Source organism: Bufo bufo, chromosome 5, assembly GCF_905171765.1.
Source record: "Bufo bufo chromosome 5, aBufBuf1.1, whole genome shotgun sequence".
Lineage (NCBI taxonomy): Eukaryota > Metazoa > Chordata > Amphibia > Anura > Bufonidae > Bufo > Bufo bufo.
Genome location: NC_053393.1, coordinates 338254119 through 338326207, shown reverse-complemented (window position 1 = coordinate 338326207; position 72089 = coordinate 338254119).

Below are 72089 nucleotides of genomic sequence, written 5' to 3'. Positions count from 1 at the left end.
AGTCAGTTCTTTAACTTCTTGTGTTGGGAGCAGGAAAGTTGAGCAAGTGTAAAGATCTAACTGACTTTGACAAGGGCCATATTATGATGTTTAGATGACTGGGTCAGAGCATCTTCAAAACGGCAGGTCTTGTGGAGTGTTCCTGGTTCGGAATTGGTTACTAGTCCTACCTACCAAAAATGGTCCAAGGAAACAGTTGATTGGATAGAGGCATGGGTGCCCATAGCTCACTTATGCACATACCGTAAGGAGTGAGATTCAAGACTTACCTGCCTGGTCTGATCCCACAGAAGAGTTGTAGCATAAATTGCTGAAAATATTAATTCTGCATATGATATAGAAAGATGTTAGAGAACACAGCAGATGACAACTTGCTGGGTATGAAGCAAGTCTGACCATGTCCATGAAAGAAAGTGCCTACAATGAGCTAGACTGTAGTGAATAGAAAAGGTGTCCAGGTCTAATAAACCATATTTTCTTTTCATCATGTGAACTGTGTGTCGCTTCTCCGGGGAATAGATTGCACCAGGATTCTGCATAGGAAGGAGTTAAGATGGCAAAAAGCACTGTGATGATAAGGGGAATGTTCTGCTGGGAAATCTTTGGTCCTGACATTTACATCAGTATTGCTTTAGCACATACCATCAGCTTAAAAATTGGTGCAGACCATGTACTGTACACCCCTTCATGGCAATGTGTCTTCCATAAAGTCAGAAACCTCTCTCAGCAGTATAATCCACCCTGCCACACTCCAAAAACTGTTCAGAAATGGTTTGAGGAACATCACAAATAGTTCAATGGTTTGATTTAATATTCAAATTCCCAAGATCTGATTGTTTATAATTTTTTGTTGGTAAAGAGCTAGTTTTCAGAAATGTTGCTATTTTCTATTGTAACTACATTGTGTTGCAGAATGTAAAAACTAAAGATTATCTTATAGCATGTGGTGTTCAATATTGCTATCACTACTCAGTGATGCTAAAAATCTCTAAAATATACAGCTACAAAATGCTGTGAATACATTCTTAATATGCCTGCCGATGTCGGTGAAAACATGTTTTGCCATTATTTTTCAATTAAATCTCTTTAGCATTTATTCTGTGAAAAGTATTTGTATGTGCACTAACTAACCACTAGCATAACGAATTATGGCCCTCCACACTTTTCCTGATATTATAGTGTAAGAGGTTTTTCTGTTTCAAAATATTGATCCACAGGATCAGATACGTGGAGTCTGACTCTTGGCAATCCCGCTGATAAGCTGCCTAAAGAGGCCACAACGCTCGTCCAATTGCTGAAGCCTCTTCATTGTTTATATTGGTCTGTCTACCAGCAGGTTATTTACTAAGCAGTGACAGTGCAGGGTACTGCAGATTTGTCTGAGCACAGAAGTTTGGTATTGATGGCTTATGCTGTAGGGTATTTTAACACAATTTTGCGTTAGTGCCACTTTTTTCATGTCATTGTATTTATTTGCTTTTGGAGTAATAAAGCAGTGCCCACATGTTGCATGCTGACCAACAGGAAACCATAAAATGCCCTACAAAGACTCCCCCCACCCTAGAATGTTTTGCTCACTTGGCACTTATTTATTATTGCAACATGATTTGGGTATGGTGTTTTTTTCAGATGTTTAGGGTCTCATAGGTTCCTCTAAAGCAAAGAAACAAAAAAAGTCTGCAATAATGTGTGACTAAAATGCCATCCCAGAAAACACTTGTAAAATTAATTTTGTGTTGTTTTTTTTTTTACAAGGCAATAAAATGGCAAGAAAAAGGCATAGAATGGGATGGATTAAGGCTGACACTTTTTACCCCAGTTTTAAATGGGTTGTCCTGTCATATATATTGATGACCTATCTGATCGGTGGAGGTCTGACACCCAGGACCCCCACTGATCAGCTGTTTGAAAAGGAGGTGGCGCACCATGCCAGCGCTGCTTCCTCTTCATTACACTGCATGTCATCTCGGAAGTGCAGTGTACACATTCCTTTCACTTGAATTGGGCGAGTACATTTAATTACACTACCCTGCCGCTCCACAGCAGAGAAAGTAGCACCACCTCTTCTTCAAACAGCTGATTGGCAGGAGTGCCAGGTTTCAGACCTCCATCGATCATATATTGATGACCTATCCTGATGATAAGTCATCAATATATATGGTAGGACAACCCCTTCAAAAGCAAATCTCATTGAAGTATGATCCACAAGAATTTTGAAAAGCTAATAATTCTAGCACATCATCTGGAGTTCCATAGACCAGAAAAAATATGCCACAAAATCACACTAGTTCCAAAAAATTTTCAAATTGTGTATGTCCCCATAGTGTGGTAACATCCCTAAAGGAGTTCTCAGTTCATACAATATTTTTTTTTTACCTGTCCAGAGTTCACCAAGCAATACATATAATTACTCCATATACTTGCTTTTTATGTCACCCACTCATCACTTTCCTTCCCCTGTTCTCAGCATCACTGCATTTTGGCAGGAGGTTTACATGGCTTCCTTCCTATTCCTTTGCAGTACTTCTTAATGTTAGGCAGAACAAGCCCGGTGAACCGGTACAGAGAAAAGCATGCTGGGTTTGCTTGGAAGTGTTTCTGAGAACAGGGGAAAGGAAGTTCTGACATTATTGGACCAGAGAACCCCTTTAAGGAACAAATTAAATATCAATGACTAGTGCTTTAAGAGAAGGATAAGATTGAATAAATTAATGGGGTGAGTCAAAGATTGCCAATATGTATGCTACCATCATGTATGGTTTGTAAATAAGCATAAAGGGGATCATTTACTAAGCTGAAATGCCCCTAAATTAGACATATTCCAGGCGCAGATGGCGGCACAATGGTTAGTTGTGCGGCTATCTGTGACTTTGCCCCTTCACGTCAGGTCTAAAATTGTGGGGGTGGTGTAGGCGGGGAAAGGGATGAGCCTGCAGGCCCATGTCATTCATAATTTTCTACGCCTATTTTATGCCTGTTATAGGAGTAGAAAATGGTCTAAATGTAAGACAGCTAGTAAGCTGTCTTACATTTAGAATTGGCGCAGGATGCACCAAAGTTATGGAGAGGCCTGCACCTCTTCATAATTTTGGCGGATCCACCACCTGTAAGGGGCCTTTATTAAGATTGGCATCTAAAATGCTAGTCTTAATAAATGTGCCCCAAAATATCTAAAGGGATAATGCGGATAATAGCTAGGTATGCTATGTGATGATGTGAAATTGTACACAGACACTGAACCCAGAGGTGGAGTCCAGGTAAGTAAGATGACAATTGTGGATCGGACACTCTGGGAGGTCTTTATTAGCCTTGGATGACACCTTTAAAGTGCACCACACTGCATCAATATTGTTCCAAAAATTTGGCAAAAATTTGTGTTGTAAAGTAAGTCAACCCATAGGTGATATAAAGTTTCACAAAAGAGTCTGATATGTCTAGCGAGATGTGACACATTTATTATACAGCTTCAGCCATTGTGATAAATTGAGAAATGTTTGGACAGTTGACACTGTCTAAATATTAGACAGTATTAGGAATTGTGCAGCAACATTTACAAAAAATGAATACATTTATCATCTTAGAAAAAAGATAACAATGTGGAGTCCTCAGCAATTTCTTTCTTAGATCAGTAATGTTTCTCCTGCATTTGGCTTTTACTTCATTTTGACAAGAAGAAGAAACTGAAAACAGTTCAGACAGGCTTCAACACTCTTCCTTGTTACTGTGTCTAGTTAATAAATATAAATCTATACACTGCAGAAGAACCCATATACGTTTCTTGGACAGTGCTGAAGGTCCCCAGGTAAAATATTGGGGGAGTTAAAGGCCACAGCATATTCTACCCAAGGACTGTGAATCAACCTTGCATCAAGAAGCTGCCCAGATATGGACAATGCTGACAAACAAGTCATTAATGTCTATGGGATTGTATTTATTGCTACCAAGAGAAAAACTCTTTATTAAACTGAAATTATTGTACTTAGGCTTAATGTAAGTAATAAATATAGTATCTGTTTAAATATAGTCAATTGAACTAAACCAGTTACTAAATTAGTAATCTTCAGGCTGGGACAACTTCTCACATGACCATAGATTGTTGGGTAGCAGTGCAGCCATTGAATCACAAAAAAAACCCAAAACTGCTTTTTTGTAATTTGGGAGGTCAAAGAAACTTGCGAGTAGTGCTGCAACCCTAATCAGTTCAGCTTCACTGCCTCACAGCAATCTTTTGTTGCATGACAGGTGTCACATCAAAATTGTGTGTAGCCCCAGCTTAAAGAAATGATGCCATGATTTATGTAAAAGTATAGGGGGTCATTTACTACGCTGAAATATGCTTAAATTAATTGCATTGCTATCTGCGACTTCGCCCCGCTCATGCCAGGTGTAAAATTGTGGGCATGGTGTGGACAGGGAAGGGGACGGGCCGGCAGGCCGTCTCATTCCCTATATTCTACGCCTGTTATAGGAGTAGAAAAAGGTCTAAATGTAAGACAGCTCAGAAGCTCTTTTACATTTAGCATTGGTGCTGGATGCGCCAAAGTCATGGAGAGGTCGGCGCCTCTTCATAACTTAGCTATGGGGCTTTATTAAGATCAGAAGATCAGAACCTGGCAATCTCTTTCTAACAGCTAGAACCAACCTCTGGAACCAAAGACTTCTCCATCTATTGCTCCAATTGTTCTACTAGATTTATTTTAGACTAGCAGCTCAATGGGAATGTCCTTTTTCAGGGGACATGTCCTTTCTGCTGTAGCTCTTTGCCTGTAACTGCTACATCTTATATAAGAAGATTTGGATGGTGAAGGTTGAATACTTAAATTGAGTGGGCGCAACCACTTCAGTGAGGTGGTCAGAGAAAAAAAGAAAATTAACAAATACCAGTTGGCACTACAGATACATGGGGTCATTTATCAAACTGGTGTAAAGTAGTACTGGCTTAGTTGCCCATAGCAACCATTCAGATTCCACCTTTCATTTTTGATAGCTCCTTTGGAAAATGATATGAGTTTTCTGATTGGTTGCTATGGGCAACTAAGCCAGTTCTACTTTACTCCAGTTTGATAAATGACCCCATGTATCTGTAGTGCCAACTAGTATTTGTTCATTTTCTTTTTTCTCTGACCACCTCACTGAAGTGGTTGCGCACAACCTTCACCATCCATACCTTCTTATAGAAGATGTGGCAGTTACAGGCAAAGAGCTACAGCCACTGGCTATACAAAATTTTTAATTGCATACAATTACAAATTTCCTATATGTATTCATATCCAGGTACTGGTTTAAATACATGTAGGATTTTTTTTTGTGGCACAATCTATTTAAAGTGGTTAAATGAGGTGAAAGGAGTTGTGTTAAAATGGATTGTTTGACAATTATTATGAGTAGCCATCTTTGTTATTCGAGCAATTCTTATGGTATTGCAGTGCATGTGTAAATTAACCCTTATTTCAATTAATAATGGTCCAGAAATACAAGAGAAGTGATGCAGGCAAATGTGAAGTTATAAAGTGCCTTCTTTATCGGAGGTATGTACATAATGTACAGTGTGAAGTGTTCGGGACTAGGGAATTTGGGGCATCCTCAGGGAGTCTTGAAACCTATCCCCGGTGGATATGGGGGTCATAATATATTTCAAATATTTCGTAATTTAATTCTGGTATAGGGGGTTTGGGATATTAAGGTTAATAATATTCCTAAATATTTCCATGTAATGATATAATTCATATAAGGCATACGTTTCAATCTCTTCCAGAATGTGAGCAGTTTGCCTCCACTTGTAGAGTTGCCTAGTGGGTAAGGGGCCTAACTTCACACTACAGCCTGACACTTGCATATACTACATATCGGTAAGGTTTACTGTCAGGCTGCTCAGCCATGATGGCATATCATAGGCAGAATCTCATATTACCATCTATTGTACAGCAATCTAGTGAGGCCCTGCCCCCTCACACCTCTAAGCAGCTCTACAAGTGGTGGTGAGCCCTGCTCACATTCTACAACAGGTTGCTCCCTCCTCTGATACAATGTTAACAGAAGTTACATACCTGTAGTTACATAGTTACATAGCTAATACAGTTAAAAAAAGACATAAATCCATCAAGTTCAACCAAGGGATAGGTGGGGATGCAAATCCCAGAAGGAATTGAGACTCAGATTTCTGCACGTTTTCAGAAGCATTAATGTTGTTTACTTTTTAGAATTCATCTAAACCCTTTTTAAAACTGTCCACTGTTCCTGCTATGATCATGTCCTGAAGAAGTCTATTCCACAGCTTCACAGTTCTTACAGTAAAGAAGCTTTGACGCTTCCGGAGACTAAACTTTTTCCTCTCCAATCAGAAGCAGTGCCCCCTTGTCTTTTGAGCGCATTTTGCATGGAACAGTTTTTCACCGTATTTTTTGTATGGCCCATTTATATATTTGTATAGGTTAATCATGCCCCCCTTAGATGTCTCTTCTCAAGACTAAATACATTAAATTATTTTAATCTTTCTTTATAACTAAGACCCTCCATGCCCCTTATCATTTTAGTCGCTTTAGTTACTTTTTCCAGCTGAAGTGCGTCCTTTCTATTTACTGGTAGAGGTGTCGCAAACATAAAATTTTCCGTTCGCAAACGGCGAACGCAAATTTCCGCAAATGTTCGCGAACGGGCGAACCGCCATAGACTTCAACAGGCAGGCAAATTTTAAAACCCACAGGGACTTATTCTGGCCACAATAGTGATGGAAAAGTGGTTTCAAGGGGACTAACACCTGGACTGTGGCATGCCGGAGGGGGATCCATCGCAAAACTCCCATGGAAAATTACGTAGTTGACGCAGAGTCGGGTTTTAATCCATAAAGGGCATAAATCACCTAACATTCCTAAATTGCTTGGAATAACGTGCTTTAAAACATCCAGTGTGTGTATACGATCAGGTATGATGTTGTATCGATCAGGTAGTGTAAGGGTTACGCCCGCTTCACAGTGATAGACCAAACTCTGACAGACCAAACTCCCCGGTTAACACACCTCAAACAACCACAAACAGTCCATTTGCACAACCACAAACTCCCCATTTGCACAAGGTTGGATACCAAGCTAGCCATGTCCCGTTCCTTGTCCTCACTGACGTCATTGAAGGTTTCTTCCTCCACCCAGCCACGTACAACACCAAGGGTCCCCGAAAGGTGACAACAAGCCCCTTGGGACGCCTGCTGTGGTTGGTCTTCCACCTCCTCAAAGCCACCTTCCTCCTCTGACTTCTCTTATTCAGACTCCTCTCTCTGCGTTGCCGCAGGTCCAGCAATCGACGACGACAAGGCTGCTTCTGGTGGTGATGGTGACCACAACTCTTCCTCTTCATGCTCATCTACGGCCTGATCCAGCACTCTTCGCAGGGCACACTCCAGAAAAAACGCATATGGGATGAGGTCGATGATGTTGCCTTGGGTTTGACTGACCAGGTTTGTCACCTCCGCAAAGGGACGCATGAGCCTTCAGCCATTGTGCATGAGCATTCAGTAACGCGGCCAAAAAATACCCAGCTCCGCAGAGGCTGTCCTCTTTTTTTTTTAATTAAAAAAAAATCTGTTCTTACCAGTTTAATCTCTGTTTTGTCCCCTATCAGGGGCCGGTGTATGGAATAGATTTTAGGAACCGGGAGATGGAAATAGATGGTTGGTCGGTCCTCTTACTTCCAATTTGGGGCACTGCGCGTGTGCCGTGCAATGTACTGTGCCACCCTATATGAGTGGTGGGCAGTGGGCACAGTACAGTCTGTGGGCCTGACACTCACTAGCAGGCAACTGCAATTATATTACAGAGGAAAAATTGTATGAATTTTTTATCTGCGTGGTGCTGTGCTACCCTATATGAGTGGTGGGCAGTGGGCACAGTACAGTCTGTGGTCCTGACACACATTGGAGGGCAACTGCAATTATATTACAGAGAAAAAATTCAATGACTTTTTTATCTGCAAGGTACTGTGCCACCCTATATGAGTGGTGGGCACTGGCAGTGGGCACAGTACAGTCAGTGGGCCTGACACACACTGGCAGGCAACTGCAATTATATTAAAGGGTAAAAATTAAGTGACTTTTTTATCTGCAAGGTACTGTGCCACCCGATATGAGTGGTGTGCACACAGTACAGTCTGTGGGCCTGTGGCCTCTCACACACGGGCAGGCAACTGCAATATATATATAGAAAAATATATATAAAAGCAGACTGATGTACCAGCCCTAAAAAGGGCTTTTTGGGGTGCTGTCAGGATGCTGTCCTTAAAGCAGATGAGTCTTTGAGGACTTGAGTGGACACAGAACACTGGCCTAGCTAACGATTTCCCTATTAATTCAGCAGCAGCAGCACTCTCCCTGCTCTAACTAACACTGCAGCTTCAGAATGAATCTAAGATGGATGCTGTCCTTGCTTTTTGATAGGAGGTGGGAGGGTCTGGGAGGGAGGGTATGCTGATTGGCTGGAATGTGTCTGCTGACTGTGAGGTACAGGGTCAAAGTTTGCTCAATGATGATGTATAGAGGGCGGATCGAACATTGCATATGTTCGCCCGCCTCGGCGAACGCGAACAAGCGATGTTCGCCAAGAACTGTTCGCCGGCGAATAGTTCGGGACATCTCTATTTACTGGTGCCCAGAACTGAACTGTATATTCCAGATGAGGCTGCACCAACACTTTGTAAAGTGGTAATATTACATCCCTGCCCCGCGAGTCCATGCCTTGTTTAATGCATGACAATATCCTGGTGGCTTTAGAAGCAGCTGATTGACATTGTATGCTGTAATTTAATCTATTATCCACAAGGACACCCATATCTTTCTCTATAAGTGACTCTCCCAGTGTTACATCACCTAGGACATATGAAGCAAAGAGATTATTACTACCAAGATGCATAACTTTACATTTATCCACATTGAACCTCATTTGAAAAGTTGATGTCCAATCACTCAGAGTGTTCAAGTCAGCTTGTAGTATATGGACATCTTCCATAGACTGTACAAATCTACACAGCTTAGTATCATCTACAAAAATAGAAATGGTGCTATTAATCCTGTCCTCAATATCATTGATAAATAAATTAAATAATAGAGGGCCCAGCACTGAACTTTGGGATACAATACTTATATCCCGGGACCATTTTGAATAGGAATCATTGACCACAACTCTCTGTCCTTCAGACAGTTTTCAATCCAATTACAAACTATACTTTCCAAGCCTATAGACTAGTGTTGATCGAGCACCGTAGTGCTCAGGTGCTTCGGTGCTCAGGCCGAACACATCAGGATGTTCGGGTGCTCGACTGAGCACCCAAGTATAATGGAAGTCAATTGGATAACCCGAGCATTAAACCAGGCACCCCCTGCTCTGAAGAGGGGAGGGTGCCTGGTTCATAGGAAAATGTCAGAAATTGATGGAAACACCACCAAAATGGTTCAGGAACAGCATGGGGAGGATGTCTGGATGCATCTTGGACTCCCACGTCACTGCTGGGAATGATGTTGTCCAATTAGTACACCACTTTTACAGACTGGCAATAATACGCACAAAACCGAAGATGAAATCGATTTTAGATGAAAAATTGTTAGGAAGCATTCTTTCCTATATATTTACTTGTATATAACGTGCAAGTTCAGCCAAAAATGTTGCTGATTTTCGGAACTGGGGCCATGATTAAGAGGGACGGTTGGTGGCATCCGTATTGCGCAGTTAGAGGTGAAATTTGTGGATCGGCGCAAGACGAACTACAGTGAAAGCATTTGCCAAGAATGTTTTCATTAATCAACAACAAAAGTCGGAGGCTCTAAGATGATCTGACAGGCGATCCCATGACCCGCCGAGCAGCTTCCAGGAAACCAAAGTCTTTGGGTTCCGGGGAGAGTATAGTTGCAAAGCTGAAACTTAAACTAATTGACGGAAGGGCACCACCAGGAGTGGAGCCTGTTGCTTAATTTGACTCAACATGGCAAACCTCACCCGGCCCAGACACGGAAAGGATTGACAGATATTGATAGCTCTTTCTCGATTCTGTGGGTGGTGGTGCATGGCCGTTCTGAGTTGGTGGAGCGATTTGTCTGGTTAATTCCAATAATCAACGAGACTCCTCCGTGCTAATTAGTTACGTGACCCCGGGCGGTGAGGATTGTGTTGACCAGACTCTTATGGGAGAGTGCCTACTGCTTAGCTGACCATCAAAAAAATTATGGTTGAGGGCCTATAGGCTAGGGCCTGCTGTCGCGTTGTTGACTCTAGATAACTTCTGCCTGATCGCACGTTCCTGTGACATCGATGATCCATTTGGATGCCTGCGCTATCATTTTTCGATGTTCTTTTATGCACCTAACATGGTGACCACGGGTAACGGGGAATCAGTGTTCGATTCCAGAGAGGGAGCCTGAGAAACGGCTACCACATCCAAGGAAGGCAAGCAGGGATCACGCAAATTACCCACTCCCGACTGCCAGAAGAGGACACCGTCTATTGAAAAATAACATTTTATGTCACAGAAAAATGTTGAAGCTCACACGTTACACAGCAGATGGGGACCTGGTAAGGTCACTGTCAGAAGCGGACACCGTCTATTGAAAAATGTAATTTTATGTCACAGAAAAAATAATTGAAGAGCACACGTTACATATCAGATGTGGGCCTGGTCAGGTCACTGTCAGAAGAGGACACTGTCTATTGAAAAATTACATTTTATGTCACAGAAATTTTGTGAATCGCACACGTTACACAGCAGATGTCGGCCTGGTCACTGTTAGAAGCAGACACCATCTACGAAAAAAGTGCAGTGGATGCACTGATATTTTAGGGATGCGCACACTTTAAACAGGAGATGTGGCGTGGATAATTTAACTGTCAGCAGCAGACACCGTCTAAGGAAAAAGTGCACTGGATGTCACTGATATTTTAGGGATGCGCACACTTTAAACGGGAGATGTGGCACAGATAATTTAACTAGCCGCAGTGGCCTATTACACGGCATTGCGCTAAAAATATAAATTGCTGCTGTCACACACAATAGTCCTTAAAAGGACTTTTGGGTCTCTGAAACATTTTTGTACACTTATAATATTCGATTACACTCCCTACACTCTCTGTCTCTTCCTATCCTCAGCTCTCCCTGACTTAGAATGAGCCAAACACGTGTCATTGGGTGCTATATAGCACCTGATGACGTGTTCCGGCCAGCCAATCACCGTAATGCCAGTAGCCAACATGGCTACTGGCATTACAGTGAGGGCAGTACTTACCTGCACGTTTATTGGCGAAACGTGCGGGGATGAGACTCGAGCATTGCTCTCGAGAACATGCGGTACTTGGCCGAATACCGCCATGTGCCGAGCATAGCGATGCTCGAGCCGAACTAGAATTCGGCCGAGCATGCTAGCTCAGCACTACTATAGCCGCCCCTTTGTCCAGGCTACTACTCACCTCCTCATAAAACAAATCAGGTTAGTCTGACAACTTCTGTTCTTGGTAAACCCATGTTGGTTATCACTTATAATATTATTTACAGTTACATACTCCTGTATATAATCCCTTAACCCCTTCTACCACGGGACAGTTTTCGCTCTTCTGCCCAGGCCATTTTTTGCAAATCTGACGTGTCACTTTATGTGGTAATAGCTTTGGAACACCTTTACTTATCCAAGCATTTCTGAGATTGTTTTCTCGTGACACATTGTACTTCATGATAGTCATAAATTTGAGTCAATATATTTCACCTTTATTTGTGAAAAAATCCCAAATTTACCAAATATTTTGAAAAATTCCCAAATTTTCTAATTTCAATTTCTCTACTTTTTTAAAAGATAGTGATACCTCATATAATAGTTATTACTTTACATTTTCCACATGTCTACTTCATGTTTGGAACATTTTAAAAATGACTTTTTATTTTTTGGGGATGTTAGAAGGCTTAGAAGTTTAGAAGCAAATTTTTAAATTTTTTAGAAAATTTCCCAAACCCACTTTTTAAGGACCAGTTCAGGTCTGAAGTCACTTTGTGGGGCTTACATAATAGAAACCACCCAAAAATGACCCAATTTTAGAAACTACACCCCTCAAGGTATTCAAAACAGATTTTACAAACTTTGTTAACCCTTTAAGTGCTCCACAAGAATTAATGGAAAATTTCAGAATTTCACTTTTTTAGCAGATTTTACATTTTAATCCATTTTTTCCAGTAGCAAAGCAAGGGTTAACAGCCAAACAAAACTCAATATTTATTACCCTGATTCTGTGGTTTCCAGAAACACCCTACATGTGGTTGTAAACTGCTGTATGGCCACACGGCAGGGCGCAGAAGGAAAGGAACGCCATATTGTTTTTGGAAGGCAGATTTAGCTAAACTAGTTTTTGCATGCCATGTCCCATTTGAAGCCCCCATGATGCACCCCTACAGTAGAAACGCCAAAAAGTGACCACATTTTGGAAACTACAGGATAAGGTGCCAAATTTATTGGTATTATTGTGGGGTACATATGATTTTTAGTTGCTGTAAATTAAGGTAACAAAAAAAACATAGGCCTCTTTTTCCGTATACAGAACCATTCATTTAAAAAAAAACTGAATCTACTCCGTATGCATTCCGTTTCCGTATTTCCGTTTTTCCGTTCCATTGAAAGATAGAACATGTCCTATTATTGCCCGCAAATCACGTTCCATCGCTCCATTCAAGTCAATGGGTCAGCAAAAAAAAAAGGAACACATACGGAAATGCATCCGTATCTGTTCCGTTTTTGCGGAACCATCTATTGAAAATTTTATGCCCAGCGCAATTTTTTCTATGTAATTACTGTATACTGTAAATGCCATACGGAAAAACAGAACAGAAACAAAAAACGGAACAACAGATCTGTGAAAAACGGACCGCAAAACACAGAAAAAGCCATACAGTCGTGTGATAGAGGCCTTAGCTAGTGTTTATCGAACAGTAAGGGTCCATTAACACGTCCGTGTGTGTTTTGCGGATCCACGGATTCATGGATCCCAAAATACGGACATCAGCGATGTGTGGACCGCACATCGCCGGCACTTAATAGAAAAGCCTATTCTAGTCCGCAATTGTGGACAAGAATAGGACATGTTCTATTTTTTTCGGGATCGGAATTGCGGACCCGGAAGTGCAGATCCGCAATTCCGGATCCGGGCAGCACATCGTGCTGCCCCATAGAAATGAATGGGTCCGCAATTCCGTTCCGCAAAATGCGGAATGAAATTGCAGGCGTGTGAATGGACCCTAACATTTCCAACAACATTTCCAACAAACTCTGCATCATTAGAGATTATCAGATCCAACAGAGCATTGCCCCTAGTGGGAGCTTCTACAAACTGGCCCATAAAGTGATCCAGCAGCACGTTGAGGAATCTTCTCCCCTTTGCGGTTGAGGCAGAATCATGTCCCCAATCAATGTCTGGGAAGTTAAAATCTCCCATTACAACGACTGTACCAGCTAGTGCAGCCCGCTCTTTTCGGTTAAACAGTTTTGTTTCTATCTCCTCTGTGATGTTAGGGGGTCTATAGATTACACCAAGTATTATTTTTCCTGTGTTTATTTCCCTTAGAACTTCCACCCATAAGGTTTCCACATCTTCACCATCCTCACCCACAATTGCCTCTATTACACTTGTCTTCAGATCACACCTCACATACAGGCACACGCCACCTCCTTTTCTATTGACCCTATCTTTCCTAAATAGTGTAAAACCCTTAAAATTTACAGCCCAGTCATGCGAAGAATCAAACCATGCCTCAGCCACACCAACTATATCTATGTGTTCTTCTAGTGCCATAGCCTCCACCTCCCCCATTTTGCTAGCTAGACTTCTGGCATTTGAGAAAATACATTTTAAATTACTATTACCTGTAAAGTGAATATCCAGGATTTTTGGGTTACCTTGGTTGATGTTTGTACGTAACAGGTTCTTGTTACCAGCAATTCTATTTTTCATAAGTGTATTGTTATGCCCAGTCTTCTCCCTACTTTCCTCGCCAAGCCCAGGCCCCACTAAATCCCCACTGTCCCCTTCTATATCCCACTCTCTATCTACACTATATACCCCCTTATTAGTATGATCCCCAACCCTCCCCCAGATCCTAGTTTAAAAGCTCCTCCAGCAGTCTAACCATTTTTTCCCCCAGGGCAGTTGCACTCTCCCCATAAGGTGCAGCCCGTCCCTACTGTAGAGCCTGTAACTGACAGAGAAGTCGGCCCAGTTCTCCAAACCCCTCCTTCCTGCACCAGCTTCTGAGCCACTTATTTAACTCCCTAAGCTCCCGTTGTATCTCTGGTGATGCTCGTGGCAATGGTAGTATTTCTGAAAACACTACCTTGGAGGTCCTGGACATGAGCTTTTCTCCTAGTTCCCTAAAATCATTTTTAAGGACCTTCAATCTCCCTCTGACTTTGTCATTGGTGCCAATGTGTACCATGACCGCCGGGTCTTCCCCAGCCCCACACAGCAATCTGTCAATTTGATCCGCAATATGCCGAACCCGAGCACACGGCAGACAACACACTGTTCGGAATTCACGGTCTCTGCGACAAATGACCCTGTCTGTCCTCCTAATAATAGAGTCCCCTACCACCATAATCTGCCTGACCTTTGCTGCACTCCTTTTCCCATCCTTCTTGAAGGGGGCCTCCTGGTTGCTAGGAGAAATGCCCTGCTACAGTGTTACTGGCGCTAGCTTTCATCTCTAATATCAGCCAAACAGGCATATTTACTAGGGCGTTCCAGCTCAGGACTAGCTTTCCTGGCACTTTTCCCTCTACCCCTTCTTCCTACATTAACCCAACTGCTGACCTGATAGTCCTGATCTTGACCTCCTCCTCCCAGCTCAATTTCACTGACCCCAGTCAGTGCCTGCACAGTGAGGTCTAAGCCTCTCTCCAGGTCTGCAATGCCCCTAAGGCCCCTTTCACACGAGCGAGTTTTCCGTGCGGGTGCAATGCGTGACATGAATGCATAGTACCCGCACTGAATCCTGACCAATTCATTTCAATGGGTCTGTGTATATGAGCGTTGCTTGCAAAATGGTGCGAGTTTCACTGAACGCACCCTGAATGCATCCAGACCTAATCCATCACGCTCGTGTGAAAGGGACCTAAGTGTTTCATGCTTCTTATATAGATGCAAGATCAGTGCTTTCAAATATGCTACATGATTGCATCTAGTGCAAATGTATTCACCCTCGAAGGGCTCTTCAAGGCACGCATACATTGCACAGGACACACACGTAGTAGCATTGTCCATGGAGCACATGTTTAAATGGGGATGAACAGTAAAGAAGGAAAACAGTAAATATGAGTTAAGATTTAGACCCTGTCTGCTCTAGTTGGAGGAGTAGCTAGAATCCAACAACACACAAGGAAAATGTATCAAACCTTAATTTCTTGCTCCTTGTCTTAAACTCTGGTTCTTTAACTCCACTTATTCAGCAGCCCACTTAGTACAGCAAGCTTCAGGTAGAGCAAGCTCTGGAGAGTTCAGTGGTGCACATGGAAGCACAAACCACTCCCCTCAACCAAGCAGAGAAAAAAAATGGGTTTAAATGGCAGTACATAGCAGAAAAATAAAATGGGTTTAATTGGCAGTACAAAAATGCAAGTACTTAACTCTCAGGGACCTCTGCTTCTAACTTCACTTAGCCACCAGCAATCACTCCCACAAAATCACACTCAGTCAGCACCAGAACTCAGTTCTTTAACTCCACTTATTCAGCAGCCCACTTAGTACAGCAAGCTTCAGGTAGAGCAATAACGATAATAGTTGTTTTTGCAATACTGATTGTTTTTTGTAGTAATTCTCACTGAATCATACAGGGAGTGCAGAATTATTAGGCAAATGAGTATTGACCACATCATCCTCTTTATGCATGTTGTCTTACTCCAAGCTGTATAGGCTTGAAAGCCTACTACCAATTAAGCATATTAGGTGATGTGCATCTCTGTAATGAGAAGGGGTGTGGTCTAATGACATCAACACCCTATATTAGGTGTGCATAATTATTAGGCAACTTCCTTTCCTTTGGCAAAATGGGTCAAAAGAAGGACTTGACAGGCTCAGAAAAGTCAAAAATAGTGAGATATCTTGCAGAGGGATGCAGCACTCTTAAAATTGCAAAGCTTCTGAAGCGTGATCATCGAACTGAGAAAATTCAAGCGTGCAGCTGCCAAGATGCCACTTGCCACCAGTTTGGCCATATTTCAGAGCTGCAACATCACTGGAGTGCCCAAAAGCACAAGGTGTGCAATACTCAGAGACATGGCCAAGGTAAGAAAGGCTGAAAGACGACCACCACTGAACAAGACACACAAGCTGAAACGTCAAGACTGGGCCAAGAAATATCTCAAGACTGATTTTTCTAAGGTTTTATGGACTGATGAAATGAGAGTGAGTCTTGATGGGCCAGATGGATGGGCCCGTGGCTGGATTGGTAAAGGGCAGAGAGCTCCAGTCCGACTCAGACGCCAGCAAGGTGGAGGTGGAGTACTGGTTTGGGCTGGTATCATCAAAGATGAGCTTGTGGTGCCTTTTTGGGTTGAGGATGGAGTCAAGCTCAACTCCCAGTCCTACTGCCAGTTTCTGGAAGACACCTTCTTCAAGCAGTGGTACAGGAAGAAGTCTGCATCCTTCAAGAAAAACATGATTTTCATGCAGGACAATGCTCCATCACACGCGTCCAAGTACTCCACAGCGTGGCTGGCAAGAAAGGGTATAAAAGAAGAAAATCTAATGACATGGCCTCCTTGTTCACCTGATCTGAACCCCATTGAGAACCTGTGGTCCATCATCAAATGTGAGATTTACAAGGAGGGAAAACAGTACACCTCTCTGAACAGTGTCTGGGAGGCTGTGGTTGCTGCTGCACGCAATGTTGATGGTGAACAGATCAAAACACTGACAGAATCCATGGATGGCAGGCTTTTGAGTGTCCTTGCAAAGAAAGATGGCTATATTGGTCACTGATTTGTTTTTGTTTTGTTTTTGAATGTCAGAAATGTATATTTGTGAATGTTGAGATGTTATATTGGTTTCACTGGTAAAAATAAATAATTGAAATGGGTATATATTTGTTTTTTGTTAAGTTGCCTAATAATTATGCACAGTAATAGTCACCTGCACACACAGATATCCCCCTAAAATAGCTAAAACTAAAAACAAACTAAAAACTACTTCCAAAAATATTCAGCTTTGATATTAATGAGTTTTTTGGGTTCATTGAGAACATGGTTGTTGTTCAATAATAAAATTAATCCTCAAAAATACAACTTGCCTAATAATTCTGCACTCCCGTTATTTTTTCAACTCAATGACATTCCTGTGAATAGAGACTTTGGCGAAAATAGATTTGTGACCAGCAGGCAACTACTGCTTCTACAAGACTTGCAAACAAGTTCATTTAAAATGAAGCAATTTGGTGCTTCCACAGAGTAACACTAAATATCATGTTGTAGGAAAGTACAGAGGAGATCTTTTCAGTGGCGTCTTGTAAAAGCCAGAGGAAAACTAACTGACAGCATGTTCATGAGGTTATCAAAGCAACACAGTTGCTAACACAAAGGTTTCCTAACAGAAATAATACTGGATGTTCTATGATGTGGCTTTGATCTTCATCCTTCACTTCACCAGACAGAAATGTAAATAAATGCTGGTAATGGGTGGAAATGAGTCAGGGTCCTGCAGATTTCTCTACACATAACAGAACAAAATATACAACATATTTCCTGTTTTCTTACTTCTTTAGCTCCAATAGTAATCTGTATGGTTAAGCAGTTTTACGCCAAACTCTGATCCCCCCTGTGCTTCCAGAGGATGCACATATTTTATGAGGAGGTGTGTGCCGCGTCATATCTTAGTTACATCTACAGCAGACAGTGTGCCTTTAGTGAAATCTACTCCACTTCACAAGTGGAGTAGATTTTTGGCATCTTTTACGCCTAAAACTGGGATAAATGCAAGTGAATATGCTGGTGCAGGTGGCGCAGCTCCAACCCCCACCACTCCCCTGCCACTCCCAATTGGTAAGCATGATGAAAAAACGCAGCGTGTAACAAAATATTGTACCACAGGCATTAGAAAGTTCCAAAAGGGGGCCTTGCAACTTTTTACGCCAGTTTTTGTGTTAGTAATTGACACCCATAGTTTTTTTGCAGTGGCCCACTGTCGAGGAAAGCACAGCTAGCAGTGTTTTACTATACAATATAAATGAAATATTTTTGCATTGGCTGAATTAGGGCCTAGGCATTTAGGCCTCTTTTACATGAGCGATACAGACTATGTCAGGACCTGTTCAGGGAAAAACTGATGATATTGCATAAAAGTTTAATTTGTTTTTTAGTTCAGCGTGTGCTTTTTTTCCATCTGGATTGTATCCAGATTGAATGTGTTTTTCATGTGCATCAAGAAAAACTGAAAAATAAGATAATATATCTCCTAGAAATTGTTGGAAATTGTTGGTGAAAGATGCATTGAATCTAGATGCCTTCCGTTTTTCGCACAAGCCCCATTCACTTCTATGGGGTATGCTCTTCGTAAAATATAGAATAATATAGAACAGGCTCCGTTTTTTCCTGAACACAAAGATGATGCATTAAAAATGATGCTCGTGTGCACAGACCTATTCAAATGAATGTGTCAGGATTCAGTCTGGATTATATGCATTGCAGCCTGATGGACAATTTGCTTGTGTGAAAGATCCCAGGACCTTTCATATTGCACAAGCCAAATATAAAGGGAAAATGCTATATGGACATACCCTACCGTATGTGGTAATAAGGTAAGGCTGTCTTCAAACTTACATTGAAGGCTCCATTAGGAGCCTACATCGACAATTTCATCATTTGTTTTCCATGATAAATGTCTGAAAAGTGACAGAGACCATAATGCAAATCAGATTGACTAATTAGAAAACAGTGGGGACTGTCAGGCACTGTTGATTTCCATCACATAACAGATCCAGCACTCCTTCAATTTCCTTTGATGGAACAGAAGTGAACTGACCAATGCAGATTTGAACAACATTCTGCATCCACACACTGAAACAGGGAGAGCTGTCAATCATCTTGGGTGGTCAGAGTACCTCAGGACTCTCACTGTCTCTCCTAGGAGTCCTCTCAGGGTTTACTCTGCTGTTTACTCCAAATCATACAAATCTATATATGAAAGAGCTTAGCTTTTCTCCCTCTATATCTTCCATTTACATGAGTTTGTTTAAATTTAGATGAAGTGTATTGCATGACCTATCCTGAGGAGAGGTCATCAATATCAGATTGGCAGGGGTCCCGCTGATGAGATGTTTGTAGAGGCCATGGCACTTGTCATAGTTAAACTGCACCACTGCTTACAAGTTAGAAGGCATGAAATTAAACAGTGAAGAGACCATGAGCACCATAACCTCTCCAACTGGCTGATCAATGGGGGTGCCCAGGAGTTTGTCCTCACCTATCTGATAATGATGACATATCCTGAGGATAGGCCTTCAATGTACTAGGGTTGCACAAGTCCTCGAATGATATATTAAAAAAGTGACCACAACAAATAAACAACTACATGATAACAAATAGTACATAACTTTAGATAAAGCTATGTACTAATCGCTATCATGTAGTTGTTTATTTGTTGTAGTCGCTTTTTTAATCTATCATTCAAGAACTTGTGCAACCCTAATAAAGTGAAAGCCTATCTTCAGGATAGGTCACCATTATCAGACATTATCATTATCACATCTGTATGGGAAAGGGAAAAAAATGAACCATCTATAGGTATAGATAGTACATTTTTCCCTTTTCCACAAAGAGTATGCTCTCTTAATACATTTGTTGTAGACACGTGCACTAGAGGTCACTACATTTTATGATACCATAAAAGTTCCAATAAAAGATCAGTGTAAACTTCTGTGAAATCAGTCTGGGGATATATTGGTTTGGAAATTGTCTTCAGGAAGGATCTGAATTCCCATTTATTTCCTGAACATATTTGAATATTTTTTATTTTTTTTTATCTGCTCACATTTTCCTGTTTATTATTATTCTTGACTTAGCCTCTCCCAACACATTGAACTTCAAAAAAGACATTCCCCCATTTAGATAACCGAGCAAGAATGTAGTATGTAGCATGGCTCAGCATGCATGAAAAAGTTAATTGTAATTAATCTGCCTCCTGGAAAATCTGTGAGAAACCGGGCAAAACATATGATGGGCTGATATAAACCAGACAATGCTACCAGCTCTGTCCATCGTCAGCTCCTTGGATATTAATAGAGGTACATTCAATTTGTACTGAACACTTCATCACTGATGAGCAGGTGGGATTTATATTCTTCTAGGGCTATTCCATTATATCTCTTATTTAGCAGATTGAAATCCTTTAAATGGACTGATATATCAGATACAGTACATGTGTAAGTCTAGGGTAGATATTGCGTATTATCAGAGTGGTAAATAACCATCCAAGTTAATCTTACTAATCAATATGAATATAAGTAGTCAAAACAGCATACAAACAACAATACTCACAGAATATGCATTGATTGTGTACAGCCAAAACAATAAATGTGCTCTCCACTTTATGACGATCTGATGGCAAGCATCTAAAGAACTTTCAACCTGAGTGTGACAATGTGGGCAGGCAGTCACCAGAGGACAATGGACTCTTGTTAACTTAAATATGTGACCTTAGCCTGACAAAAGGAGTCCTTGACGATCATCCACCAACTTCAAATGTAGAGTGACAGGATGAAATACCTGGTTCCTAATCTGACTTGGCTTCTTGATTTAACACTTTCTGTGTCATATTTCTTTTCCCTTAGTGGAGATTAAGGTTTGATGGCGGCTGGGGGAGCCTATTCACCTGCCTTGAAATAACCTAGACATGATTTATTTATTTTTCCCCCCCTTGCAATTCAGTGTAACATGGATCAAGGCTTTGAGATGTATGGGGAAAGCTCCCAAGCTGTTGTCTTTGTAACTCATATCATCTAGCATGCTAAATGTTTTATCTGCAATAAACAGATATCTAGCTTCTTCCACACTGTCTCTTAGGTACAGTGGACCTATTAATACAGTCAACTATTCTATAAATAAGAATGTTCTCCAGGAAAGATGGAAACCTAGTACATCGCTGACATTAATGGCTTGTTTTATGCTCTAGATATCCACTATGCTAGAATCACATTTCAATACATGTTCCCTTGATATTAACCCTGCAGGCGGACACATAACAAGATTTAGCTTGGTACCTTACTTAGTCAGCAGAAAGCTATATTAGCCCCTTCCCCTATCACCAACCAATTATTGTTCACATTGCTGGTTCTTTAACTCCAGCCATAAAACCTTCCTTATGATGATCCTATTAAACTCCAAAGTTTCAGACCAAAGTAAGAAATTGGAACCTACTACAGAAATGCAGCATGCCATTGCATAATTTCCCACATCCTGATAAAAGACATTAACATTTTCTTGAAATACTATGACTCAATCTGCTCAGCAAAGCTTAGAGACAGCCTTCAAGCCAGCACACCAGCAACATGAAAAGGTCAAAGAAAACAGTTCACTCCACAAACTGACAGCCCAGGACCAGGGAAATAGTAAAGGGAGAAATAAATGCTTCTTGCCTTTCATAGACATGGATAGAAGGCTGATTTGCTGCAGTGCAGACTGCCAGTTCCCTCCGAAGTTTCCATACACACACTTAGAAGGATGCATTCATCCAGATAAAGGATCACTTACCTTAATTGAGATGCCTTCTGTCCTACAGTCCAAGCAGCCAAACCAACACCCAGCAGGTACAGCAAGTGCTGGTAGCACTGTCCCTTTTTCCTTCTGACTACAGCCCAGCTGAAATCCTTCGAGCTTCTCTTGTACAGAGTGGTATTGTTCCACTGATCTCTGTCTAATATCTCCAAGCACTGTGCCCTGGACAGAGAGAGAGAGAGGGATCTTCTAACTAGGGCAATAGGCTCCTGTCAGGTCCCTTGAGACTTGGGATGATCATTGACCTGATTAGTGTTGAACACTCCCTACATAGAGGGAGAGCATACAGAGGATTGGACAGTGACAGGAGAATTTGGGGGGGAAAATGCACAGGAACCACTTGGGAACGCTGTCTTTTCCAGACTAATGGATGTGTTGCTGCTGGAGCTGTGCAATTTGTGAGGAGGTTATGTACAGTGTTAACCAATGTGCTACTGCCTCTGTGCTGCTGCTGCTGATGCTGGAGGAGCAGATACAGTAGCTGTGTGAAGGTAGCACAGCCTCAGACAGCATGCAGAACACATTCATTACAGACTGATGTAGCTGTTTCATAGTAAGAGGCTTAAATGTGCAATTTTCTGTAAGCTAGCAGATGAACTAGATTAACACACTTTCTCTGACCCCCAGAGACTGATTCTCCATTGCAGCCACCGCACAGTGAAATGAATTTGGTGGTCCTACTGAGCGATGCATGTCCATCATGGAAAAAAAAAAAAAAAAAAAAAAAAAAACTGTGTGCCCATACAAATCAGCCCTATTTAAACTCCATGGCGGAAAAGCTGAATTATTTCAGAGGGAACCATTCAATGGACAGAAAAGTACAAAGCAGCTGTAATCTGACACAGAGAGAGAAATTAACTCCTGCTCCTACAGGGATGGGGGAAACAGCGCTATGTTAACACAGGCAACTGAATCCGATCAATAGATGAGGTTGTATGCTAAAACAAAAAGACCAAGCAGACGTGGAAGCAGTTTGGTATAGCGTTACATGAAAACCTATAGAAATCTATATATAACCCCTCCATGGAAATGACTATGATGCATCCCGGAGTAATTACATTTTAATTAGCGTGGTACTGATGGTAAGGATTACTAGGCAATCCAGTAAGGTTGGAAATATAAGAGTATAAGCACAGTCTTTATTTTCTGCTATTAAACATGGTTTCGTGTTGTCCGCTGCATCAGGTAATAATCTACATATCACACCAGGGAAATGTAGAGACAACAGTCACCAATATGTTACTTGTGGTTCTTGCCATTTTGCTCCATATGAGCAGGGATGATGTGATGTCACAGGGAGATGAAAGTGACAACATGTCTGATGTCAGCAGGCATAAGCAGAATGCAGGCTGCCATAAATTGTGCTAGTGGTTTTGCAAAACAAATGTATGCTTCTACCCATAAAGGAGGCTACCCTTAAATTAAAATTATATTATGGTACATGCTATAAAAATATTATACAGATTTGAATAGTTTAACCCATGTTTTAATTTCCAAACATAGAGGTTAACCCCTTCTACCCCAGGCCAGTTTTCGCCCTTTTGCCCAGGCAATTTTTTGCAAATCTGACATGTGTCACTTCATGTGGTAATAGCTTTGGAACAGTTTTATTTATTCAAGCCATTCTGGGATTGTTTTCCTGTGACACATTGTACTTCATGATAGTCATAAATTTTCACCTTTATTTATGAAAAAATTCCAAATTTACCAAAAATTTTAAAAAAGTCACAATTTTCACAATTTCAATTTTTCTGTTTTTAAAACAGAAAGTTATAACTGAGAAAATATTTATTACTTAACAGTCCCCATATGTCTACTTTATGTTGGCATCATTTTGTAAATATGATTAATGACCCTTATGTAGAAACTACAACACTCGAGTTACTCAAAACCGATTTTACAAACTTTGTTAACCCTTTAGGAGATGACATTTCTAAATTTCACTTTTTTGGCAGATTTTCCATTTTAATCATTTTTTTCTTTAACACATTGATATTTATTACCCTGATTCTGCAGTTTACAGAAACACCCCACATGTGGTTGTAAACTGATGTAAGGGCACACGACAGGGTGCAGAATAAAAGGAGCACCATATGGTTTCTGGAAGGCATATTTAGCTGAAATGCCATGTCCCATTTTAAGCCCCACTGATGCACCCTTACAGTAGAAACTCCCAAAAAGTTACCCCACTTTGGAAACATGGGCATAAGTTGCCATTTTTTTTGGTACTATTTTGGGGTACATATGATTTTTAATTGCTCTATATCACGTTTTTTGTGAGGCAAGGTAACAAAAAAATTACACGGTTTTTATTTTTTACAACATTCATCTGACAGGGTAGATCATGTGCTATTTTTATAGAGCAGGTTGTTACGGACACAATGCTATCAAATATGTCTACTTTCTTTGTTTGTTTGTTTCAGTTTTACATACTGTAATAAAGCATTTTTTTTTAAACTATATGTTTTTGTGTCTCCATTTTCTGAACGTTTTATTTTTTTATTTTTCTGCCAATCATCTTGTGCAGGTGCTCATTTTTTTGCAGAAAGAGTTTACATTTTTATTGGCACAATTTTTGGGTACATATGATTTTTTGATCATTCTTTATTACACTTTATGGGGCAAGGTGACCCCAAAGATTGGTTGTTTTGGCACAGTTTTAATAAATTTATTTTTACAGCGTTCACCTGAGGGGTTAGGTCATGTGACATTTTTATAGAGCTGGTTGTTACGAACGCGGCAATACCTAATATTTGTTTATTTATTTCACTTTAACACAATAATAGCATATTTGAAACAAAAAAAATTATGTTTTAATGTCTCCATGTTCTGAGAGCTATAGTTTTATTTTTATTTTTTTGAGCGATTTTCTTATGTAGGGTCCAATTATTTTTTTTGCGGGAAGAGGTGACGGTTTTATTGGCACCATTTTGTGGGACATACACCATTTTGATCGCTTGGTGTTGCACTTTTTGTGCATGGCTCCCTCACCCGCCGCATGCACCTTCTATAGCGCGGTCTGCGCTGACCATGGCATAGAAGAGGTTAATCCGCCGACATTGGCTTTTACAGCGATTCAGGCGGATACGGCAGGGGCCTGGCTATCAGGAACTGCCGGGCCCCTGCAGTGATCGGGAGCGCACTGCTCCGCTGCCCGCTTGATTTCCATGATGTAAGAGTACATCAAAATGCGGCAAGTCACTTGCCGCCATGACGTACTATTACGTCATATGTCGGGAAGGGGTTAAAGGGTTTGTCCGTGTAAATTAATTTTTAAACATGCTTATAATTGGTTAAGAAAAATTTAAAAAATTTAAAAATGTCATGATCACCTCACTGATCCCCACAACTCATATTTCAGTGTTTTCTGGGTCCCTCTTGACACACAGAAAATGGCTGCTCATTCAATCAATGGTTTAATTGGTGTTGAGAGGGATCTGAAAGCAGTGACTGGTAGGTACCCTTGAAGGCGTTGGTGTGAAAGCTGGGGGGAGGGGATCAGTGAGGTACATTTCACCCTTTTTTTTAAGACCAATTCTGGGCCTGTTTAACAAAAGAAAGATCAGCCAAGCAACCTCATTAACCATTCCATCGCTTTTCAACTATTTTTTGTTAGTGATTTTCTATCTTTTCATCTTACATCTCCACTTTAATTTCTCACTCTGTCTGTCTCTGTCCATCTGCTTCTCTCTCTCTCTCTATACATATATATATATATATATATATATATATATATATATATATACAGTTGCAAGGAAAAGTATGTGAACCCTTTGGAATGATATGGATTTGAACACACCATGTAAACATTCACAGTGCAGGTGGAAAAAGTATGTGAACCCTTGGATTTAATAACTGGTTGAACCTCCTTTGGCAGCAATAACTTTAACCAAACGTTTCCTGTAGTCGCAGATCAGACGTGCACAACGGTCAGGAGTAATTCTTGACCAATCCTCTTTACAGAACTGTTTCAGTTCAGAAATATTCTACGCTTTCTTGAGGTCATGCCACAGCATCTCAATCGGGTTGAGGTCAGGACTTTTCTTCTGTTTAAGCCATTCTGTTGTTGATTTACTTCTATGCTTTGGGTCGTTGTCCTGTGGCAACATCCATCTTCTGTTGAGCTTCAGCTGGTGGACAGATGGCCTTAAGTTCTCCTGCAAAATGTCTTGATAAACTTGGGAATTCATTTTTCTTTCGATGATAGCAATCCGTCCTGGCCCTGACGCAGCAAAGCAGCCCCAAACCATGATGCCACCATACTTGACAGTTGGGATGAGGTTTTGATGTTGGTGTGCTGTGCCTCTTTTTCTCCACACATAGTGTTGTGTGTTTCTTCCAAACAATTCAACTTTGGTTTCATCTGTCCACAGAATATTTTGCCAGTACTGCTGTGGAACATTCAGGTGCTCTTGTGCAAACTGTAAACGTGCAGCAATGGTTTTTTTTAGACAGCAGTGGCTTCCTCTGTGGTATCCTCCCATGAAATCCATTCTTGTTTATTGTTTTACGTATCGTAGATTCGCTAACAGGGATGTTAGCATATGCCACAGACTTTTGTAAGTCTTTAGCTGACACTCTAGGATTCTTCACCTCATTTAGCAGTCTGCGCTGTGCTCTTGCAGTCATCTTTACAGGACGGCCACTCCTAGGGAGAGTAGCAGCATTTATAGACAATTTGTCTTACCGTGGACTGATGAACAGCAAGGCTTTTGGAGATAATTTTCTAACCCTTTCCAGCTTTATGCAAATCAACAATTCTTAGGCTACTTTCACACTTGCGTTCGGTGTTCCGCTTGTGAGTTCCGTTTGAAGGCTCTCACAAGCGGCCCCGAACGGATCCGTACAGCCCCAATGCATTCTGAGTGGATGCGGATCCGCTCAGAATGCATCAGTATGGCACCGTTTGGCCTCCGTTCCGCTCAGCAGGCGGACACCCGAACGCAGCTTGCAGCGTTCGGTGTCCGCCTGGCCGTGCGGAGCCAAACGTATCCATCCAGACTTACAATGCACGTCAATGGGGACGGATCCGTTTGACGTTGACACAATATGGTGCAATTGCAAACGGATCCATCCCCCATTGACTTTTAATGTAAAGTCAGGAGTCCCTATTAATATACCATCAGATCGGAGGTTTCTCCAATCCGATGGTATATTTTAACTTGAAGCGTCCCCATCACCATGGGAACGCCTCTATGTTAGAATATACCATCAGATTTGAGTTAGATCGTGAAACTCAGATCCGACAGTATATTCTAACACAGAGGCGTTCCCATAGTGATGGGGACGCTTCAAGTTAGAATATACTGAGAACTGTGTAATAACTGCCCCCTGCTGCCTGGCAGCACCTGATCTCTTACAGGGGACTGTGATCCGCACAATTAACCCCTCAGCAGGGGGGTTAATTGACCCAGAAGGGGCCCATCCAGCAGGAGGAGGACTAAAAGATTTTGTCAGGGCCCCCTCAACAGTATTACACAATGAAATGATATACAGTGACAGTATAGACAGTGTAGGAAACGGATGGAACAGCTGCCGGGCCCGGTCTGAGAGAGCGATCTTTACTAGCCACAGGAATGGGGGCGGCATGAAAGGAAGGGGTTGCGAAAAAATTATTGGGGGAGGGGGACCCCATTCAAAAATTTTCTGTGGGGCCCAGTCATCTCTAGCTACGCCACTGCCCCTCAGGTGCCGCACCTGAGGGGTTAATTGTGTGTATCATTGCCCCCTGTAAGAGATCAGGTGCTGCCAGGCAGCAGGGGCCAGACCCCCCTCCCTCCCCAGTTTTAAATTCATTTGTGGCCAGTGCGGCCTCCCCTCCCTCCCCAGTATTATATTCATTGGTGGCCAGTGCGGCCCCCCTCCCTCCCCAGTATTATATTAATTGGTGGCTTGTGCGGCCCCCCCTCCCTCCCCTGTATTATATTCATTGGTGGCCAGTGAGGCCTCCCCTCTCCCCTCCCCTAATTAAAATCACCACCCCCATCATTGGTGGCAGTGGAGAGTTCCGATCGGAGTCCCAGTTTAATCGCTGGGGCTCCGATCGGTTACCATGGCAGCCAAGACGCTACTGCAGTCCTGGCTGCCATGGTTACTTAGCAATTTTAGAAGCATTATACTTACCTGCGATGTCTGTGACCAGCCGGGCGCTCCTCCTACTGGTAAGTGACAGGTCTGTGCGGCGCATTGCTTATAGCACAGACCTTTCACTTACCAGTAGGAGGAGCGCCCGGCCGGTTACAGACATCGCAGGTAGGTATAATGCTTCTACTATCGGATCTGAGTTTTTAAGAAGTGAAAACTCAGATCTGAAAAAAACTGTTATGCAGACGGATCCGTTCTGAATGGATGCAAGCATTTGCATTATAGGAGCGGATCCGTCTGTGCAGACACCAGACGGATCCGCTCCGAACGCAAGTGTGAAAGTAGCCTTAATCGTATGTCTTCTGAAAGCTCTTTTGTGTGAGGCATCATCCACATCAGGCAATGCTTCTTGTGAAAAGCAAACCCAGAACTGGTGTGTTTTTTATAGGGCATGGCAGCTGTAACCAACACCTCCAATCTCATCTCATTGATTGGACTCCAGTTGGCTGACACCTCACTCCAATTAGCTCTTGGAGATGTCATTAGTCTAGGGGTTCGCATACTTTTTCCACCTGCACTGTGAATTTTTACATGGTGTGTTCAATAAAAACATGGTAACATTTAATTCTTTGTGTGTTATTAGTTTAAGTAGACTGATTGTCTATTGTTGTGACTTAGATAAAGATCAGATCACATTTTATGACCAATTTGTGCAGAAATACAATATCATTCCAAAGGGTTCACATACTTTTTCTTGCAACTGTATATATATATAAAAGGAAAATGTATGGCAGCACCAATTCACAGCATAAATAACGGGTGCTATGTCCAAGGGTGTCACTGCTTACCCACAAAATATAGACGGAAACGGACAGCACTTCCAGTAGAAAAAGTTGTGGTTTATTAGGCTACAGTGGCACAGTGAAGCGACGTTTCGGCTCAAAACACAGAGCCTTTCTCAAGCATCAAACATAAGTGTAACACAAGGTATAAATATATATACATGATTAGGGGGTGGAGCAATCAATCAATATAATCATTACAATAAAAAATGTGTAAAAAATAAATAAATGGTGGCAACAATGGTATAATAAATGATTATACATAAATTACCAAAAATTCATAATAATACAGTGCAACCAATACATAAATCCAATAAGTGGCACCAATATAGATCGGCTGCCTTCATTAGCATAATTATATTAGATAAAAACAATTAAAATGTTGGATTATTGATCATATTCCCCTGCCCAGACGTGGAGGTAATAGAATCTTGCTACTAAAAAAGAAGGAATTATTTTGGATATACACACTTAATACCTTGAGACCCAATGGTCTGAACGTAGACTACAATTTAGGGGTATATTCATAAGGGGTGGTTTGCCCCGTAATGTCCGTTTGCATTTTCTATTCTGCTTTAGTCTTGTAGTGGGTGATGTTAGTTAGACATAAGTGTTCATATAAGATCTTACTCATGATCCTATTCTCTCTCTTTTTCATAGATTTCATGATACAAGAAGAGGAACAATATGGAGAAGATGCTAGCATACCATATGGATAAACATCGTTATCCCATGCCTGTCCAGCATTATCTTATTATGGTTTATTTGTGCTTTGGCCCAGGTTGAGTCTCGACAGATATCTTCACAAATAGTAGAATATATCCCATGGTTGTCAGGAGAACCCTGTTTTTGGCGGTGTCAGGAGGCGTGTATGGGGCGGTGCTTGAATGCACGATTGACACGGTAGTGCCGATCGGGCTCATACTGCATACCCAGCATTAGGATATTGTACCCCCTTGTATAGGGGTGTCCATTTCCTTTTTTGCTTCCTATGAGCCGTTTATTATAAGAATAACACAACTTTGGGTCATCTTGCCAGCATCCAACATGGCGCTTCTGGACATGGGTTCATGTGAGCATGCGCGTTGGAATGCTGACAGATACTTCCGGTCTCGCTGCGTCCGAGTGGGTAGGTGATGTGCGGGACGTCTACCTCGGGCATGGCATGATGTCATGCTGTTGAGACGCAACCTGGCGCCTGCGCACTCCTCAGGGATAGATGCCAAGTTTGGCCATTGACTGCATGTGGATGTGCGTTGGTTCTCTATGGTATGTTATCGATCTTGTCCTTTGCCCCTCCTGTTTTTAATCTAATGTAATTATGCTAATATATAGCAGCCGATCTATATTGGTGCCACTTATTGGATTTATCTATTGGTTGCACTGTATTATTATGAATTTTTTGTAATTTATGTATAATCATGTATTATACCATTGTTGCCATAGATTGTATCATGTTATATCACATTATATTCACCATATTTTTTACAATTTTTTTTATTGTAATGATTATATTGATTGATTGCTCCACCCTGCTAATCATGTATATCTATTTATACCTTGTGTTACACTTATGTTTGATGCTTGAGAAAGGCTCTGTGTTTTGAGCCGAAACGTTGCTTCACTGTGCCACTGTGGCCTAATAAACCACAACTTTTTCTACTGGAAGTGCTGTCCGTTTCCGTCTATATTTTGTGGGTAAGCAGTGACACCCTTGGACATAGCACCCGTTATTTATGCTGTGAATTGGTGCTGCCATACATTTTCCTTTTGTATTTTTCACTTGTTGGCTTAGCACAATTTTTTCTGCTATTTTTTTTAGCTGTATACATATGTTTTTGACTATGAATATTGGATTTCCACGTGGCTCCACCTACTCGCAGGAGGAAGCGGAACATATTATGCAGGGCATTGGGGGAGATGCCACCTTTTTAAACACCCCATCTGTGAAAGAATTAAAGAAAAAACTTGAATTTTTATCCAAAAAGATGGCTTCCTTGGGCCTACATATGACCACCTTGGGTGAATATTATAAGGCCCAAAGGATACCTCGAGGCATGAGATTATATTGATTGATTGCTCCACCCCCTATACATGTATATCTATTTATACCTTGTGTTACACTTATGTTTGATGCTTGAGAAAGGCTCTGTGTTTTGAGCCGAAACGTTGCTTCACTGTGCCACTGTGGCCTAATAAACCACAACTTTTTCTACTGGAAGTGCTGTCCGTTTCCGTCTATATTTTGTGGGTAAGCAGTGACACCCTTGGACATAGCACCCGTTATTTATGCTGTGAATTGGTGCTGCCATACATTTTCCTTTTGTATTTTTCACTTGTTGGCTTAGCACAATTTTTTCTGCTATTTTTTTTAGCTGTATACATATGTTTTTGACTATGAATATTGGATTTCCACGTGGCTCCACCTACTCGCAGGAGGAAGCGGAACATATTATGCAGGGCATTGGGGGAGATGCCACCTTTTTAAACACCCCATCTGTGAAAGAATTAAAGAAAAAACTTGAATTTTTATCCAAAAAGATGGCTTCCTTGGGCCTACATATGACCACCTTGGGTGAATATTATAAGGCCCAAAGGATACCTCGAGGCATGAGATTATATTGATTGATTGCTCCACCCCCTATACATGTATATCTATTTATACCTTGTGTTACACTTATGTTTGATGCTTGAGAAAGGCTCTGTGTTTTGAGCCGAAACGTTGCTTCACTGTGCCACTGTGGCCTAATAAACCACAACTTTTTCTACTGGAAGTGCTGTCCGTTTCCGTATAAATATATATATATATATATATATATTGCTATCACTCTATCAGTGATGCAGACTTTCAGGCTTTAGACTTCCATTTAGATGAGAACAGGGAGGAAACGTAGTGATGGGGATTAATAAACCTTATAGCTACAGCATGTATCATCCAGGTTTCCATGCTGCTTGCATGACATTAGTAATGTATGTGTGAACAAGCTTTATGAAACTGTTGAGAAAAGTACTCTGATAAAATGTGCTCATGCTGCATTTCAAATGGAACATGACATACTAAAATCACTCTGAAATATTGAAGGCAGAAGGTTCATTGTCCCAGGTGTTTTATAGAGTTATGTGTTATGAAATATTTCCATAAAGTGAGTAAATCCTCTGGAAGCTTTTGTAGTCTGTAGACTAACTCTGTGCATTTCCTTATGGTATTATGTAATGCGTGTGTATGCATCTCTTGCATTATGACAGGCTAAATTCACATCTAAAGTGTCAGTTCTGTATTGTTCTTTGACAATATCTGCTCTTAGTCTATGCCCTGAAGTTCAGCCCTCAACCTGGGGAAATTGGCCATTTTTAAATTGGGTTTTTGCCCTCCCAACCTTTGTTTTTGAACAGTTCAGGGGACAATAATTATTTTGAGATCACTATCACCAAGCATTTTGCGAACAGAAAAATTCAAACATCCAATATTAGCGAATGATTAAATATCTGTGAAACTATGCCAAGACTCCCCAAACATTTGAAAACACACATATAATGTAAAGTCATAGTTTATTGGTAGAAATTCATACAACACAAAATACTTATCATAATTGATAAAATAGCAGCAGTACGTGAAATGCTGTGGCAGAAATCCTCCCCCACAGGTACACAGGATAGTACTGTATATTCAAGTCTTCAAAGGATGTGCAATATCCATAAAGTCTGACAAAAATTGTCAGTAACTTGGTTAAAATTGCAATTAGTCATCCTAAACCCGCTGATGATATTGCATAACTCCATGAAAACAATGCCAATACATTGAAACAATCAAAAAAGTCCCAACAGGGATTATCCCTGAATAGAATATAATCGATAAGACATGCAAAATAAGGCAGTGCAAAAGTTATAAACAATAATGCAATATAGCAGGGAGGACAGATACAGACCAGGAACACCAACCCCGAAGCGCTTTTCGCCTCGCTTCCTCTTGGGGGCGTACCCTACCATCAAAACTGTACTATTTATACCCCCTCTGATTAGTCAGTATATCCTGTACCTAATTATAACGACACACACCTGAATAACGAGGGAGGAGTCCTAGTTTCAACTGGCAGCGCCACACATATTATCAGATATGGCCGCCAAAACTCGATTTAGGGGCATCGATCAGATTTTGAATTACCCTAGAGGAGGGAATTGTAGAAAAATATTGTGCCAAAAAGAGACAAAGTGGATCTCTGTATTAAATATGGTCACACTGTTGGGTTTAAATGAGGGCAATAGTTTTGCCCCATTCCTTTAGGCATAATTGTCTTGAAATCAATTTGTACCTCAGTTGTGCTCTGTGGTGACCCTCTGACTCGGGTTATAGCTTGACGTATATAATTATGGTCTTAACAGGTGTGGTTTTATTATGTTCTCATTTGTTTTCACTGTTTACAAATTGTTGTACAGTACTTCCCGTCTAATTACTTTGGTATGCTTCAGAAACTCACCTTTTGGTTGTCTTCCTGCATTTCCGTGATATTGACCTGATCATCGGTCACAAGCTAGGAGTATCTTGGCAAAGAAGAACGTTATTAAGATGGATAATCTTTGGATATGTTGATATTGATTTTGGATAGTGGGGAATATTGGGACGTATGCTCTCATAAATGACTTAGTGATATATGATATAGGGTTATATTGCCCAGTTTGAGACAAGTCCTTGTCTGTATTGCACTTTCACTACATGTCACCTTGGCACTGAGCACTTGCACTTTTGCACAGTATTTTTTTGTTTTTTGTGTGTAGATTCACTTTTGCATTATTTATCAATTTTTTTGGGTGTGTTGTATAAATTTGGCCACGATTTTTTTCATTATGGATTCATTATTTCAGTCATCAATTTGCATGATTGCTATGAGCATACTAAATGAAATTCATATTTTTCATTAGGGTATATTATGGACTTTATTAGGCACTAAGTATTTATATTTGTGATGAGTGTATTGTTCTTATATGCTGATAGAAAGGGCAACAGGCCCTGATATCATTAGCATTTTATGTCTTTTATACATTTTTATAGTCAGTATAGTCAGTATGAGGGCTAATAAATTGATGTAATTGCCGTTAATACCGTTAATACGGTTCCCCAAATATCCTCAAATATCCCTCAATTAAATGTGCGTTTCTAATTAAAAAAAAAAATATATATATATATATATATATCCTCTCAAATAGTGATATGGGCAAGTTGCCCTTCACCAAAATGGCGCCAGCGGTTTCATGCAGCTGTTTGACCTTGATGTATTAATGTCATAGATTGTCAGCCTTCTAGGTTGCATAAAGGCTCCATTGTAGGCCAATCAGAGCTGATCTCTTTGGAGCACTAGGAAAAGGTCTACAGCTGTCCGTTATTTTGATATGGCGAATCACGTGATCGGACTGATCCCGTGATCGCAAAGAATCTCGCGACTTTTGGCGGCCAGATCTGATAATATTTGTGGCGCTGCCATTTGAAACTAGGACTCTTCCCTCGTTATTCAGGTATGTATCATTATAATAAGGTACAGGAGATACTGACTAATCAGAGGGGGTATAAATAGTACGTAGTTTTCATGGTAGGCTACACCCCCAAGAGGAAGCGAGGCGAAACGCACGTTGGGGTTGGTTTTCCCTCCAGGTTCCTGGTCTGTATCTGTTCTCCCTGCTATTTTGCATAATTGTTTATAACTTTTGCACTGCCTTATTTTGCATGTCTTATCGATTATATTCTATTCAGGGATAATCCCTGTTGGGAATTTTTTGATTGTTACTATGTATTGGCATTGTTTTCATGGAGTTATGCAATATCATTAGCAGGTTTTGGATGACTAATTGCGATCTTAACCAAGTTACTGACAATTTTTGTCAGACTTTATTGATATTGCACATCCTTTGAAGACTTGAATATACGATCCTGTGTACCTGTGGGGGAGGATTTCTGACACAGCATTTCATGTACTGCTGCTATTTTATCAATTATGATAAGTATTTTCTGTTGTATGAATTTCTACCAATAAACTATGACTTTACATTATATGTGTGTTTTCAAATGTTTGGTGAGTCTTGGAACAATGAAATTCCCAACAGTCCTTGTAGTGTTAGAAATTACCTTATCCAACAAAGCACTGCTTCTAGCAGTATCTTCTACAAATTGTCACATGAAGTGATCCTGCAGCATGTCAAGGAATTTTCTCCCCTTTGCAGTTGAAGCAGAACCATGACACCAGTTAATATCTGGGATCTTTAAATCTCCCATTATGACCCCTGTACCAGCCTGTGCAGCCCGTTCTATTTGTTTTTACAGATATGACCTTCTAGCGTCCTCAGTGATGTTGTGGGTTACACCAAACATAATTTTGTCAGTGTTTACTCCCATTTGTAATTCCACCCATAAGGTTTCAACATCCTCACCATCTTCAAATATTCATCCACAATTGCCTCCTTCATGCTTGCTTTTATATCACTCCTAACATACTGGCACACACTACTTTCTTTCCTATCTACCCTATCTTTCTGAAGAAGTGTAAAATCTTGAAGATTTGCATCCAAGTCATGTGAAGAGTCTAGCCATCCTTCATTTACACCATCTACAGTACATCAAAGTGCTCTTCCGATACCAAGGTCCCAAAAAGGAGAGGAAGATCTCCCCCTCAAGCTCCACCATTTTACTAGACTTCTAGCATGTGAACATACATTAAGTTTTCTATTATCAGTTTCAGGAACATGTTTTCTTTTTTCAGCCACACATGGATCTCCTTTTCCATTCATCTAATACCCCCAAAAATCTACACCCCCAAAAAAAAGTCTCCACCTACTAATAACCCTTTATTTACTGCTATGTCTTTCCTCTTCATTTCTAGTTTAACCCCTTTGCGCCCTATGACACAATATAATATCTGTGGGACAGAAGAGGTGTAAGGAATCATCAATTGATCCTGCTCCATATGAGATGGGTGCTTGCTATGTATTACAGCTAACACTGGACCGTAATTACCAGGATTGGAGTTATCGTTTAACCCCTTAGAATTCACAGTCAATAGTGGAAGCAACATCTGAGTAATTGAAGAGAAAGAAAGGGCTCCCTCTGCCCTTCACTCTAAGCCCGCAAAGCAAAATTGAAGCGCCCCACTGAGTTGCTGTGAACGCCTTGGGCTCCCAGTGTCATCATAGTGAGCTGCCTGCAAAGCTGTGCCCAAGGTACAGCCTGACAGGCAGCCTGCATAAGGCCGAGTTCACATGAACGTGTGTGACCCGTGCCCGTGCTGCGGTCCACAAATAGCGGGCCGCAATGCACGATCGCCGGCCGTAGGTCAGCCGCATCGGATCGCGGACCCATTCACTTTAATGGGTCTGCGATCCGCCCGTTCCGCTAAAAGATAGGACATGTTCTATCTTTTTGCGGAACGGAAGTACGGGACATAACCCCACGGAAGCACTCCGGCAGACCCCTCCCCCTCTCCGGTTTTGACGATCCTTTCTAAACAGACTGTAACCTTGTACATTAACTGCCCAGTCATAGCTATCATCCAGCCATTTCTCAGTTATTCCCACTATGTCATAGTGCTCCTCACACATCACTAATTCCAGTTCACCAGTTTTATTAGTCAGGCTTCTGGCATTAGTATACATACATTTGAGAGGTTTATGTATATTTTTTACCCTACACCTTTCCTTCTGAACTGTTCTAGTCCCCAGTCCCACTACCTTGCCCCCGGTCTCTATCTGCACTATCTTCCCATTCTGTAACGTAATTACCCTCCACCCAGTCCCTAGTTTAAACACTCCTCCAATCTTCTAAGCATCTTCTTCCCCAACACAGCTGCCCCTTCCCCATTGAGGTGCAGCCCGTCCCTACGATAGAGCCTGTAGCCGATAGAGAAGTTGGCCCAGTTCTCCAGGAACCCAAACCCCTCCTTCCTACACCAGTTCTTCAGCCACTTGTTAATTTCCCTAATCTCCCGCTGCCTTTCTTGTGTGGCCCGTGGTACAGGTAGTATTTCGGAAAATACTACCTTTGAGGTCCTTGCCCTAAGCTTTTGACCTAAATGCCTGAAATAATTTTTAAGGACTCTCCACCTACCCCTAACTTTGTCATTGGTTCCGATATGGATCATGACCGCTGGATCTTGTCCAGCCCCTCCCAGTAATCTGTCAACCCGATCCGCGATGTGTCGAAATCTAGCGCCAGGAAGACAGCACACTGTTCGGCGATCACGGTATTTGTGACAGATTTCCCTCTCTGTTCCCCTAATAATTGAGTCTCCCACTACCAGCACCTGTCTGGCCTGCCCTGCTCTCCTGGTCCCCTGATTACCGGAGCTGACATTCCCCTGCGGCAGTGCCGTCCCTGGACTGATATCCCCCTCATCTGCCAAACGTGCAAACTTGTTGGGGTGTGTCAGATCAGGGCTAGCCTCCCTGGCACTCTTCCCTCTACCCCGCTTTCTAACTGTTACCCAGCTAGCTACCTCACTTTCCTCAGCCTCCTCTCTGTCACCCTCCCCCTCATCTACCCCAAAGAGTGCTTGCTCGGTGAGAAGCAAACTCTTTTGCAAATTGTCAATGCCTCTAAGTGTTGCAACTTGTCCATTTAGAGACTCGATTTGCGATTCCAAACGGGTAATTTGCTCACATCTTGAAACAAGATATACACCCTGGAATGGCTGTTCCAGGACTGCATACATCATGCAAGATGTGCACTGGACTGCGTTGTCAATTGTGCAACACATACTAAATGGGGATTACACCACAAAAGCGAAAAATACAATATAATGTAGTACTAAGAAACTGGCTAATTGCAGTCCCCCTCTTTAGTCCCTGAATCTAAAGTCACTTAATCTTAAGTCACACACTTACGCAACCACACTTAATCAACCACGCGTCGTGGTCAAACTCGTGTTATATATCTCCTTATATAAATATAAATGCAGCTCACTACACCAGCCTGGTTTGTTTTCCCTCTGGATTCAAAAGATTTGATAGATTTGAGAACCTTTTTGGATTCGGATTAAAAAAAAAATTGATTCGTCCCACCTCTAATCTTTATAGAAAAAGATATGGCAGAAAAAAATACAAGTTGTACTTTTCAGTTTTTTTTTCTTTCATAGTAAAATTTTTAAAATCAGTTCCATTTATTTGACTGGGATTGTTTTGGCAGGAAGCAAATGTATTTCTGCAAACCCAATGAGGCTACCTGCACATGTTGTGGATTATGCATGGAAAAACCACAGCATGATACAGTACCAGCAAAGTGAATAAGATAATATAAATTTCATGCACACTTCACTTTTATCTGTGTAGAATTTGACCTGCCATGCAGATTTTAAAATCCTCAGCATCTTACCAAGCGCAGAAAATCAAAATGCACCAAAATACACAAATAATGTTACCATGCCTGCCCAGCGCGATGACATGGTGATGAGTGTTAAGCGAGCATGCTCGGCCGAATACCAGTTCGGCTCGAGCATCGCTATGCTCGGCACATGGCGGTACTTGGCTGTGTACCGCATGTGCTCAAGCGCAATGCTGGAGTCTCCTTCCCGTACGTTTCGCGGATAAACAGCCAATTAACATGCAGGTAAGTACTGCCCTCACTGTAATGCCAGTAGCCATGTTGGCTACTGGCATTACAGTGATTGGCTGGCAGGAACACGTCATCAGGTGCTATATAGCACCCAATGACGCGTGTTCGGCTCATTCTAAGTCAGGGAGAGCTGAGGATAGGAAGGGACAGAGAGTGTAGGGAGTGTAAGTGTACAAAAAAATTTCAGAGACCCAAAAGTCCTTGTAAGGACTATTGTGTGTGACAGCAGCAATATATTTTTGTAGTGCAACCTGCGCTAAATTGCTCAGTGTTAGGGAGAGCTGTGCATAGGAAGGGACAGACAGTGTAGGGAGGGTATGTGGCGAAACCAACCTCGCCACTGGGTTTTGGAGGGGCCTGTTTGCCAGCCTCTTGCCCCAGGATTATGGGCCCTCTCATCAGCCCATGCTAAACTTGTGAACCCCTGGTCTAATTCGTGCCATTTTGGGATATGTTAAATGTCTATGTGTACTGTAAAGGGTGGGACATTGTATATTTGAGTAGTGATGTCTGTCCTATTGTCTCCACGTGTGTATTGGCGATTTCCCTTTGTCCTAAGAGATAATTGAATTACTCCTCGGTTGTCTCCAGGACAGAAAACATTGTGTATTCTCCTTCCTGTGATGATTACATTAACCCATTGTGTAAGGTAATTGTATCACAGGCAGAGGGGAGGATTTTGTGTGGGAGTGTTTTACTGTATTGTACGTGTTTATTGGTTGTTTTTACAAAACCCTGTGGGTGGTAACCTTGTTGGAAAATGTGTAAGTCAATGCTTGTGTGTTCAATAAAGAGTTCCTGTTTTACCCTTCATCATGTTGAGGATGGTGTTTGAGTAACTGATCGACACTGGGGATTGCTATACGCTGAAGATTTGCTATACTCCCCTGGCTATAACTACTAGCTCTTGTAAGAGCTGTTCCTGCTCTCTGGATTTAGGAGAGGTTCACCCACTGGAGCCTGGAGCCTTATCATAGGTCCAGGGTGGGTAGGAGACGGCGAGACCTCAAACAAGCTTTGGCAGTTCGTGGGGTCTGTGGCGGTTATGGTATCAAGTGGAGTGCTTGGAGTCCTCGGGAAGCGCTAGGAGCATCCATCGATGGAGGTACCCGGTCGGGGTGCTAGGAGATCCGTTACAGGGTAATAGGAAGATTTTTATACAAAAAAACTTTTCAGAGACCCAAAAGTCCTTTTAAGGACTATTGTGTGTGACAGCAGCAATATTTTTTTTTTGCGCATCCTGCGCTAAATACCATGTAATAGGCCACTGTAGACAGTTAAATTATCCGTGCCACATCTAATGTTTAAAGTGTGTGCATCCCTAAAATTTGAGTGACATCCAGTGCAGTTTTTCCGTAGACTGTGTCTGCTGCGGGCTGTTTAATTATCCGCGCCACATCTCCTGTTTAAAGTGTGCGCATCCCTAAAATCTCAGAGACATCCAGTGCAGTTTTGCCATAGACAGTGTCCCCTGCGGACAGTTAAATTATCCACGCCACATCTCCTGTTTAAACTGTGTGCATCCCAAAAATATCATGACATCCAGTGCAGTTTTTCCGTAGACGGTGTCCGCTGCGGACAGTTAAATTATCCGCACCACATCTCCTGTTTAAAGTGTGTGCATTCCTAAAATATCAGTGGATTCTAGTGCAGTTTTTCTGTAGACACTGCAAACTGTTACATTACCTGTGGTACCTGTCCTGTATAACGTTTCCTCATCACAAATAATGTTGTAAATTTTTTGCACATACACTTCCAAATCCTACACTACTGTACGTATGACATACTTTCAAGACTATATCACATTTAAAATTAAGAAGGTGAGCAGTAAGGGACGGGGAAGTGGACATGATGCTGATGGTGCACGCAGAGGTCGTAGCCTGGACGCGGATAAACAGTGCCTACTGCCAGAGCACAAGAAAAACAATCATCCAAGATACCTAGCTTCATGTCCCAGTATGCAGGGCGCCACAGGACACCACTCTTGAAGTCAACCCAGTGCGAGCAGGTGGTCGGTTGGATTGCAGCAGATAATGCTTCCAGTCAGTTAAGTACCACCATGTCTTCCACCAAGTCCAGTCTGTGGTGTGCCGTGCCCGCCTTACACCAACATGTGTCCCATAACATCACACGTGCCCTGACCAACGCAGTTACTGGGAAGCTCCACTTAACCACAGACACATGGACAAGTGCATTCAGCCAGGGATGCTACATTTCCCTGACGGCACACTGGGTGAATGTTGTGGAGGCTGGGAGCGAGTCGTACCCTGGGATGGCACAGGCGCTACCGACGCCAAGGATTGCGGGCCCTACATCGATCAGAGTTTCCGCCAGCACCTACGTTAGTGGCTCCAACCCCCACTTCTCCTCCTCCGCCTCCTCCTCCACTTTCACCTCCGAATTATCCATGTATAGCACCAGTCAATCAGTCGGTAGCTGGATACAGTGTAGCACTGCAATGGGGAAGCGGCAACGGACCATGCTAAAGCTTAGGGGACAAACAATACACCGCCGCAGAGCTGTGGCAGGGGATAAGATCAGACTGAGCTGTGGCTCTCGCCACTCAACCTAGAACCAGGCATGGTTGTGTCTGATAATGGCCGTAACTTGGTGGCGGCTTTGGAGCTCGGCAAGCTTAGACACATCCCATGCCTTGCCCACGTCTTCAACCTTGTGGTTTAGCGGTTTCTCAAAACCTACCCCAATTTGCCTTAGCTACTAGTGAAGGTGCGCTGCGTGTGTGCACATTTCCGCAAGTCACCAACAGCTTCAGCCGGTCTGTCAACGCTGCAGCAGCTCTTGAAATTGCCAGCTCACCGGCTGTTGTGCGACGTGAGCACGCGCTGGAACTCCACGTTCCACATGTTGGCCAGGCTTTGTGAGCAGCAGAGGGCAGTAGTGGAATACCAGCTGCAACATGGTCGTTGCCTTTCCAGTCAGCTTCTGCTATTCACAAGCAAGGAGTGGACATGGATGTCTGACCATCACAGATGGTGAGAGCAGATAAAGCTGTTATCAGCGTAACCATCCCACTTCTGTGTCTACTCAAACGCTCGCTGCTCACAATTAAGGACGACGCTTTGCATGTGGAAGAGGTGGAAATGGGGGAAGACATTACACAGGGTGGTACCCAGACCACCCTCAGTTCGTCTTCTCAGAGTGAATTGGACGATGAAGAGGAGGAGGAGCAGTGTGTATGATGTCCTCATTTATGTGTAATAAAGGGTATATTGTAGTGCCGGTTCCTTGTAATTTTTGGCAGCCCTTTCACTTAGTGCATAGGCTTTATGAGTGTAGGAGTCCCACTACATAAACAATTGTATCACAATGTGAATGTGGCCCTCCTTTATGTGATATACAGCAGGGATAGCCAACCTGAGGCTCTCCAGCTGTTGCAAAACTACAATTCCCAGCATGCCCAGACTGCTTAAAGCTATCAGCCTATAGCAGGGCATGGTGGGATTTGTAGTTTTACAACAGCTGGAGAGCCGCAGGTTGGCCATCCCTGATATACAGGTTGGATCGAGATCGAGGTTGGATACAAGAGTGCCTCTTCCTTGTAATCTTTGCCAGCACTTGCACTTTATATAAGTAAATATTCAGGAAAAAATGTTTCCTATCAATTTTTCTTCTAAAATCGATTTTTTTATTCGGTTTTGTGCATATTATTGTCAGTCTGTAAAAGTGGCGTACTATTAGGACAACATTGTTCCCAGCAGCGACCTGCGAGTCCAAGATGCATCCAGACATTCTCCCCATGCTGTTACAGAACCTTTTCGGTGGTGTGTCCATAAATTTCTGACATTTTCCTATGAACCAGGCACCCTCCCTTCTTCAGAGCAGGGGGTACCTGGTTTAATGCTCGGGTTCTCCCATTGACTTCCATTATACTCAAGTGGTCGAACACCCGAACATCCCAATGTGTTCGGCACGAGCACCCGAGCACTACGGTGCTTGATCAACACTAGTGGTGATGTCAGACATCAGGGCATGTAAGAATTGACACTTTTTCTTCAATCAAGATGGCCACAACAGTCTCTCCGTGATCAAATAGATGAGGTGAGTATGTTTTTTTTTTTTGTTTTTTTTTTACTGCCATTTAAGGAAAAAATGGATTAATTATTATAAAGTGCCAAGAAGTTCATGGTGTGGCGAATACAATTTTTCCTGAAATTCGGATCAAATTCAGCTTTCTTAACTTTGATTTGCTTAACACGAATTATGATTGTTGTGTGTATGTCGAAAATGTGAAACTATTCCCTACAGCCCCCTGGTAGGGTTACTACTGTTCTTACTGATCACAAAAGTTGCTGCATAAATGTGTATTTAGTAAGCCTCCTCTACTGGCAGCTGCTGGTAAACCTACTGTAATTAGTTCATTCTATGACAATGCACATAGGATTCAAAGCTTGATCTAAAAAAAATGCAGTAGTGGAGACAAGCCCAAGTATGCAATATCACCCAGAATACTGTGTAGCCAGCCAATCCGCAGGTAGCCATCCCCCTGTGATGTCACAGCTAGGCTGAGCCCTATAAAACCCTGATCCCGCACAATTGCTGCCATTGTGCTGTGAGCTGAGCACAGGGAGAGACGTGACAAGATGCTCATGCACTAGGGACTGTGTTGCTCCAATCTGTTAAAAGAGACTGCGGGACAATATTGGAGAAGGAGAGTACAGACTGCAGGGAGAGTGCAAGGACAGTGGAGGGGGAGAGTAGGAGACTGCTGCTACTATTTATCCCCATGTACATAACTGTGCAGTGCACCAAGATACGGCAGTATCAAATTTTTCAAAACTTTGCTCATCTCTACCTCAAATGCATTTTGCTCTTAGTCTGTGCCAGATTATCTAAGCAGTCATTGCAACCCAGGAATATAGAGAGGTTACAATCTGACAGCACAGTGATTTTCTGCAAAGTTACTGTTCCCAAAGAAAATAATGAAGCAAAAACCGTGACAGTTTTTGTAGCATACTTAGTATAAAATATCATTATTTTGTCTTTTTTTTTATTTGACACTTTATCCTCCTCAAAAGGTCATAGAAGACCTTCACAAATAGCCTGATTTGACCTATAGGTTTATAAACTGTACAACTGCTCATCTTCACACTCATTTAGTAGGAAAGAAATACCCCAAATATGATGAAGTACAATTGTAGTGTACAATTATCTCTCAAAGTAAGTTAAATATCTTAGAGCTGAAAACTAAACATAAACTTTAATAAATCTTCAAATAAAAATTAATGATAATCTGCTATAAGAGCAATACAATGATAATCCTTAGAAACGTCATTACCCCTATGACAGCCGTCTTGCACATCCTGTGTAGAGATGTCCTGAACTATTTGCCGGCGAACAGTTCCCGGAGAACATCGCTTGTTCGCGTTCGCCGCGGCGGGCGAACATATGCGATGTTTGGTCTGCCCCCCAACGTCATCATTGAGCAAACTTTGACCCTGTACCTCACAGTCATCAGACACATTCCAGCCAATCAGCAGCATACCCTCCCTCCCAGACCCTCGCACCTCCTATCAAAAAGCAAGGACAGCATCCATCTTAGATTCATTCGGAAGCTGCAGTGTTAGTGAGAGCAGGGAGAGTGCTGCTGCTGCTGAATTAATAGGGAAATCGTTAGCTAGGCCAGTGTTCTGTGTCCACTCCAGTCCTCAAAGACTCATCTGATCTGCTGTAAGGGCAGCGTCCTGACAGCACCCCAAAAAGCTCTTTTTAGGGCTAGTACATCAGTCTGCTTTTTTTTTCTCTGTAATATAATTTCAGTTGCCTGCCAGCGTGTGTCAGGCCCACAGTGTGTACTGTGCCCACTACTGCCAGTGCCCAGTGTCACCACTCATATCTGGTGTCACAGTAGCTTGCATTTAAAACAGTAAAACTATTTTTTCACTGTAATATAATTGCAGTTGCCTGCCAGCGTGTGTTTCAGGTCCACAGCGTGTACTGTGCCCACTACTGCCAGTGCCCACCACTCATATCTGGTGTCACAGTAGCTTGCATTTAAAACAGTAAAACAATTTTTTCACTGTAATATAATTGCAGTTGCCTGCCAGCGTGTGTGTCAGGCCTACAGCGTGTACTGTGCCCACTACTCATATCTGGTGTCACAGTAGCTTGCATTTAAAACAGTAAAAAAAATAATTCACTGTAATATAATTGCAGTTGCCTGCCAGCGTGTGTGTCAGGCCCACAGCGTGTACTGTGCCCACTACTCATATCTGGTGTCACAGTAGCTTGCATTTAAAACAGTAAAATAATTTTTTCACTGTAATATAATTGCAGTTGCCTGCCAGCGTGTGTGTCAGGCGCACAGCGTGTACTGTGCCCACCACTCATATCTGGTGTCACAGTAGCTTGCATTTTAAACTGTAAAACAATTTTTTCACTGTAATATAATTGCAGTTGCCTGCCAGTGTGTGTGTCAGGCCCACAGCGTGTACTGTGCCCACCACTCATATCTGGTGTCACAGTAGCTTGCATTTAAAACAGTAAAAAAAAAATCACTGTAATATAATTGCAGTTGCCTGCCAGCGTGTGTGTCAGGCCCACAGCGTGTACTGTGCCCACTACTGCCAGTGCCCACCACTCATATCTGGTGTCATAGTAGCTTGCACGCATAGTACCACTAATTGAAAAAAAAATGACAGGCAGAGGCAGGCCACCCCGCAGGGGCCGTCGTGGTCGTGGTGCTGTGATTTTCTTTGGCCCTAGAATAATGCCCAGTGTTCAGAGGCCACGTACCATGAACTTGAAAAGTTCTGAGGACATAGTTGACTGGCTAACACAGGCCACCCAATCTTCTACAGCTTCCACTCGGAACCTTGACGCACCATCCTCCTCCAGCTCAGCTTCGGGCACCTCTCAAGTTACCACTCGCCCACCTGCCGCCACCACCAACATTAGCACCACAGCTGCTTCACTTGGTCTGTCAGAGGAGTTATTTACACATCAATTGGAAGAAATGAGTGATGCGCAACCATTATTGCCAGAGGATGTAGATAACAGGGATATGTCTCAGTCAGGCAACATTACACACATGGACGTACGGTGTGATGATGATGATGTTGTACCCGCTGCTGCTTCCTTTGCTGAGTTGTCAGATACAAGTGAAGCGGTTGATGATGACGATGTGTCCGTGGCTGTCACGTGAGTGCCCGCTCAAAGAGAAGAAGAACAGGGGTAAAGTTCAGATGGGGAGACAGAGAGGAGCAGTAGACGAGTTGGAAGCAGGGGGAGGTCATCGCAAGGAGCTAGTGGCACAGTCAGACAGCATGTATCGGCACCCGGGGTCAGCCAGACTGCACGCCAATCTGCGCATGCTGTTGCCACCACCAGAATGCCGTCATTGCAAAGCTTAGCAGTGTGGCATTTTTTTTGTGCGGCAGTTTCTTTTGGCACAGGTTGCGATGCCATTTGCAACCTGTGCCAAAAGAAACTGAGTCGTGGGAAGTCCAACACCCACCTAGGTACAACTGCTTTGCGAAGGCACATGATCTCACATCACAAATGCCTATGGGATCAACACATGATGAGTACAAGCAGCACACAAACTCAAAGCCACCATCCTCCTCCTGGTCCAGCATCTTCAGCCATGTCAACCACTGCTGTCCTCCTCAACCATCCGCCACTCCGCCTCTCACCTTCAGCGCAGCTCTGCTGTATAATAATCCCTCACAGCCTTATATAATTGGCAATTTGGATCCAGCATGGTCAAAATAGGTGGCCCAAGATCTGTGGATGCACAAGGACACACTAAAGAGTCGATACCAAACAAATCTATAGAGAAGTTTATAAAGAAAGCCGCTCAAGTACATGTGGCTAAAGATTCCAAGATGGCGCCCGGAACGCCAAGAGCGGCACGGAGCGCTTTGAAATCAGCAGCTTCTGAGAAGGTAAGGGAGGTCTCCCCTGGGGCCGATACCCTACCCATCTCCAGACCGTTCCCGAAGGACGCTCTGATTGAAGCCCTTGAATCCCTCAGAACAGATCTTGCCTCCATTAAGGAGGACATGCGTCACATTGGGAGGAGGGTGGAAGTTTTAGAAGACACGCAGTCGGCGATAATTTCGCATCAGAACGCGACATCCTCCACTCTGTCCCAGCATCAGAAACATCTAAACTCCCTGTATACACTCCTGGAAGACCAGGAGAACAGGGGAAGACGCAATAACTTGCGATTTAGAGGCATCCTTGAAACCGGTACTGACGACATACATGAAGCTGTGATGAACATCTGCCTACAGCTACTAGGCCCAGATTCCTCCCATGAAATTATCATAGAGAGGGCACTACGTCCCAAGCCTCAACCTACAGAGCCACCAAGGGACGTGATCTGTAAATTTCTTCACTATCCTTTTAAGGACGCAATACTATATAATGCTCGGAATACACAGCAATTGAGCGTGGATGATAGCCCTATTTCAATCTTTCAAGATTTAGCCCAAACCACTTTAAAGAAAAGGAGGGCTTTGAAACCACTAACTGAATGGCTTTGCAACAATAAAGTTATGTATAAGTGGCTATTTCCTTTTGGATTATCCCTTCTCTTTAACGGTCAGAGAGTTTACATCTCCTCATTTCAAGACCTAACCAAAGCATTTGATGTCTTGCAAATTAACCATCTCAACATTGAAAATTGGGACATTATCCAAGGAAATCTATCATCATCCAACCTTCCTTCAATTGTCCCATCGTCCTGCCAAGACTCAAAGATCAAGAAGAGGTCGCAATTCCTCCACGCCAAGACGCCTTCCTCTTACAGAAGATTGAGAGACTCCTTGCTTACAGTGTTTGGGATCATCTTCATCCTATATAATAGTGCCATCAGTGCACATTTCCACTAAGTTTTCCTATTAGGGACAATACGTCTCTGGTTTAATGTTTAACCTTTGTTTTATTAACATTATGCTTTACCTTCCACCTATTCTTGTACCTAGCAGACATCCAATCTCTAGATTCCAATGAGGGTGATACACTATGTCACAACATGTTGTGTACTACATCCCCCCTTTTCTACCATTGGAGCGTAATTGCTTATTTTTTGTTCTATTTTCTCTGTTATTATGACAGGTATTCTCAATTATCTAGGATACACTCCCGAAGAAGAGGGGGGCGTCTCTGGAACCCTGATGCTCTGCCAAGGGAGGCTAAGTACCTTTATCTTACACTCACACAGGAATTTCAAAGCCTAGCACGGTTAGACATCCCATTGATAGATGGCTGACTTGTGTATTGCTTCTTTTAATGTTAAGGGATTCCACGCCCCAGCCAAACGTGGCCAAATATTTACACATATGAAAAAATAAAAAATGTTCAGTCCTGATGCTTCAGGAGACACATTTTAAATTTAATAAATATCCTAACCTCTCCCGGTCTCTATTCCCACATTGCTTTTATCGTGACTCCAATTCGGCAGCATCTAGAGGCGCGAGCATCGGGTTCCGGAGAGGCCTTCCTTTCACATATGTTTCACACATTCAAGACGTGGAGGGTAGATATATCCTACTAAAGGGAACTATTGACAACCAATTATACACCTTTGCTAATATATACGCTCCCAATGTTAATCAGGTGTCATGGTTGGTGGAAGTGCTCTCTCTATTGGAGACATACAAGGAGGGTGTGGTAGTATGTGGAGGAGATCTAAATACTGCATTTGATCCCTTACTAGATTCAACATCCAAGAAGTCCGCAATTTCTTCTAAGGCCCTTAATCATCTTAAGAGAAAACTACATCACAGTGCCATACTTGATGTCTGGCGCCTTCTCAATCCCTCCACACAGGACTACACCTTCTTTTCGTCTCCCCACCAATCATACCATAGATTGGATTATATATTTGTGTCCAAAGAACATTTAGGCCTATGTACCCAGGCATACATAGGCAATATGACCCTCTCAGACCATGCGCCTGTGTTCATTACTATTCTTGCTCCTTCACTAGAACCCCAGGCATTTAGATGGAGACTAAATGAACAACTTATATCCACTGAAGAAAACTTAAAAGGTGCACGAACATTATTAGAATATTTTTTTTCCCTTAATTCCCTTCCTGAAACCTCTCCACATATATTGTGAGATGCCCATAAGGCATACATGAGGGGCCAATTTATTAGCATGGGGGCCAAAATTAAAAAAAGAGAGGAAAAAAAGGGTAGACAATCTTCTATCCCATATCCAGCGTTTAGAAACCTTACATAAAAAATCTTTATTGAAGTCACATCTTGCAGAGCTTACTGAACTGAGATCAAAGTTGAAAAACATCCTCAACACGACCTCAGCGAAGTATTATCTCCATGCGCAATTCAAATATTATGCGCATGGGGATAAGGCTTCTAAATTCATGATGCAACGTATGAAACAAAGGAAAACCCACAATTATATACATCAAAACTCCGGACAAAGGAGATGTATTTACCACCCCTGAAATAGCTAAACAGTTTCAAAACTTTTCTTACTCTCTATACAATATAAAAGATGCTGAGATAGAGACTAATGACCCCTCTCCTCCACCCCCAGAAAAATCAGTTGCAGCCTTTCTTAACTCACTATCTTTACCAACATTATCTGACACTCAAGCTCAGATTCTCCAAGCCCCCTTCACATTAGATGAGGTCATGACAGCAATTAAACAACTACCAAATGGGAAAAGCCCGGGACCAGACGGCTATCCTGCTATATATTACCGTACCTTGCGAAATACACTGGGTCCATTTTTACTTTCAATTTATAACAGCTCCCTGTCTGGTGTCCCACTTTCCACGGATATGACTAGAGCACATATCACGCTTATCCCAAAACAGGGGAAGGATAGTTCCATGTGTGCTAATTACCGCCCTATATCCTTATTAAATTTGGATTTAAAAATACTAGTCAAAATGTTAGCGACTCACCTTTCCAGCTTTCTCCCATCCCTAATCAAAGGAGACCAAGTAGGTTTTGTCCGTGGTAGGGAGGGCAGAGATAACACTGCCAAGGTCTTGAACGCAATATACTATGCCAAGAGGTCTAGTCGCCCTCTGGTCCTCCTTAGCACGGACGCAGAAAAAGCTTTTGATAGGGTTAGCTGGGGGTATATGAGAGAAGTTCTTCTGGCCTTTAATTTTCCCGACCCGTATATTAAAGCTATTCTATCATTATATACCCATGCATTAGCCTCTATTAACATAAATGACACCTTATCCCCGTCCTTTATTATCCGTAATGGCACCAGACAGGGATGCCCCCTGTCCCCACAAATTTTTGTGTTAGTTATGGAAACACGCTACAGTCACTCAGGAGAGAGAAAGGGATTGAGGGCATTAAAATTGGTCAACATGAACATAAAGTAGCTGCATTCGCTGAAGATCTCCTTATATTGAATACTAACCCAGTTAAAGCCCTTCCCCTGATATACAAAATACTAGAACAGTTTAGTCTCCATTCTAACTTTAAGATTAACATGAGCAAGTCTCATATCCTTAGCATAGATCTCCCATCTCCACTTAGGAATCTATTAAAGGCCAGTTCTCCCTTTAATTGGGATACTCCCTACATCACCTATCTTGGAGTTAAGATTGGACCAGACCCTACTTCACTCTTTCACCTGAATTATTCTCCCCTCTTAAAGTCAATAACGGACCAATTATCGGTGTTAAAGAACCCCTCGCTTTCGTGGTTTGGCAGAAAAAATATGGTCACCTCCCTTGTCCTACCCAGACTGACTTACCTGCAACAGGTTTTACCTATTCCAATCCCAAAGACATACTATGTCAAAATTAAACGTGAAATCAATACATTTGTCTGGGATGGGAAGAGGGCTCGACTGGCCCGCTCTGTTCTTTGTAGACCAAAGGTTAAAGGAGGGATAGGATTACCGGATCCTGAGCTTTATGGGAAAGCTGTCTTATTATCAAGGGTAGTTGACTGGCTTACAAGCCCTACAAAGAAACCTTGGGTCTTCATGGAGCAGAGTGATCTTCGCTCGAGCTCCTCAGGTCTCATGGTGGGAATGGAAAAGTTCCTTGCCCAGGATAAACCTCTTAATCCAGTCATCACAATATGCTGTACTCCTTCCATCACCTCTAATTCAGATAAGAGACATCATGGCACATGCCTCTTCTGATTTAAGGGATTGTTTACCTTATTCAATTAAGAACTCCACAGTCCCGGTTCTCTCCCTATATGGCGAAAAGGGTACAGTGTTAAGCAACAGAGAAATCTTGCATATTTTCCCAAACTGTAAACCCTTTCCTCCCCTACTATCCTTTTTACGCTCCTTTATTACTAAAAATATCCCTATGAAAGCTCTCTTACGTCCCCTAACATGATTTGAAAGCCTATTAGTGGACCATTCCAGACATGCCAAACTGATTTTCCAACTCTATAAAAAACGAAATACACCGATGACTCTGGTCAAACCGGCTTTAATAGGTCTATGGGGAAAAGATTTGGGTACTGCTTTTTCTCAAGACGAGATCTCACAACTCTTTTTGCTATCTCATAGGTCATCCAGATGTGTCCGAACCCAGGAAAAATGTTATAAGATCTTAACTCGTTGGTATAGGTCCAAGATCACAGATCACCTGTAGGTACAGTTTGAATGGGTCGGACACATGTTGGAGATGTAAGGAACAAAGAGGATCCTTTTACCATATCTGGTGGTCCTCTTATACAGAAGTGGTGGGTTGAGATCTTCAACATGGCCAACAAAATATGTAAATTAGTAATTCCAGTATCTCCCCAACTGGCCTTATTGGGTTCCAATCCTTCCACCTCTAAAGGGACTCCCACTCGGCTTTTCCATTGTATGTTGGGTGCAGCCCGCCTCCTTATCCCAAAATTCTGGCTATCTTCTGATGTCCCTTCCATATCTCAATGGATAGAGAAATTGGATCAGATATACAGATTTGAGGAGATCTCGGCTTGGGAGAATCGTAGGTTTAACTCCTTCAGATCTAGCTGGAATGTCTGGATTACATATAGAAACTTTACCTAAATGCCCTATCACAAAGGCCTTGTCCCTGAAGGCCTCTGCCCTTTAAGGTTATAAGGCAAAAAATTCAACCTTAATATGGTAACTGTGTGAAAAATGAATAAAGGATAACTATTTAGTGTAAGGATTAATATCTTTAAGTATCCTATCATTGTAATGAAATATTACTGTCTAATATCTGTCATACCAACTGTTATTATTATAACATATGCTTCATATGTATGTTTTTCATTTTCTCAAATAAAAAAATAAATTAAAAAAAAGTATGCTTTACACAGCGTATAAGGGTGATGTCACAGCACAACGGGAATCTAAGAGGGGAAGAGGTGAAAGTAATCCTCCTCCTACCACGACCACGCCGGCAAGGACAGGACGCTTTACAGACGTGTTGTTGATGGAGGACATGCAGAGCTTTTTAAGTCCTACGCATCGCCACAGCCCTTCGGGGTCCACTCTCAGAGAACGACTCGACCGACAGGTAGAAGACTACCTCGCCTTAACTGCAGATATCGACACTCTGAGGAGCGATAAACCCCTTGACTACTGGGTGTGCAGGCTTGACCTGTGGCCTAAGCTATCCCAATTTGCGATAGAACTTCTTGCCCCGCTTCAAGTGTCCTGTCAGAAAGGACCTTCAGCGCAGCAGGAGGTATTGTCACTGAAAAGAGAAGTCACCTAGGTCAAAAAAGTCTAGATTACCTCACCTTTATTAAGATGAATGAGGCATGGATCCCGAAGGGACTGACAGTGAGGGATGCATTTGACTAAAAAAGGCCTGATGAGATGCATTGGGCTAAAAATGGTCCACACGCTGCTGTATTTAATCTCTGCATGCCGGATGACTTGCGTGACTTCTCCGCCACCAACTAGGGTTCAAGCCGCAATGTTTTAGTGCACTTTCTGCCTGGAAAACATCAATTTTTCAATTTGTGTACATGCCTAATTTTTCTGGCCTCTGGTGCTGCACTGTGGCTGCAAAAAAAAAAAAGAAAAAGAAAAAGGCACATACATGTGTCAATTCCCCTTCGTGATTGTTACCTTGTTGTGGTGAAGGGGTTATGTATCACAATGAAGCGATCACCTCTATGAGTGTGTTGGCAATGTTGGCACACCCCAGATGATAAGGTCGTTGCTTCATTGTGAACAGACCAAAAGCGATCGGCTAGATAATTTTGCATAGAAAAAACATGAATTTTCTTTGTGATCATCTAAGGTGATCATTAAAGCTTACTAGGCCAACAAAGGGCCCACACTGCAGAATCATTGTTTTCTGGGTCACTTAACTGTCACTGAACTACCTCAGCATGACCATAGGCTTTGAAAAACCGCCATCGCCTGCAATCTCCCAAACGTGCGCACGAGCACAGTCATTACTACACCAAGATTGACGCATAGAGGAATAAAATTTATGTCATGAGTGTTAACTATTGACAACTCTTTGCGGTTGTCTAAAATCAATTAGATACACGTCCCCTGATAGGGGACGTAACAGGGATTAAACTGATAGAAATAGTACTATTTAACACATCACTCGTATAGGGTGGTACAGTACATTGCACGGCGCACGCGCCGTGCCCCAAATTGGAAGTAAGAGGACCGACCAACCATCTTTTTCCATCTCCCGGTTTCTAAAATCTATTCCATACACTGGCCCCTGATAGGGGACGTAACAGGGATTAAACTGATAGGAATAGTACTACTTAACATACCACTCATATAGGGTGGCACAGTACATTGCACGGCGCACGCGCAGTGCCCCAAATTGAAAGTAAGAGGACCGACCAACCATCTTTTTCCATCTCCCGATTCCTAAAATCTATTCCATACACCGGCCCCTAATAGGGGACGTGACAGGGATTAAACTGATAGGAATAGTACTACTTAACACACCACTCATATAGGGTGGCACAGTACATTGCACGGCGCACGCGCAGTGCCCCAAATTGGAAGTAAGAGGACCGTCCAACCATCTTTTTCCATCTCCCGGTTCCTAAAATCTATTCCATACACCGGCCCTTGATAGGGGACGTAACAGGAATTAAACTGATAGGAATAGTACTACTTAACACACCACTCATATAGGGTGGCACAGTACATTGCACGGCGCACACGCAGTGCCCCAAATTGGAAGTAAGAGGACCGACCAACCATCTTTTTCCATCTCCCAGTTCCTAAAATCTATTCCATACACCGGTCCCTGATAGGGGACAAAACAGAGATTAAACTGGTAAGAACAGATTTTTTTAATTTTAAAAGAAAAGGACAGCCTCTGCGGAGCTGGGTATTTTTTTGCCGCGTTACTGAACGCTCATGCACAATGGCTGTAGGCTCATGTGTCCTTTTGCGGAGGTGACAAGCCTGGTCAGTCAAACCCAAGGCAACATCATCGACCTCATCCCATATGCATTTTTTCTGGAGCGTGCCCTGCGAAGAGTGCTGGATCAGGCCGCAGATGAGCATGAAGAGGAAGAGTTGTGGTCACCATCACCACCAGAAGCAGCCTTGTCGTCGTCGATTGCTGGACCTGCAGAGAGAGGAGTCTGAAGAAGAGGAGGAGAGGAGGAAGGTGGCTTTGAGGAGGTGGAAGACCAACCACAGCAGGCGTCCCAGGAGGCTTGTTGTCACCTTTCGGGGACCCTTGGTGTTGTACGTGGCTGGGTGGAGGAAGAGACTTTCAATGACGTCAGTGAGGACAAGGAACGGGACATGGCTAGCTTTGTATCCAACCTTGTGCAAATTGGGATTTTGCGGTTGTGCAAATGGACTGTTTGCGGTGCGTTAAACGGGAAGTTTGGTCTGTCAGAGTTTGGTCTGTCACTGTGAAGCGGGCGTAACCCTTACACTACCTGATCAATACAACATCATACCTGATCGTATACACACACTGGATGTTTTAAAGCACATTATTCCAAACAATTTAGGAATGTTAGGTGATTTATGCCCTTTATGGATTAAAACCCGACTCTGCGGCAACTACGTAATTTTCCATGGGAGTTTTGCCATGGATCCCCCTCCGGCATGCCCCAGTCCACGTGTTAGTCCCTTTGAAACAACTTTTCCATCACTATTGTGGCCAGAAAGAGTCCCTGTGGGTTTTAAAATTTGCCTGCCTGTTGAATTCTATGGCGGTTCGCCTGGTTCGCCCGTTCGCGAACATTTGCGGAAATTCGCGTTTGCCGTTCACGAACGGAAAATTTTATGTTCGCGACATCTCTACTGATGGGTGGTGCTACACGTGATCCAGCTTTTATAGAGGCTGGGTCACATGATGCACCAGCCAATCATAGTCATGCCATTACTAGGCATGGCTGTGATGGCTTCTAAGTGCCCACAGCTTAAAAGCTTGTTGATTGGCTGCCCTGCCGCCTTTTAACAAGCTTTATTAAATGCCCAAACACCGAACTCTAGCCTTTATAGTTTGGGTTCACTCAACACTAGTTGCCTGCAAATGGATGAGGTGAGTATGTTTTTTTTTTTTTTTTTTTATTGATTACCACAAAGCGAGAGGAAATTGGCCTTCACGGGGGATCAAATTTTTACTGAAATTCGGATCAAATTCCACTTCAGATACTTCAATTCGCTCAACACTACTGATGATGTTACCATGCCCGGCAGCGCAGTGACATCGTGACATCACACGTCAAGATTTCTCATAGTTTCTTCAATCAAGATGGCCACAACGGTCTCTCCTCGAGCAAAGGGATGAGGTATGTATTTTTTTTTTGTTCGCCATTTCAGGAAAAATAGATTTGTTTCCACAAAGCGCGAGAAAATTCAATTTCACAGCAAATTTTACCTGAAATTCAGATCAAAGTCAATTTGTTTGGCTTTGATTCGATCAACACTCTATTCATATAACCATTTGATCAATACAAAATATGCTTCATTTTTGGATCATGCTACGAATCAATGTAATATAAAGGGTTGTGTTAGTAGCACGGTGCAGGCAATTCTTTAAGAGTGAGCAGAAAGGCCATGTTTAACGATACCAATAAAGTTTATTTTACAATAGCTTGTCATATCTTGCTTACTCATACACTTCAAATGATACGATAAATTTACTGAAAAAGTAAGCTTGACAAGCAGCATGCTTCGTATCTTAAACCTTACAATCAAATAGTTGGGGATTTATTAAAGAAGAATACAAAACTGAATTTTGTCACAAATTGCAGATGAAAGTGGAGTTGATGGTATGTACCAAATTTATTGTGTTTTCAAACAGTTTTTAACTTTAAAGGGGTTGTCTCACTCCGGCAAATGGGATTTATCATGTAGAGAAAGTTAATATAAGCTCCACTCCATTAAAGCTATTTTTTGGGTATGTTGATCTAAGAAATGTAACTTGATCGTGAGGCATAACTTGTACTTTCTGGCCACAGTGTAATATCTGTGATTGTGCTCCCCCACAGCCTTGTGGCTATGCAATACCATTTTCTTATGTGGCAGTCTTGCTGCTGGATCATCTAAGGCACCAGGGCCTAGAAGCAACCATTACCTCTATAGCATACAATGCTATGCCCCTGGTTTTAGCTTTCCTTTCCATGGAAGAAATGCTACCATAAAGCCTCACTAAATGTATAACTTACAACCAACAACTGTTCACTGAATGCATCTCAATGGCTTTTAGTGAACCAAATGCTTAAAGTCTCAAACATTAACTATCTGACCCTCATGGATAGTCACGGAATAGGATATATAGGATTTATTTTCATTGCTCCTCAAACCTTTCCTAAGGTTCTTTGGTCATCAGAATCATGGTAGTGAAATAGGCTGACCTGGACATACAGTACAGACCAAAAGTTTGGACACACCTTCTCATTCAAAGAGTTTTCTTTATTTTCATGACTATGAAAATTGTAGATTCACACTGAAGGCATCAAAACTATGAATTAACACATGTGCAATTATATACATAACAAACAAGTGTGAAACAACTGAAAATATGTCATATTCTAGGTTCTTCAAAGTAGCCACCTTTTGCTTTGATTACTGCTTTGCACACTCTTGGCATTCTCTTGATGAGCTTCAAGAGGTAGTCCCCTGAAATGGTTTTCACTTCACAGGTGTGCCCTGTCAGGTTTAATAAGTGGGATTTCTTGCCTTATAAATGGGGTTGGGACCATCAGTTGCGTTGAGGAGAAGTCAGGTGGATACACAGCTTATAGTCCTACTGAATAGACTGTTAGAATTTGTATTATGGCAAGAAAAAAGCAGCTAAGTAAAGAAAAACGAGTGGCCATCATTACTTTAAGAAATGAAGGTCAGTCAGTCAGCCGAAAAATTGGGAAAACTTTGAAAGTAAGGGCTATTTGACCATGAAGGAGAGTGATGGGGTGCTGCGCCAGATGACCTGGCCTCCACAGTCACCGGACCTGAACCCAATCGAGATGGTTTGGGGTGAGCTGGACCGCAGAGTGAAGGCAAAAGGGCCAACAAGTGCTAAGCATCTCTGGGAACTCCTTCAAGACTGTTGGAAGACCATTTCAGGGGACTACCTCTTGAAGCTCATCAAGAGAATGCCAAGAGTGTTCAAAGCAGTAATCAAAGCAAAAGGTGGCTACTTTGAAGAACCTAGAATATGACATATTTTCAGTTATTTCACACTTGTTTGTTATGTATATAATTCCACATGTGTTAATTCATAGTTTTGATGCCTTCATAGTCATTAAAATAAAGAAAACTCTTTGAATGAGAAGGTGTGTCCAAACTTTTGGTGTGTACTGTATGTGCAGGTCAGCAGAAGCTAGCAGTCTTGGTCCCATGCTCATCTGTGGCTTTATTTCTGAGAAAACTTATTTTGTAATATATGCAAATGAGTCTCTTGGAGAAATTGCTGTTGTTGCTTGAGGCTACGTTCTCCCTCCTTGAACTTTGATTGACAGGGCCAGGCAATGTAAACGTCATCACACCTGGCACTGACTTCTCCTAGTCTCATGCCTTTGCCATGTCCTTCAATACCCACCACAGGTGTAGTACAGAGGATAACTGCCCGCAAACCTCTTTCCTGTACTGCACCTGTGCTGGATACTTAAGGGCATGGCACTGCTAGCTTCTACTGACCTATGCACATGTCACAGGTGAGCCAATTTCACTACAATGATTCTGGTAACAAAATCCCTTTCATGGAGGTCTTGATATGACTTTTATGAAGGAAGTTACAATATACAATTTCCTGTGCAATGAATAGACCACAGACTGTGCTCAGCAAAAGCTTAGTTTAGCACAATCAATTGCTTTGCCATATTGATATACATGCCAGCTCTAGATAAATAGGGTTAAATTTCCCATGCAACAGATAGATTTCAGCTGGTCAATGAGAATGCTGATGGAGGCATCAGTTGCTAAAAATGAATTATACTGAAGCTGGTCATTTTGCGTTGAAGCAGAAAATTGCTGTTGAACAAAGCATATTATTAAGAGAGAAATAACAGGAGAACAAAACCCTTGTGAGGATCACTTTAATTAATCATTTTGCGAAGATCTATAAAATAGCAGTGATTAAGCCGTAAAAATACCCAGCAGGATTTTCCACTATCTAGATATATAGCACAAGAGGAGCAATACAGATTTCGTGTGGATGAGCTGGAGAATTGTTAACATGATATTGGTAAGTAGAACCTCTACTGACAATATATAGGCAGTTCTCTTAATGGGGAACATACTACTTGGCACTTTGTAATGCTCCAGCAGATAGAATAACTTTTTTTACACTACATCAGCAGTCCAGAAGCAATTTAACTGTCAGGTACAGATGTAAGAAACATTATTGTGTCTACTGATGTCTAATATTGTGCAAAAGGACATGTTAGCATAGAAGTGAACTCTGGTGTTTTAAACTGCCCAGAGCTGTACAGTTTTAAATGAATCCATTAGTTTGGAAATAGGTAACTCAAAGATAACAGGAATATATGGGAAAATGCTGGTCCTGGGAGAAACAGTGTGTTCAGGGTTTGAAAAGAACATATTTTACATGAAAGGGCTTTTATGAGTGACATCCATCCAGACTCAGTCTTAGGATCCAGGGGCAGACCCTAGGTATTCACAGAAGCACTTGTTTAGAATTGCTGTGGTATATACCACCACTCGGCAATGGCAGCCACATAGTCTTGGCGTTAACCTCTTACCTCTTATACCTTGAAGAAAATGTCAAAAGTGTGCATCACATTTCCGCACCGTAAAGTACATTTTCATGTATGCACTGTCCCAATACATTTTGTGGGTACAACTGCCAAGGGTTAATGTATTTCCACTCATTTAATCCTGCATACACCCTAACACAGTTCATATACCCCAAAAACACACTGGAATGCCTAAAATGTTATAAATGATTTTGGAACATACAAACCAAAAACTTATTAAAGTTTTAATCGATCAGGGGCAGGGGCCTGACTGTTACTGATAGTTGAGCCCCTGCTGAGATCCGTTATGTTTATCATTTTTCCATCCTTCTGACAGATCAGAAGAAGGGTAAAATAAATGGTGATGTCAACAAGGCCAAACAGGGACACTAGTGGCCCCATCACAGAATGGGGAGTGTGGCTACCACATGAGGAGTGAATACTTAAAAATCTGTAGTATCAGACCGAAATTACACCTCAGTTAAGGATTAACGGATAATGTTGAGCGGACACCTGGATGTTCGGGTTCGATGGGTTCGGCCGAACTTCACAAAAAAGTTTGAGTTCGGGACCCGAACTTGACCCCTAACCCGAAACCCCATTAAAGTCAATGGGGACCCGAACTTTGGAAATCTAAAATGGCTGTAAAAAAGTAATGGAAATGGCTAGAGGGCTGAAAATGGCCGCAAAATGGGCATGACAAGTGCTCTGCAAACAAATGTGGATAGGGAAATGACTTAAAATAACATAAAATACATAAAAATAAAAAATAATAATCTTTATCTAGGAGGAGGAGGTCCATATGGAGTAGGAGGTTTAGGAGGCGGTGGATGTGGCGGTGTAGGTGGAAGCGGTGGTGGAGGAGGTAGCCAACACAGTTTTTTAGTTATGTTTTTTATTTTATTTCATTTTTATTTATTTTTTTGTTTAAATTTGGGTAGATCCCAAAACATTGGGAAATATAACCTGTGATAACCTCCTCCAGCTGTGCTAAACAAACGTTCAGACAATACACTGGCTGCAGGGCAGGCCAGCATCTCCAAGGCATAAAGGGCAAGCTCAGGCCATGTGCCCAATTTGGAGACCCAGAGGTTGAAGGGGGCAGACCCATCAGTCAGTACGTGTAGGCATGTGAACACTAATTGCTCAACCATGTCGCTCGTCCCTGTGACGTCCACGATCCAATTGGATATCTTCTCTATCAACTTTTGATGTTCTTTTCTGCGCCTGCCATGGTGATCACGGGTATCGGGGAATCAGGGTTCCAGGCTGGAGAGGTAGCCTGAGAAAGGGATACCACATCCAAGGGAGGTCAATGGATGAAATTAAATGTGATCAAGTGGAAATGTGGGACAAATTATTAAAAGAAGAATCCCGCGGAAATTACCCATTATACTGATTATTACTGATTCGGGGAGGTAGTGACAATAAATAACAACAATACAGGACTCTTAAGATGCCCTGTTATTTGAATGATTAATAAAAAATTACAGGGAATGTCACTGGGGTATTTTGGATTTGGAAACGTTAGACAGGAGAGGACCTGCTGCCCCTTTGTTGACTCTAGATAACTTCTGCCTGATTGCACGTCCCCGTGACGTCCACGATCCAATTGGATATCTTCTCTATCAACTTACGATGTTCTTTTTTGAGCCTACCATGTTGATCACGATTAGCGGCGAATCAGGGATCCACGCCGGAGAGGGAGCGTGAAAAAGGGATTAGGGATACCACACCCAAGGGAGAACAATGGCTGCAATGTGATCGAGCTGAAATATGGGACAAGTTCTTAAATTGGAAGGATCGAATGAAAGGAGGAGGCGCGCGTCAATTAAAGACTAATTTTAGAAATTTAAGTCCCTGTCACCTATGCAGAGCAGGGGTTTCTATACGGCAAAATTGGTAAAATGTCACCTGACAATGTAACAGACGATTTTTTGAAATTTAGGTTCCTGTCACCTATGCAGAGCAGGGGTTTGTTCACTGCAAAAATGGTAAAATGTCACCCAAGAATGTAACAGACGCTTTTGCACCCTGTTCCCTCTTTTGCTGTGCTGGTGCCTCTGTGTGACCACCGCCTCTTCTTCCGAACTAGACAGGTCACTCGCATGATCTTGATTTCATGTGGGGTCTAGTATCTCATCATCCACCACATCATCTTTCACCCACTCTTTACCCCTGCCCTCCTTGTCGGTCTGCAGACTTCAGAAAGCCGCAGCAGTTGGCACCTATGTTTTGTCATCATCAGAGATGTGCTGCGGTGGTCTTCCAATGTCCCTCATCCTGAAACATAAGTGGTTGGGCATCAGTGCACTCGATCTCTTCCACTTTTGGTGCAGGGCTATGTGGATGGCCCATGGAAACCCTGCCAGCAGAGTCATCAAAAAGCATAACAGGCTGCTGCGTGACTTGGGGCTCAAACTGCTTGCCTGATTTGCAAGGGGTGAGTTGAAAGACAGAAGCCATGGGCTGTAGGTGCCAACTCTGATCTTTCAGCACAGGACTGTGTGGGAGACAATGCGAAGGAACTGTAAGCACTGTCAGCTCCCCAATCTACTATAGTCTGTACTTGTTCTGGCCTCACCATTCGTACTGTCCTAAATGCAGTGTAGACCGCAAATGTACTTTCTAGCACAAAAAATGAGGATTTGTCACCCAACAATGTAAAAGATGAATTAGAAATGTGTTTCCTAGTCCACTAGGTAGAGCAGGGGTATATTACAGCCAAAAAGTGGTGAATGTCACCCAATTATGTAACAGACAAATTAGTGAAATGTATTTCTCTGTCCATTAGGTAGAGCAGGGGTATATCACAGCCAAGAATTGGTGAATTTCACCCGACAATGTAACAGACAAATTAGTGAAATGTATTTCCCTGTCTACTAGGTAGAGCAGGGGTATATCACAGCCAAAAATTTGGGATATGTAACCCAACAATGTATCAGACAAATTTGTCAATGTATCAGACAAATTAGTCAAATGACTTAAAATAAAATAAAATACGTAAAAATGTAAAATAATAATCTTGATCTATGAGGTGGAGGTCCATATGGAGTAGGAGGATGAGGAGGCGGTGGACGTAGCGGTGTAGGTGGAAGCGGCGGTGAAGGATGAGGAGCTAGCCAACACTGGATTTTGGTTTTAATTTTTTTTCATTTTATTTTTATTATTTTTATTAGGGTACACCCCAAAAGAGTGTGAAATATAAAAAATACAACAATGAGCAATTGCACTGGAGTATAACAATGGCTGGGTAAGGCCTGTATACATGTCTATTCTGCACAAGGTATGGACAAGTCCTGTGGGATCCATGCCTGGTTCATTTTAACGTGAGCTTGTCCACATTGGCTGTGGACAGGCAGTTAAACACACGTTCAGATAATACACTGGCTGCAGGGCAGGCCAGCACCTCCAAGGCATAAAGGGCAAGCTCAGGCCATGTGCCCAATTCGGAGACCCAGAAGTTGAAACGGGCAGACCCATCATTCAGTACGTGTAGGCATGTGCGCACATACTGCTCCACCATGTTGCTGAAATGCTGCCTCCTGCTAAGACATTACATATCAGCTGGTGGTGCTGGTTGTTGTGGCGTGCTGACAAAGCTTTTCCACATTTTAGCCATGCTAACCCTGCCTTCTGAGGTGCTGGTGGTGCCCCAGCAGCATTGGCGACCTATTCCGCCTCCTCTTCCTTCGCCTTGTGCTTCCACTGTGCCCTCGCTGTCAGGTGGGAATGCCACCAGCAGCGCGTCTACAAGCGTGCGCTTGTACTCGCGCATCTTACGATCATGCTCCAGTGACGGAATTAAGGATGGTACATTGTCCTTGTAACGGGGATCCAGCAGCGTGGCCACCCAGTAATCAGCACAAGTTAGAATGTGACCAACTCGGCAGTCGTTGCAGAGACACTGCAGCATGTAATCGCTCATGTGTGCCAGGCTGCCCAGAGACAACAACAAGCTGTCCTCTGTGGGAGGTGTATCGTCTGTGTCCTCTGTATCCCTCCAGCCACGCACCAGTGATGGCCATGAGCTGGTTTGGGTGCCACCCTGCTGTGAACATGGTTCCTCCTCCTCCATCTCCTCCTCCTCATCCTCTACCTCGTCATTCTCCAGAACTGTGCCCTGGCTGGATAATTGTGTACCTGGCATATGTGGGTGCAGGAACCCACCCTTGGTGCCTCTTGTGAATGACTGGCCTGAAACCCTTGTAAATGATCCCTCTTCCTCCTCCTGTGACACATCCTCTTCCATTATCGCCTGAAGTGTTCTTTCAAGGAGGCATAGAAGTAGGATAGTAAGGCTAAGAATGGTAGCAGGAGGAGCGAGAGACCTTTCTTTGCTTTTGAGGTGTCTACTCCACTGCAGATCGTGCTTTGCACTTAGATGCCTGGTCATGCAGGTTGTGCTCAGGTTGAGAACGTTTATACGTCGCTTCAGGCTCTAATTGCACAGCGTGCAAACCACTCGTGTCTTGTCGTCAGCACACTGTCTGAAGAACTGCCAGGCCAGGGAACTTTTTAGAGCTGGCTTTCGTGTGCTCGGTCCGTTGCTTCGGTGGGCAGTAGCAGTTGTACTGTCTAGGGGACGTCCGCTTCGCTTTTGCACCCTACTCCCTCTTCTGCTGTGCTGGTGGCTCTGTGTGACCACCACCTCTTCCTCCGAACTGCACAGGTCGCTCACATGACCTTGATTCCATGTGGGGTTGAGGATCTCATCGTCCTCCACATCATCTTCCACCCAGAATTCACCCCTGCCCTCCTTGTCGTCTGCACACTGCAGAAAGCCCCAGCAGTTGGCACCTGTGTTTCGTCATCACCCGAGACGTGCTGCAGTGGTCCTCCCATGTACTCATTCTAAAACATAAGTGGTTGGGCATCGGTGCACTCAATCTCTTCCACTTCTGGGGCAGGGCTATGTTGATAACCCTGGGAAACCCTGCTAGCAGAGTCATCAAAAAGCACATCAGACTGCTCCATGACTTGGGGATCAGACTGCTTGGCTGATTTGCAAGGGGGTGAGATGAAGGACTGATAGACATGGGCTGCAGGTGCCAACTCTGATCTTTCAGCAGGAGACTGGGTAGGAGACAATGTGAAGGAACTTGAGGCACTGTCAGCCACCCAATCTACTATCGCCTGTACTTGTTCTTGCCTCACCATTCGTAGAGCCACATTCGGCCCTACCAAAAAACACTGAAGGTTCTGTCGCCTACTCGCACCTGAGAAAGATGTTTCACTGCGTGTAGCTGGCACAGATTGACCATGTCCTCTCCCTTCAACAGGAGCTCCACCAGCAGCACCACGACTGGGGCCACGTCCCTTATTTGACGATCTCCTCATATTTCTTAAATTTAGGATCCTGCCCAAAATGGGTGGTTTTTAATAGCTGAATAAAACAACAGTATCTAAAGGGTGTATCTCACAATGTCAGATGCAGCAAAGGCTGCAAAATTAAGTTTTTTGCCCAAAATATGTGTTTTTTTAATAGCAGAATAGCACAGCAGTGTCTAAAGCGTGTATCTCACACTAACAGATGCAGAGAAGGCCGCAAATTAAGTATTTTGCTCAAAAAGAGTGTTTTGTGAATAACAGAATATGACAGCAGTATAAAACGCTTGAATTTCACATGTACATATGCAGACAAGGCCTCAAATTAAGTATTTTGCCCAAAATGAGTGTTTTTTTTATACCACAATAGCACAGCAGTGTCTAAAGCGTGTATCTCATACGTACAGATGCAGACAAGGGAACATATTAAGTATTTTGCCTAAAAAGGGTGTTTTTTGAATAACAGAATATGACAGCAGTGCAGACAAGGCCGCAAATTAAGTATTTTGCCCAAAACGGGTGTTTTTTAATATTAGGATAGCACAGCAGTATCTAAAGCGTGTATCTCACAGTGGCAGATGCAGACAAGGCTGCAAATTAAGTATTTTGCCTAAATGTGTGTTTTTTGCCCAAAACGGGTGTTTTTTAATATTAGGATAGCACAGCAGTATCTAAAGCGTGTATCTCACAGTGACAGATGCAGACAAGGCTGCAAATTAAGTATTTTGCCTAAATGTGTGTTTTTTGAATATCAGAATATGATAGCAGTATATAACGCTTGAATGTCACACGTACAGATGCAGCAAGGGTTGTAAAATTTTGTATTTTGCCCAAAAAGGATGTTTTTTAAACCCTGAAAATTATAGCTGTATTTCTAGCTTAAATTGCACACTGACTAATGCGGCAGATCCCCAGATGGAGGGTATTGCAAAAAATGGGTGTTTTTTAAAACCCAGAAAACTATTGAAGTATTTCAAGCTTGTTTTTAACAATCACAGATGCAGACAAGGCTGCAATATTAAGTACTTTGCCCAAAAAGGGTATTTTTTTTAATAACAGAATATGACAGCAGTATATAACGGTTGAATTTCACACGTACAGATGCAGCAAGGGCTGTAAAATTTAGTATTTTGCCCAAAAAGGATGTTTTTTAAAACCCTGAAAATTATAGCTGTATTTCTAGCTTAAATTGCACACTGACTAATGCGGCAGATCCGCAGATGGAGGGTATTGCAAAAAATGGGTGTTTTTTTAAAACCCAGAAAACTATTGAAGTATTTCAAGCTTGTTTTTAACAATCACAGATGCAGACAAGGCTGCAATATTAAGTACTTTGCGTAGCGGTATGACGTAGCAGTGTAGCTACGTGGGCGTACCGCGCGTCCGCATGAGGACCGCCCCTCCATCCACCTGCCTCAGCCCGGCGTCTCGGCGTCCTCTCCTGCTCGCCTGCTCTAGTGCGGTATACACTGGTGCTTGACCGGAGCTGTCGGCACCCTCTATGATACTAAGCAGCGGTTAAAGCAAGGCTACGGAGCTAATAGAAGTTTTATTATGGATTGAGCCGAGCGACGCCAGGCACCCACATGGAGCCTGATAGCTAATACCCGTACCCACAACCTGCACAGCGCATTAAAACCTGGTCCTGGAAGTGTCCGATGACCGGCTACACCGGGGAATGCTGAGACCGCACCTGAGACCACATACCCGAGAGTTCAACTGCGACTGTACACCCCCCCCCTCCCGGCCAGCTGGCTGAAGATTGGTGAACCCCCTTTCTTTTGGCCTTTGGTATTACTCATTGCGGAAGGAGGGTTGATGATCGGCTGACCAGCTGTGGGCGCAGGTCGCTATATCTCGTGTTATACTGTTGGGGTTTCACCCTGGGTGTGTTCCGCTGAGATGGCCCCGTGGAGATGCCCTTTGATACTCCTGAAGAAGCTGCAGGCTGAAAAATGAGGGGTTTGATGATTTAGTCTGATGGTACGGTGAGCCGGCGTGTTGTGCCCCCCTCCCCAACCCTGCTGTTCCCCTTCTGTATTGGCGTATGGCAACGGAGCATCAATCTATCACTCGGATGGAAGATTAGCGGTGTCCCCATATCTTTGGGGTTCTAATTGGCCCATTGTGTTCTACACCTTTTTATTAAGTGAATGGTGAGATTAACACCTCGTGGAACATTAAGACCCCACCGCCCAGGTAGGAGGGTTGAAGATTGGCGGGACAAATCTGCTTGCATATTGTATTGACACTCTAAGGGTGGACATAACTCACCGAATCCCGTTAGGCACAGCATTAGGTGTATGCGGGGAGTGGCGAGAGGTACACCCATTCCACCACCGCCTTCACCTGTACATATTTCCGTGGCGCAATATCCATCGTGGGTGGTGCAATATCAGTCTTGCGACACCACTGTGCGATACCACTGCGTTGTTTACGCGGTTACTGGACAGAGTATCGGTCCTCATCGGTTATGGGACATTGTGATATTTCTATGTCTGTTTCTCATTTTTTTGTTTCTCTCTTTTTGTTTTTTTTTCTCTCCTCCCGTTGTAATTTCACCTTATGTGTCTGTGGCTGTGGGTTTATTGTCTGGTAGGAGGGTGGCGCAGGTTGGTGCAGGTACAACCCCCTCCTGATTGGTCAGGAGATACCAATACTTGGTTTCAAGATATACTTCAGTGTGTAAATAACCCGCCGCAGTAAATTTACCAGCCAGAATACAATATTTACTAAAACAAATAGTTAATACATGAGTATTGACCCGACTTTAGCCCGTTTTAAGCAGGTAATATAACTCTGGTGCGATATTGTTACTTTGGCCGCTCTGGGACGGTTTTATCTCCCCTCACTCCTCTCCTGCTGTTAATATACGGCTTGCCACTCCAGGCTAAATCACTGCTAAAAATGCCTCCTAAATACAACAGGAGATCTGTGGGTACGGGATCCCCTAAGGCGGGCGAGGGTAACAGTCCACAGGCTAGGATGGATAAATATCTGAAATCACCCCCACCCAAACATAGAGCGGGGTAGAGAATTCCAGAGCCGGCGGAGGCGCAGGGAGACTTAACGACACCGGTTGAACAATATACTAGACCTGATATGGGTAGATTTGACATCATAGATAATAAGTTGGCAGATATATTGATGGTAGTTCATACAACTAACCAATTAGTTACAGACATCTCCACCACAGTAAAGACATTACAGGCAGAGTTAATGCTGATTAGAGATGATATGAATAAAATTAGGGCCAGTATTAAGTATGTAGAAACCGGTTTATTGGAGGTTCAAACAGTCCAGAGACAGATGACCTCAAAAATAGATGATTTGGATAGGGAAAACAAACAGAGCAATGCGAGATTAACAGATATGGAGGATAGAGCATGTCGGAACAACTTGAGAATGGTGGGCTTCCCTGAGGGTGTAGAGGGGGAAAACCCCGTGGAGTTTATACAAAGATGGTTGATCGATATATTGGGAGCTCGAGGGGATGTCCCCCTGCTCTGTGTAGAGAGAGCACATAGAATTCCTTTTAAAAAGCCTCCACCGGGTGGCCCCCCTCGATCCTTCTTGATTAGAATACTATCCTCGAGTGATAGAGATTGGGTGCTCCGACGCAAGAGGGAACTAAAGGAGATTGCTCTTAATGGGCATCCAATACAAATATACCCTGATTTTTCTAGGGACACCCAAAACAAGCGCAGGGAATACTTTGACATAAAAAAAAGATTACGAGATGCCAACATCAAATACTCCATGTTATATCCCGCCAAACTAAGAGTGGTTTACAGGGATAGGGTACTGTTCTTCCAGTCACCCAGTGAAGCTTTGGAATGGCTGGACACTGTTGGAGAACAGACAACATGACGCAGGTAGATGGGGTGGGGAGATGTCAGGTCGCCGGGGACGGCGGGATGGTGGGGGCGGCCCATGGACGGATGGGCGAAATGTAAGAGGTTGACAGGATGCTTCGCATCAGTGAACCAGTTTGGGGGATAGGGGGTGGTGGGGTGGGGTTGGCTTGGGGGGGTGGGAGTGGGGTGGGCGGGCTTTCGGATGTGATATTTAAGAAAACAATAAAGACCAATTCTAATCTAAAAAAAAAAAAAAAGGACTTTGCCCAAAAAGGGTGTTTTTTTAATAACAGAATATGAGAGCAGTATATAACGGTTGAATTTCACACATACAGATGCAGCAAGGACTGTAAAATTTAGTATTTTGCCCAAAAAGGGTGTTTTATAACCCCTTAAGGACTCGGCTCTATTTCACCTTCTGGACTTGGCCATTTTTTGCAAATCTGACCAGTGTAACTTTAAGTGCTGATAACTTTAAAACACTTTAACTTATCAAGGCCATTCTGAGATTCGAATTTTTTCGTCACATATTGTACTTCATGACACAGCTAAAATGAAGTAAAAAAAAAATCATTTTTATTCATAAAAAAATACCAAATTTACCAAAAATTTGTAAAAAAATTGCAAATTTCCAAGATTAAATTTCTCTACTTCTATAATACATAGTAATACCTCCAAAAATAGTTATTACTTTACATTCCCCATATGTCTACTTCATGTTTGGATCATTTTAGGAAGGATATTTTATTTTTTGGGGATGTTACAAGGCTTAGAAGTTTAGAAGCAAATCTTGAAATTTTTCTGAAATTTTCAAAAACAATTTTTAGGGACTAGTTCAGGTCTGAAGTCACTTTGGAGGGCTTACATAATAGAAACCACCGAAAAATGACCCCATTCTATAAACTACACCCCTCAAGGTATTCAAAACTGATTTTAAAAAACTTTGGTAACCCTTTAGGTGTTCCGCAAGAATTAATGGAAAATAGAGATACAATTTAAAAATTTCACTTTTTTGGCAGATTTTCCATTTTAATAATTTTTTTACAGTTACAAAGCAAGGGTTAACAGCCAAACTAAACTCAATATTTATGACCCTGATTCTGTAGTTTACAGAAACACCCCATATGTGGTCGTAAACCGCTGTACGGGCACACGGCAGGGCGCAGAAGGAAAGGAATGCCATACGGTTTTTGAAAGGCAGGTTTTGCTGGACTGTTTTTTTTGACACCATGTCCCATTTGAAGCCCCCCTGATGCACCCCTAGAGTAGAAACTCCAAAAATGTGGCCCCATTTTAGAAACTACAGGATAGGGTGGCAGTATTTTTGGTACTAGTTTAGGGTACATATGATTTTTGGTTGCTCTATATTACACTTTTTGTGAGGCAAGGTAGCAAGAAATAGCTGTTTTGGCACCGTTTTTATTTTTTGTTATTTACAACATTCATCTGACAGGTTAGATCATGTAATATTTTTATAGACCAGGTTGTCACGGATGCTGCGATACCTAATATATATACTTTTTTTTTTATTTATGTAAGTTTTACACAATGATTTCTTTTTTGAAGCAAAAAAAATCATGTTTTAGGGTTTCCATAGTCTGAGAGCCATAATTTTTTCAGTTTTTGAGCGATTATATTGGGTAAGGTATGGTTTTTGCGGGATGAGATGACGGTTTTATTGGCACTATTTTGGGGTGCGTGTGACTTTTTGATCGCTTACTATTACACTTTTTGAGATGTAAGGTGACAAAAAAAAAAACGCTTTTTTTACACCATTTTTATTTTTTTACGGTATTCACCTGAGGGGTTAGTTCATGTGATATTTTTATAGAGCAAGTTATTACGGACGCTGCGATACCTAATATGTATACTTTCTTTTTATTTATGTAAGTTTTACACAATGATTTCTTTTTTGAAGCAAAAAAAATCATGTTTTAGTGTTTCCATAATCTGAGAGCCATAATTTTTTAAGTTTTTGGGAGATTATCTAAATTAGGGTCTCATTTTTTGAAGGATGAGATGACGGTTTGATTGGAACTATTTTGGGGTGCATATGACTTTTTGATCGCTTGCTATTACACTTTTTGTGATGTAAGGTGACAAAAAAATTGTTTATTTAGCACAGTTTTTATTTTTTATTTTTTACGGTGTTCATCTGAGGGGTTAGGTCATGTGATATGTTTATAGAGCCGGTCTATACGGACACAGTGATACCTAATATGTATAAACATTTTTCCCCCTATTTTTTATTAAAAAATTTTTTTTACTTTATTTGGGGAAAATGACGTTTTTGTTTATTTTTACTTGAAACTTTAAATTTTTTTGTAGGAAAACTTTATTTTTCTACTTTTTTTGACTTAATTTTTTGTCCCACTTTGGGACTTGAACTTTTGGGGGTCTAATCCCCTTTACAATGCATTCCAATACTTCTGTATTGGAATGCATTGGCTGTATGAGTAATACTGTGTGTATTACTCATACAGCTTCCGGCCTGTGAGATCCAGGGGGCTAGATCTCACAGGCTCGTCACCGGAAGGCAGCGCGATGCCTTCCTTAGACATCGCGCTGCCTTCCATGCCATCGGGTCCCCCCTACAGCCGCATGGGGACCCGATGGCACCGCCGCCCGCCGCTGCCGCACAAGGTAAAAGCCGCAAACCGCAGGTCTGAACTGACCTGCGGTTTGCGGAGATCGCCGACCCTCCCCCGGCGTTGTGACAGGATGCACGCTGAATGATTTCAGCGGACATCCTGTTCCGATTAACCCCGCCGCGCCGCAATCGCGTTTTAAAGTTAGGACTCGGGAAACAGGGCGTACTGGTACGTTCTAAGTCCCTAAGGGGTTAAAACCCAGAAAATTATAGCTGTATTTCTAGCTTAAATTGCACACTGACTAATGCAGGAGAGGCCCTAGATGGAGGGTATTGCCAAAAATGGGTGTTTTTTTAAAACCTAGAAAATTATTGAAGTATTTCAATCTTGTTTTTAAACAATCACAGATGCAGCAGAGGCAGCAGTATTAAGTACTTTGCCAAAATGGGTGTTTTATTACTAATAGAATATGACAGCAGTATATAACGCATGCATTTCACACTGACAGATACGACAAGGGCTGTAAAATTTAGTATTTTGCCCAAAAAGGGTGTTTTTTAAAACCCAGACAATTATAGCTGTATTTCTAGCTTAAATTGCACACTGACTAATCCTGCAAAGACACCAGATGTAGGATATTGCCAAAAATGGGTGTTTTTTTTAAACCCAGATTATTATTGCAGTATTTCAAGCTTGGATTTGAATTTCACAAAAGCACATATGCTGTGCTGGTGCACTGAGCTTGCATAAAATGGCCGCCGCCGCCCACCTAACTAACAGACGGATAAAAGTTATTTTTCTCTGTCACTGGGCTCAGGGCAGGGTAAAAAGATTGTGCACTGCACCCACACAACTAAATCTAGGTAGATCGCTGAGCTAACATGCACTTCTGATTAAAGATTCTTTCCTATTCTCTCCCTCACAGCAGCATCCTATCCCCACACTAGTAACAGCAAAGGGACAGGCAGCGCTACGTGACTCCAGCTTATATAGAGGCTGGGTCACATGCTGCACTGGCCAATCACAGCCATGTCATTAGTAGGCATGGCTGTGATGGCTTCTAAGGGCACAGAGTTAAACGCTTGTTGATTGGCTGCTCTTCAGCCTTTCAAAAAGTGCCATAAAATAGCCTAACACCAAGCCCGAACCCAAACTTTTACTGAACAGTTCGGGTTTGCTCAACCCTAGTCATGATTCCTCCCTGATTAAGTTGCTTGTGAGCCAATGACTCATTGGCCCACAAGCAAGAAGCAAGGAGGAAACATATGTTCAAATGGAAAAAATGACGAATATTCGATATAACGAATATATGGCACTATGTTCAAAATATTCGTGAATTCTCGAAGTGGCGATATTCAAAATAAAAATTTGCTTTTCGAATATTCGTGCTCAACACTAATTGCCGCGTCCGTAATGATCTGCTCTATAAAAATATAACTTGACCTAACCCCTCAGGTGATCGGTGAACTGTGCAAAAATTAACAATTTTTTGGTCACCTTGTCCCAAAAAGTGTAATAATGAATAGGGTTGAGCAAACCCGAACTGTAAATTGGATTCGTACCGAACTTTAGGATTTTTGGACCCCGGACCCGAACCCGAACATTTCTGTAAAAGTTCGGGTTCCGTGTTCAGCGATTTGTTGGCGCTTTTTGAAAGGCTGAAGAGCAGCCAATCAACAAGAGTTTAACTCTGTGCCCTTAGAAGCCATCACAGCCATGCCTACTAATGGCATGGCTGTGATTGGCCAATGCAGCATGTGACCCAGCCTCTATATAAGCTGGAGTCACGTAGCGCTGCACGTCACTCTGCTGTGCTTAGTGTAGGGATAGGATGCTGCTGCTGTGAGGAAGAGAATAGGAAAGAAACTTTAATCAGAACTGCAATTGAACTCAGCGATCTACATACAGGTGAAACTCGAAAAATTTGAA